At 37.6% G+C, this 72089-nt stretch overlaps 2 protein-coding genes across 4 annotated transcripts; both read left to right on the top strand.

Moving 5' to 3' along the window:
• The first annotated feature begins 13392 nt into the window (after positions 1-13392).
• Positions 13393-40268, top strand: vdac1 (voltage-dependent anion channel 1). Of its 3 annotated transcripts, none has more exons than XM_059990618.1 (9): positions 13393-13529; positions 21715-21799; positions 23856-23905; positions 33367-33519; positions 33601-33653; positions 34174-34401; positions 36249-36399; positions 36582-36639; positions 37364-40268. In XM_059990618.1, exons 2-9 carry the CDS (start codon positions 21733-21735, stop codon positions 37453-37455), a joined length of 852 nt encoding a protein of 283 aa, XP_059846601.1. In that variant the 5' UTR covers positions 13393-13529; positions 21715-21732; the 3' UTR covers positions 37456-40268. The 3 variants fall into 3 exon arrangements, with proteins under 3 accessions (XP_059846601.1, XP_059846602.1, XP_059846604.1); XM_059990619.1 differs by having other exon boundaries at positions 13401-13533; XM_059990621.1 differs by lacking the exon at positions 13393-13529 and adding an exon at positions 15810-15858.
• A 7500-nt stretch (positions 40269-47768) lies between these two features.
• c15h5orf15 (chromosome 15 C5orf15 homolog) lies at positions 47769-65119 on the top strand. Its single transcript, XM_059990617.1, has 3 exons — positions 47769-47982; positions 58283-59001; positions 63786-65119. The coding sequence occupies exons 1-3, from the start codon at positions 47784-47786 to the stop codon at positions 63918-63920; spliced, it is 1053 nt and encodes a 350-aa protein (XP_059846600.1). The 5' UTR covers positions 47769-47783; the 3' UTR covers positions 63921-65119.
• The last annotated feature ends 6970 nt before the right edge of the window (positions 65120-72089 follow it).

Here is a 72089-nt window from a genome sequence, read left to right as displayed (position 1 = left end):
TCATCATCCAAATATCAACTCTCTAATCATTCTGCATCACTTATTAATTCCTTTTTTATTGATTATGGTTTAATTGAGATCTGGAGGCATATGCACCCTAGTGATAGAGAATACTCTTTGTTCTCACATGTTCATAATAAATATTTGAGAATCGACTATTTCATAGTTGACCCTCGACTTTTATTCAATGTTCAGAAATGTGAGTATGGTGCGATCGCTATTTCTGATCATGCTTCTTTAAACTTAATATTTGAACTGAAAGATGTTGTTTCTACCAGACAATTCTGGCGTTTTCCAGAACATTTATTACAAAGTTCAGAATTTGTTGAGTTTATCTAAGCTCAGATAAAAGAGTTTTTTCTCTTTAATAATATAGGAAACATCTCTAAGTTAGTAATTCGGGATACATTAAAAGCTTATTTACGCGGTCAAATTATTTCATATGTAGGTAAACTGAAGAAACAAACAAGAATGGAATTAGATAAAATCTCTAAACAAATTAAAGAATTAGATAACATTAATGCAATCTCTCCAAATGCTGTTTCATTTAAAAGAAGAGTAGAATTACAATCACAGTATAATTTATTACTAACATATCCTATTGAAGGATATTTGCTTAAATTGAAAAGTCAATTTTATATCTTTGGGGATAAAAATAATAAGCTCTTAGCTTCTCAATTAAGAGCAACTAAAGCTAAAAGACAAATCTTAAAGATTTGTAAAAACAATGGAGATTTAGTAAGTAACCATGAGGACATTAATAATACTTTTCAGGATTTTTATTCTGATTATAGATCTCAATTTCCTGCAGACTCCTCTAAAATGAAGGCTTTTTACATAAGATTACATTTCCACAAATTTCTTTTGAAGGTCAACAGATGCTTGATGCTCCAATTACAGGGCATGAAATTCAGAAAGCTATTTTATCAATGCAATTAGGTAAAGCTCCTGGACTTGATGGTTATTCAGTGGGATTTTAGAAAAAATTTGAAAGATTACTTTCTCCGTATCTTTTGGAAATATTAATGAATGCTTTGACAAGGGTAATTTACCTTCTTCTTTTTATGAAGTATCTATTTCTTAATTATTAAAAAAGATAAAGATTCTGTTGAATGTTCATCATATAGACCTATTTCGCTATTAAATGTGGATGCAAATATAGGCCAATCGCTTGGAAAATATTTTAACTGAAATTATTTCTATGGATCAAACGGGCTTTATTAAAGGCTGTTATTCTTTCTCTAACATTCGGAGATTGATGAACGTTATATATTCATCATTATCTAAGCAACCTCAATGGGTTATCACTCTTGATGCAGAAAAGGCATTTGATAGAGTTGAGTGGCCATATTTGTTTAAAGTATTAGAAAAAAATTGGTTTTGGTTATAACTTTAATAGTTGGATTCAAATGATTTATAAGAATCCTATTGCCACGGTCATTACTAATAACTGCCGGTCTTCTTTTTTCTCACTTTCTCGTGGCACTAGACAGGGATGTCCATTAAGTCCTTTATTATTTAGTCTTGTATTGGAGCCTTTAGCTATAACATTATGTGAAGCTAAAAATATCCACGGTATCTCTATGAATGGAACCACACATAAGATTTCTCTTTATGCAGATGATCTTTTGGTTTTTATTTCAAATCTTGAGGAATCAATTCCTAATCTTTTGGAAACACTTAAAGATTTTGGTAAATTTTTAGGATATAAGCTTAACTTGAATAAAAGTGAACTGTTTCCATTAAATGTTCATGTCAGTACATATAGCAATATTCCTTTTGGAGTTGTTAATACATTTAGATATTTAGGTATTGTAATTACTGAAAAATATAAAGATCTCTATAAAGTGAATATAGTTCCTTTAATGGACTCCATGAAACAATTATTTTCTAGATGAAATCCACTTATTTTTTTCTTTAACAGGTTGCATTCATGCTGTGAAAATGATGATTTTACCTAGATTTTTATATGTTTTCCAAAATATACCTATCTTTTTAACTAAAAATTTTTTCAATCAAATTGACTCTTAATTCTTCTTTTATTATAACAATAAGAGACCTAGAATTAATAAGTATCATTTACAAAAATTTAGAAAAGATGGTAGACTTGCACTTCCTAATTTAAGTGTATTATTGGGCTGTGAATATTAGACAATTAGGTTTTTGGCTATATTGGCTTGATAAGAGCCAAAAACCATTATGAGTTGATTTGGAATTAAAAGCTGTTAAACAATTTCATTTAACATCAATTTTAGGAGCTCCATTACCTTCACAGTTCTCTAAAATTCCATATTTAAATCTCTATCCGGTTATTAAACAATCCCTACGGATTTGGGTTCAGTCCTGTAATTCTTTTACTCTTAAACAATTTAAGTTATCTAGTTTTTTATATCGAAATTTTTTATTTAAACCTTCAACAACTGACCCCATTTTTCTTCTATGGAAATATAAAGGAACTCATTCTTTTACAGATTTATTTTGTGATGACTTTTGAGGAGTTAATAAATTTTCTCTTGCTCATACACACTTTTTGCAATATTTTCAGGTTAGACATTTTTTACAACAATATTTACCTAAGTTTCCATATTTACAAGAATCTGATTTGTTGGATACCGCTTTGAAATTGAATCCCTTAGTGAAAGGTTCCATTAGTAGAATTTACATTTACTTTTATTACAAAAAGAGAACCTATCACTAAAGATTAAACAAGGTTGGAAGAGAGAACTTAATATGACCTTTATTAATGAATATTGACTTTGAGTTTTGAAAAACGTAATTTCTTCTTCTGTATGTGCCAACCATTGTTTAATTCAATTTAAAATTGTACACCGGTATTACTTAACAAAGGAGAGACTATCTAAAATATTTCCTAGTATAGTTAACTATTGTGATAGATGTAAAACTGAAGTAGCTACTTTGTCAGATATGTTCTGGTCATGTTCTTCTTTAAAATCGTTTTGGAAATCTTTATTTTCTACAATTTCTAAAGCTTTTAAAATTATTTTACAACCTAATAGATCGAGTGTTCTATTTGGAATAGTTCTGCATCATATTCAGGGTATCTCATCTTCAGATCAACACTTAATTGCATTTGTTATACTGCTGGCAAGAAGGGCTATTTTATTAAAATGGAAAGATATTTCTTCCCCTAAATTAATTGAATGGTTTTCTCAAGTGATGTTATGTCTTAGTTTGGAAAAAATCAGAAGTAGAACTTTTGATCCTCGATTTGATTTTGAGAGAAGATAGGGTTCTCTTACCAAATATTATCATTTAATTTGAATTAAGTTATGTGGTTTCCTTCCAATTTTATTTTTATATATAAATATGAAATGACAGTTGATGACTCTTTTTTATATTTTTAGATGATGGTCAAACGTATTGCTCTGCGGGGTTGATTCCTAATGGTTTTTTAAATATAGTTAGTGGGGGGTTTTTCTTAGTCAGATGGGGTTCTATTTTTTCCCTTCTTTTTTCTATAAATTTTTTTCCCATTATTATATTTCAAGATCAGTTTTTTCTTTTCTTCAGCTTTATTAATTGTATGCATACTAATCTGTTAAAGTTTTGTATCATTTAATAGCTGTTGATGATTACATATCAATAAAACGATTCTAAAAATGAAAAAGTGAAACAAATTGAATCTTAATAATAGTGAACTGTTCCCCCTAAATAGGCGGGTTTCAATTTACAGAAATTTACCTTTTAGATTAGTTACTGATCATTTTACATACTTAGTGATTAAAATTACAAAAAAAATAAGGATTTATTTAAGGCTAATTTTTTACCCTTAATTGATCAGATTAAATGTTTGTTTACTAAATGGTCACCACTGTCTTTTTCACTGATAGGTCGGATTAACACTATTAAGATAATTATTTTACCTAAATTCTTATATATATTTCAAGCGGTACTAATTTTTATTTCAAAATCCTTTTTTGACAATGTCGATTCAAAAATTTCTTCATATATATGGCAGAATAAAAATCCTAGGTTAGGTAAAAGATATTTACAGAAGTCAAAAAAGGAAAGTGGATTGGCATTGCCAAATTTTAGATTTTATTACTGGGCAATTAATATCCGATATTTGAAATGTTGGTTATGGGATTTGGATTAATCTCTTAGCCCTCATTGGGTAAATTTGGAAACTAAATCTGTACAAAGATTTTCACTGGGTTCTATTTTAGGGACTTCTCTTCCTTTTGCTTTTTCTAAATTGCATAGACTGATTGATAATCCAATAGTTAAGCACACTCTACGTATATGGTTTCAATTTCAGAAATTTTTTGGGTTGAATCAGTTTGTTTTAGCAATTCCTATTGTATCTAATTTCTTTTTCCTCCCCTCTATTATGAACCAAGCTTATTTAGCTTGGAAGACTAAAGGTATGCTACGATTTTCTGATTTATTTTTGGATGATCGTTTCATGTCTTTTGAACAATTATCTAATAAATATAATTTGCCCAGATCCCATTTTTTTTAGATATTTACAGATTAGGAACTTTTTAAACACTGTACTTCCTATTTTTCCAAATCTGGATTCTATGGGTATTTTGGAGAAAATGCTACAATTAAATCCTTTTCAGAAAGGTGTAATATCAAATGTATACAATATAATTATGAAAATATGTTCAGAGGCTTCGTATAAAATTAAGAATGATTGGGAAAGGGAACTGAAGTTTACAATACTATTGAGAAATGGGATAAAATTCTTCAACTAGTTACTTCATCCTCTATATGTTCCAAACATTCGTTGATACAGTTTAAAGTTGTGCACGGTGCTTATATGTCCAAGGATTAATTAACTCATTTTTATTCCCATATTAATCCTATATGTGACAGGTGTCATTTTGAGACAGCCTCTCTAACTCATATGATTTGGTCATGTCTGTCTTTGAAAAAATATTGGGAATATATTTTTGATATTATTTCTACGGTATTGAGTATTGATTTACAACCTCATCCTATCACCACAATTTTTGGTTTACCAATGATAGAGTCAATTCATTTATCTCCTTCTGCTTGTCAGATGATGGCATTTCATACATTAATGGCTAAAAGATCTATTTTGTTGAATTGGAAAAAGATTAATCCCCCTATCACATTTCATTGGTTTTCTCACATTAAAATTAAATTTAAACATTAAATGTTTAAATTTGGAATAAATTAGAAGTGTCATATATGATCCTTCTAGTAAATTTGAAAATACTTGGAGGCCATTTATTCAATATTTTCATATGATGTAATATATCATTATATTGTAAAGTGTTGTGCTAACCACTACTCTACCCTGCTGTCCCATGGCTCCCCAATGAGGAATTGAACCCTCGTCTCCTGTGTGACAGGCGAGGATACTAACCACTATACTAACGTGGAGTCTTCTTTCAAATGTGATTTCAACTAAAATATTGGTCAAAAATTAGAATACTATGTTTAATTCTGATCACTGAACTTTATGAAAGGTAAAGATCCTAGAGAGAGTGCAGGAAAGGATTATGAGAATGATTTCAGCAGTTCAGATACAAGATTATCAAAGAGTAAATGCCGTTAGAGTGAGGAAGGTGAGAGGAGATTTGATACTGTTAAATAACACCATAATTAGTATAGATAGGGTTCATCAAGGAAAGTTATTCCCTCTACAATTATTCAAACATCAGGGCACAGGTTTAAATATCTGAACAAAGAACGATGGAGGTGAATGGAGCAAAATAGTTGATATTCTCTTTAATTTGTTGCCTAAAAGAGTTGTGGATACAATCAATAAATGTTTTGAAGGAGGAATTGGATAGGTATTCAGAGGAAAATGACCTGCAGGGCTTAAATGTGAAAGGAATGAACAGTTTGCATTTCATAGAGTTGACACAGATCTCCTCCAAATGTGTTGCAAAAAGGGAGACTTCAATGCTCTGCAGGCAGGAAGAAAACAGAGTTGGTGTGCCAGCAAATCAGTAAATCTGCACAGGCAGTGAAAATAAACAAAGAAAAGACAGTTGGCACTAGTTTGTATCACATTAAGAGAAACAGATGATAAGAGAACTGCAGAAACACAAGGCCACAAGAAGGATTTTGAAGTTCATTTGCAGTCTGTGAAGTTGATGTTGTCATCAGTCATGTTAGGGATTATAGCCAAGAAAAGCCGATAGCATTTCACCATGCACTTTCAACAAATGTGAATGGAATTTTAAAAAAGACTTGAGATCTTTTCAACATAATTGTAGTTTACAAAAACTATTAGTCACATTGATACACAATCAGCAATTCTTACCAGATCAGTTCCATTGCTGGTCCAATACTTCACTAAATATTAGACTCACTGATGCTCTATCCAGACTGTCAGCTCAGGAAGTGCTGAAAGCATAACCTTTATATTACAACGAGAAGATGGAGGACTATTCAGTCATTGATACAGATATTCCTCAAACAAAGTATCAAGATATTTATCTGAAATAACTTTATGATCATCCCCTCTGAGCTTGGACTAATTTTGAGAAGTACTCAAATGCAAACTTGCAAATATAATTTATTAGAGTTGATTTAATTTATCCATAGACTAAAGATAGCTAAAGCTCTGATGTAGAATTGCTATTGCCATTGTTCTGAGAAGATGGATTTTTGATTATTAAGATCTAGAATATATGGAAGGCTAGTTGCAGAAAAATATATTAGCCAGATATTGCTAAATATTTAGAAGATTTAGGTACAACATGTGGAATCTGTTAAGAATTGCAGAAAGAAACCACCAAAGACACAAATGCAGAAGGTCAGAGGCTAGAATAACCATTTCAGGGAGGCTTTGTTGACTTTTGCCAGCAAAGCAATAGTAAGGTTCTAGCCTTTTTGGTATAAACTTGAAATGGATTGAAGTTAAAACAACACATACAAAATGCTGGTGGAATACAGCAGGCGGGGCAACATCTATAAGGAGAAGCACTGTCTTCGGCCCGAAACGTTGACAGTGCTTCTCCTTTTAGATGCTGCCTGGCCTGCTGTGTTTTACCAGCATTTTGTGTGTGTTGTTTGATTTCCAGCATCTGCAGATTTCCTCATGGATTGAAGTTAGTTATGTGGAATTTTGCGTGAATGCAGAATGTACAACTAAGGGGTTTGGATTGGTCTTTGCAACCCTATGTGCACTTGAGGAGCTGATGTTAAACAATGGGCCACAACTCATATCGTGTTTATTGAATGTTTATGAGATGTAATGGTTCTGAGCTTTTATTAATCCCACAAAATATCTATTTCTAATGCTACAGCTGAAAGACCTATAAATATCTGAAAGAAGCCTTCAAGAGACAGGTTTTTTGAAGTTGGTTCAGTTCCTTTGTTAACTTTTTCTTCAAATATATTACAAAGCTTTATTCTACCATAGGATTCTCATAATGGAACTATTGATAGACTTCAAAACTGCTCGTGTTCAGTGTGACCAAGCATTAGAAAAAGAGTGGAGAGTTGGAAACCAAATCATAATTTGTATTTTATCAATTCACTGGGAAAAACCAAGGAGAATCAATTCAAACAACAAGAGAAAATTAGAATGTTCAGATTGAACAGTAAGTACAGCACATTAAAGAGTAATATTACCACACAAGTCTGCAGTATTTAATTTTATGAGATACAAGAGACTGCACATACTGTAACTGGAAGCAAAAAAGCAAACTGCTGGACTCTGTGGAAGGAGATGAATTGTTGACATTTTAATTTGGGAGCCTGTATTGGTATTTAAGATTATCTTGCGTGAACTGTAAGAAAATCAGAACTGTCAACCCAAGAGATGTAGCAGAATATGTTGAGAGAATATTTGTTGACATAGATGATTAATTAGAGAAATGAATATAGAATCAACTAATGAAGAGAAGACAGTGAGTCGAATAAATACATCACTCATTATTCAGATCAAAAACTAATAAACGCCAAATAAGAAGCTCTAAGTATCTAGCTGTCATATGTGTGTGGAACATATTTTCAAAGAGAAATATCAATGTGGTACTTTCATATGTAAATGTCATGTGAGTAAGTAGAGCCAAGCTTAATAAGTGACATAACCACAAATACTGGTTGTTTATCTGCTATAAAATAGTTGCCCTTGTTCTAACACTCTTGGTATCTACCAGACATTATTAGGCAGTGGCAATGCTATTATAGAGCCAGTGCGTTTATTTACCGCTGCTGCCTGTAAGGAGTTTGTATGTTCTCATTGTGACCATGTGTGTTTCCTCCAGGTACTCATGTTTCCTCCCACAGTCCAACGATGTATGGGTTGGTAGGTTAATTGGTCACATGGATGTAATTGGGCAGCATGGGCTCATTGGTCCAGCATGGCCTATTACTGTGCTTTATCTCTAAGTAAAAAATAAGCAAAACTTACCAGCACTACTAGTATTATTCAGGAATAACTTCCACACTTCATTATCACATTGAATATTACTTTCAGAACCACACTACTCATACATAATTGATAAGCTACTATAATTCAAAGAATGTGTAATTGACTGCACGGATTTGTAGCTTGCAAATTTTATTTGAGTTACACTCCTTCTTGCCCTTATGTGAGACCAAAAGCTGAAAATACAACTGTGGTCCAGCTGAAAGTCCTTTGACCATTTGTACTGTGATAGCTATTACCATGAATATCAGTTAAGCTGTCATTAATAGACCTTTTGCCTTTGCTATATGTTGATGTTTTTCCTGACACTATTGTGTTGTGCTTGAAGCAAATATTTCACTTGTACAATGTTGTTAAAGCCTCATAGAAGTGATGAAAATTATTACCTTGCAAAGTTCTGAAAATACAACCAAGAGCCAAAAAGATTCATGCCATATGTTGTAAGATGAAAGACATTTGCATTTAATTTGGATTCCCTATCATAAAATGCTATATAATTTACAAAGAAGTAACTAACAATGACATAGATTGTCTGGAGAGATTCCAAATTATTCCAACATTCCAAATGATCCTTTTAGACTTTACTAAAATTTAAAGTAAACTACTTTCAGAATTGACATAATTTAAAAGATGATCCTGTCAGCTCAACATTACATCAGAACAGAACTGGGTGCAATCTAGGTGCAGTGTCTATGTACTTCCTAATGGCAAAAGGAACAGACTGAATGGTGCACCTTTTAATGAAATGAAATATTTTGGTGATTTTCCATCATTTATGATAAATCATTGCATTGAATCAAAATTCAGCATCTATCCTAGAATGAAAAAAACTGAATGTATGCTGTTAAAAACATTGCTTCATTTTATAAATGAATTTAAAATGATTTGTCATACTTCTAAAAGCTCCTAAGGGAAAAACAGAATGGTTGACATAAGCCTTTTGTCCTTGTGCAGTGTCTATGAAATTTGCATGTGAAAAATGCTGACTGCACATTGCCAACTGTCAAGGCCATTCACTCAGATCAAAATGCCAATGTTCATACAACTGAAAAACATACATAGAATTAACTGGATCTTTCATGAGATTCACACACATCGTTACAACTTAAACAGGAAGGAAAGGAATCTACAACCATTCACTTTCCTGAGTCCACTCATTTTATTTCTTCCTCTCTCAGCACTGATCTTAATAGAATGTAGATATGTGTAAAAAAATAGATGTGTGCAGCTGACAACAATTAAGTGAATTATTTTTGGATGTTTGGATTTACAAACAACCTGATTAAGTTTTATAGTCCAGGGTCAGACTTGAAGAATGACAATTTCTGCAATATACCATACAGCTCAATTGGACATAAAACCCTTTCTTACATTTGTTCCCACTTCCGGGGCATGAGAGCAGAAAGAGAGAGTTAGTATTTCAGGTCCATGACTGTTCATCAGCTTCACATGGAAGTTCGTTGACCTGAAACATAAGCTGAGATTCTCATTCCACAGGAGCTGCTTGACCTGCTGAGCATTTCGAGCATTTTCTGCTTTTATTTCAGGTAACCAGAATCTGCAGTTCTTTTTTTTTGTTTCTGGGGAAGTAGTCCACATGATAGAGGATTCACTAATATAAATAATGTCATTTGGAATCATTTGATAGAGAGAAAAAAAGTCAGTCACAATTTAATTTCCCTTTCCCTCTTATTAGATTTCCTGTTAAGTTGGAAGGCAACCATCTGGACATACAACTGGAATGTGGATCTACAGTAGGGAGTCTTCTTAACCATTTCAGGTAAATTGTCAAATATCTAGTCATTAAAAACAAGTATTATTTGTCTGATTTCTTGTCTGCTGCCAAAATGTTCAACAATAAGAGAAGAACCAGCAAGACATGTTTCAGAAATAATTGTATATTAGTTTTTCGAAGGAACTTGGAATTACTTAGAATAGATTAAAGGAAGGAAGTGTGTTGAAATGGATTCATATAGAATTATAGAATGTTTCAGCAGAGAATGAAATCATTTTGGTCGTAAAGTCTGTGCCAACTCTATATAAGAGCAATTCAACTAGTCCCATTTTCATGTCTTATTACCCATAGTTCTGTAAATACTTCCTTTCAGATACTTAGCCAATTTCTTTCTGCAATTAAATCTGCCTCCAGTATTATCTTATGTAGCACATTCCAGGACTAATCACTGATTTGGTAAAAAGGTTTTTTTTTTCACATCACTTCTGATTATTTTGCCAATTTTGTGCTCTTTCCATCAGAGCACTTCCCTTGGATGGATTATCAAAGTACGTATACAGAATACAATTCTGAGATCTGTCTTCTCCAGACACCAGAAAATATCTTATCCGTGTTAATAACAACCTTCATTTCAGGAATCGTTTTGCTAAGTCTCTTCTGTATCCTCTCTGAAGCCTTTACATATTTGCCCAGACTGGACAAAATCTTCCAAATGAGGCTAAGCCAGTATTTTCTAATAATTGACAGTCACTTCTTTGCTTCTGTTTTCTCTGCCAGTTTTGACAAAGCCCAGAATATTTATTTACTTATTGAGATACAGATTGGGACAGGCATTTCTGGCCCTTCGAGCCACGCTGCCCAGCAACCCCCAATTTAACCCTAGCTTAATCATAGGACAATTGACAAAGACCAATTGGCCTATCAATTGCTACATCTTTGGACTGTGGGAGGAAACCAGTGCACCCGGAGGAAACCTGTGTACAAACTCCTTACAGGTAGCAGCAGGAATTGAACCTGGGTCACTGGTACCGTAAAGGGTTGTGCTAACCATTATGCTACCGTGAATATTGCATACTTTTTAACTATTTCCTTAATCAGTCTGACAATTTCAACAAATTATGCATATATATGTTTATATAAAACACGTATCTATTCTTGTATCCCTTTTAGAATTGTACCCTCTAGTTTATAGTTTCTTCTCATTCCATCTTCCAAAATGGAATAGTTCACATTTTTAATGTTAATTTTTGCTTGCCATCTATCGGGATCTCCTTGACATCAATCACACATTTATCTCTATCATGCACATTCATTGCGGTTTTGAAAATTAAGTCCAGTATATCCAAGTCTAGGTCTTACACATTATTTATTTATTTAATGATAGAATGTGATATGTATGCAGCAGCTGTGCAGATTATGTATAATCTGATATACAGAAATCTGATTTTACTTAAATTGTTCTCATACCTTTTTAAAGAATTCTCTAATTTAGTAATAATAAAATATTTCAAGCTACTTCTTAATGACTGGATACAGAAGTACATTCCATTAGTATAATTATATGTTTTGTTAGGATGATTTAAATTAAATGAAAAAAATATAGTGACTGTCCGTAGATCAACACAGTATGGGCTATTAAAGAAAATGGATGTTTATGACCTACAGAGAAATTGGCTTACGGACAGTTCTCAAGAATGGAACATTGACGTAACCCGGAAATTGCTTGTATGGTAAATGAAGCAGTGCTTGTATTGAAAGATAGGTAGTTCTTTTGTATTCTTTCCTCCAATCTGAAAAACAACATTTTATGTTACTTTGTTTCTTGTTACTTGGTTATTCTATCCATGCTGTTTTCGACCATTTATTCAATAGCCTTCAATCTTAATGATACACTGATTATGTGTTACATACCAAAAGCCTTTTGAAGGTCCATATATTCCATAATAAACACACTTCTCTCTTTGATCCTTTCTGTCATCTACCAAAAAGCTATCAAGTCAGTTTGTCATGATTCAGCATCAGCAAACCATCCTAGCTTTTGCTAATCGATCTATACTTACCCAAATGACTACAAATTCTGTATAATAGCACACACAAAATGCTGGAGGAACTCAGCAGGCCAGGCAGCATCTATGGAAAAGAGACATAAACAAGTGAAAATCTGCAGATACTCCATTCCACAAGTGGTCTTGAACACCACTCCCCTCCCTTTGCAATTTTTGCTCATTTCTTTCTCAATTCCTGCTAAAACATTGTTTACATTTATATTTACATTATTTATTATTATATTGTAATTTGCCCTCTACTGTGCCTATTGCCTTGTTTATTAATTATTGTACTGTCTTGCACTGTTTTGTGCACTTTATGTAGTCCCATGTAGGTCTGTAGTCTAGTGTAATTTTGTCTTGTTTCATGTAGTACCAGGGTCCTGGAGGAACGTTGTTTCGTTTTTACTGTGTACCGTACCAACAGTTGTGGTTGAAATAACAATAAAAGTGACTTGACTTGACTTGATTGTGTCTCTTTTCCATAAATGCTGTCTGGCCTGCTGAGTTCCTCCAGCATTTTGTTTGTGTTGTTTGGATTTTCAGCATCTGCAGATTTTCTCTTGTTTGTGGGCAAATTCTGAATATCATTGTTGTACATACAACTTTTTCCACCACACTATAAACAGACTGGTATGTAGTTGCTGCACTTGAACACACACTGAACAAAGGCATCATATTTAATGTACGTCATTCTTATCATGCCACTGAATATATGAACGCTTGAAGGTTTTGGCCCCTGATTCTGCAATTCCCTCCCTTATGTTGCTTAGCAACCTAGATGCATCCCCATCTACAGTAGTCCAGGGGACTCGCCCAGTTTAAATGTAACTTGCCTTTGTAGTACAGTAGCTACTTTTTAGCCCACCCAGAATTTCAATTATGTTTTTCCTTGGTGAAAGCTCACGTAAAATACCTCACTTATGTCCTTTGCCTATAGGAATACATTTATTTTTTGGCCTTTATTGGCAATTCTCTCACTGCTGCCTCAGAATTTTATTCTGTTTGCATGTCCACAGAATATTTTGGAGACTCTGTAATGCTTTGTGCCATTCTTTCCTCGTGTTCTCTATTTTCCCCTATAATTTTCTCCTTCATTCCTCTTTAGTGTTTCCTGTAACCGACCTGACTCTCATCGTTAGACGTCTGTGGAAGACTACGTGCTCTGCCTTGGGTACTCGCAGCAGCCACGTCATTCTCACCGCTGACTCAGGTCGCCCCTCGCCTTTCTGCGCCTGCGCAGAGCGCGGCGGCCCACCCCCTCGGCGCATGCGCTTCTGTCGTCCCTGCCGGTGTGCGCTGCCTTGTCTTTCGGTGGGGAGGTTGCCGTCTGCCGGGCTCTGCAGTCGGTCTGTTCACTTGAGTGGTAGGTACGTCCTCTGGTGCAGCGCTGCCTTACCTCTGGAGTGGCCGGCGCTTCAAACAAGCAGAAATGGCTATCTGCTTTCCTGGTGCGCGGGGAAGGCGCTCCGACTCTGAAGTGATTTGGGTTTTTTTTGAAAGGCCAGGACCATGATAAGACGGAGACAACGTGTCTGAAACACTTTACGTGGTTACTAATTCCCATGTTCTCTTGATCGGTACCCAGTCCATTGAAGAGAAGGGGAGCTAAAAGCACTGACTATAAATTTTAGAGTAGAGACCGGCCCAGTGAGGTTGATAGTATGGCGGCTAGTGAATGACCTTTGTGAAGAGAAGTTGGGACCTTGGCAGCTATAGCAGTTTTCGTAATCAAGGGGGTTTGTAACATTGTGTTTATTTATAAATTTATTGAATTTGTGGGAATGAATCCTTACGTTCAAGCTTGACGATTTTAAATGTTTTACTTTATTCTTTGTTCTTTTTCCAACCCCTGTAAAGCTTTGAAGATCACGTGTGAAAGTTACGCTATTCTAGCATGGAATGAATATGTAGCTCCCAGATTTGTAGGATTAGTATGTCACTTACAATACCAGAGGTCGAAATTTGTTCTTTTTTTTAAAAAACAAAACGCTTACTATGTAAATTTAACACTTCATTGTTTTGCACTTCAGTGAAAAATACTGTGCTATTTTATTATAATTGGAGAACTTGCTTGGGTCATAGAGATAATACGGAACAGGTCCGTTTCGTTCACCAGATCCACCCCTTTACTCTAATTTTGAATGAATTCCATTTTTATGCTCATATTCTCATCAATCACAGGCTATTGCACATACATACACAATGACAATTTACTAAATCAATTCCCTCAATCAATCTACTAATATACATGTCTTTAGAATGTGGGAGGAAACTGGGGTGCCTGAGAAATCCCATGCAGTCAGAGAGAATGTGCGGACTCCGGGTAACTGAGTGTCAGGATTGAACCTGGTCTCCAGTGATGTGAGGTAATACTGGGCTGCCCCATAGTAGGTGATTAATGACAATGATTTCTCACTGATATTTCAATTGAAACTTATTCTTGGTATGATAAGATGGCTTTCTGGGTAGTGTTACTGAATAGGACCTTAACTGCGTATGGTGGAGAAAAGAACCTTCCAGATTACTTCAAAGTGAAATTCTGAAGTTGTGAATCTGAGAAGTAAAAAGAGTTCCACATGTACTCACGATGTTTCTGGGTTATTTAACAATAGAGAACATTAGAAAGTGAAGCCTCCATTCTGTTTTATTTGCAATGTTAGAATATTCTTTATTCTAAAATCCTGCATTGATTAAATAAGAAAGATAATGGTTTGCTGGCTTGTTGCCAGTATCAAATCATTATTTAGGGATATATTAAATGTATTAGTTTTGTGTATTTGTATCTTTATGTTCTGCTGTAAAACTGGATTAGTAAGCCATTGCAGAGCTGTTTGAATTTTTTATAGTTTTATTTATATATGGTGTACTTTTGCCATATCAGAACTAGTTTTTATATCCCATTAGAATACTATCACCCTGAATTACCATTATTGTATTATATCTATATTGATAGAGATAGTAGTGTGATCACTTGAATCGAATAAGATGCTTTTCCAAGGGGTTGTCTGTTGGGGTTGCAGGACCCTGTAGAGTCTGATCTGTGATCCATATATTCTTGTGCACTGTGGACAAGAGTAAGTGGTGGCTGTGGTTAGTGGTTGGGTCTTTTGGTTATTCATTCTGTCCTTTCGCAGCTGCTGCATGGTCTCTGTGGCATTGCAGAGGTTGCTCTCATGTGGCACAGATTCCTCCAGGTGCATCTTTTGCATGTAATGTCTTTCCAGTTTTTTGATGTAATGTTGAATTTCTTCAGGCTGATTTTGCTGTTATCTTTGAAGCATTTCCTTTGCCCACCAGGGGCTCGCTGACCTTCCTTCAACTGGGAGCAAAGGATCTGTTTATGGAGACCTGATTTAGGCACCCGAATAACATGACTTATCCATTGTTGTTGCTTTATTATGGTGGAGATGTTGTTCATATTGGCCTCCAGTGAGTTAGTGAGTCTGTTCTTCCAGCTGATCCTCAAAATCTGTCATAAGGTTCTTTGGTATTCCAGGTCTTTCAGGTGTCTACTGTAAGTGGTCCGTGACTCAGCTCTATACAGCGTTGTAGGAAGTATGACTGTTCTATAAACCAAAAGCTTTGTTTGGACCTGTAGGTTGCGGTCTTCGACTCTGTTCTTAATCTTGCATACATAGATGGTGGTTGATTTCTGAGTCGATGTCTGCTTTTGAAGAGAGAATGCTACCAAGGTAGGAAAAGAGGTCTACATTTTTAAGGGCAATATTGTCAACTTTTATGGAGGGCTGGATAAAGACTGGGTAATGACTGATATAGGACTAGTGTCCTTTTTATATTTTATATGCTTTAGCAAAGTCATTCATGATGCACTGGAAGTTTTCAGAGTGTGCTACAATGTACTGAAGCATCCATGTACTGAAGCTCCATGTTAGTGGTGGTACTGACCTTGTTCTTGACCATTTAAGGCTGTAAAGCCTGTTGCCCATTCTGTACACAATTGGGATTCGCTGTGGCATATCTTGGTCAATACAGTGAAGGATGATAGCAATAAAGGTGGCAAATTGGGTGGGTGGATTGAATCCTGTCTTGACAGTGAGGGGTTCAAATTCCGTGCCTCTATTGCTGAGTTTTGTAGCTGACATGCCATCCTGCAGTGGCTGCAGTATTTGTAGGTACTTGTCAGGGCAGCCATATCTTGATAGCATATTCCTGAAAGCTTGATGGTCTAATGTATCAAATGCCTGTGAAATCTAACTACAAAGGTTGCCTTTGTTTACGTCAATTTTCCTGTAATTGGCATGCTGTGAAATCATCTCTGTGATACCAGTAGCTGGGCGAAACCACACTGATTCAGGAAGTACTTCATATAGCAGAAGGACTCGATTGACAAGGGTGAATGCAAGTACTTTGCCTGTTGTTGACAAGAGGGAGGTGATTCTGTAATTGCCACAATCTTGTCTCCCTTCTTAACTATGGTCACTGTTAGAGCATCCTTGAGCTCTGAGGGCAGTTTTTTTCCCAGACCTTCAGGAGCAAGGCATGTAGGTATTGCAGGAGTGCTGATATGACCTCTTTTTGGATCTCTGCTGGGGTAGCTGTGATCAAGAATATTCCAAGCTGTGCTTACCATATTGTAGTGAGTAATTTGGCCAGTTTAAGATGAAACCAATCATGTTTGTAAGGATCTAGAATTCATATATAAAACAACTAGAGAGAACAGCAATTTTTCTTCTGTACTTGACTGAAAATCTAAAATTATATTCTCAATCTGCTATACAGGTTTATTGTGATAACAATTTCTGGTTAAAAAGAGAATGAAAATTTAACAGTACATATGCAATTAAAGTTTTTCGGAGAAACATTGTTGACTTTCCTCTCTGAAACTGCTTTTCTTCTTTCACGTCAATAAAAAGTTGATAGTTTGCTTTCTGGCCTGTATCGAATCAACCTACAAGCTGGTGTGTAGAAGTGTCGTCAAATATATCTACTGTTGAGGAAGAATCAAACCGTGATTTAATGTCTCATCAGCGAGATGGGATCACTATGATTGCATCAGGATGTTTGCTGATACGCAAGTATCTGGAATAAAAGAATGAAATTACTAATCTGAAGGATAATTAAGGGGTTTATGTGGTAGATTAATTTTTTGAATTAATGTAATTGATTACATGTCATGTTGCTATGATGTACAATTCTTTCAATTAAGGAAATTTAAGAGCATGGACAAAATGAGCGAAACCTGTTATTGCATAAATGAGAACTCCATTGAGACGAACATTTGGCAAATATCACAAAAAAGTGATGCTTTAGAGCATTGAATATAATGAAATGATAAAATTGATGGAAAATTTTAAAAAAATCATAAATTCTACTCCATTGTTTTATTGGTGTAAGTTTAACACTAAGGTTGTACCACTTTAGCAAAACATGTCTAGTTGCTGATAGAAAGGAACTGAGAGTAATTAGCAACAAAATACCTGCAACTTGGTTAAGACATCTTCTAGTCTTTTGGATTAATGCAAGAGGAATGCAAAATGAGTTTCTCCGAGGGTATAAAGATTTGAATGAAGGGAAAACTGATTACGCCATTTTCTTTAATACATGTCATGGCTATTTGTAAATTATGCAAGAATAAAAGTAAAACAAATCATCATAAGGAGTAAAATTAGAAACGGGAATAGAAACAAATAATGGCTTTTTACACAGTTGATCAGTGTAAATCCCCTGACAGACAAAACAATTTGTAAATCCAAACATCCAAATTTGCATTTTGTCGAAGTTATTAATCAAACTGAGAAAAAATTTGGGAAACATTCATTCCAATATCTGGGGAGTATCAATCTTATGCTGGACAGTGACATTTATAATTGTCATGGATGAATAAATTAATTGATTTGGTTAGTTTGGGGGTGTGTGTGTGCACATTCACATGAACAAATCTCCTCAATAGAGTGACCTATGGAGTAAGAGTGTCAGATGTCGTAGGCATAATTACAAAAGTTGCATGCAGCGATAGATGATGGATCATGGGAGCAAATAGGTTGTTAATGGAGTATCCATGTAAGAATACACAAATGGAAGATGTGACTGTGATTGGATGAAGGCAAACCAACAGTTAGAATCCTATGTAAGGATGAAATCTTATTTTGAGATGCGTTCGAAAGAGCTTGTAGTGCTTTTGAAACTATTGGGGGAGGTGGTGTGGGAAGGTTGTGTTCACTGAGGATGAGAATGTGAATGAGGTTTAGGGCTGACTAGTGGTTTTGGGCATAGGGAAGATGATTTGGAGAATTTCAGCTGAAAAGTATGAATGATAATTAGGACTAGGGACTATGCAAGTTATGTGGAGAGTAAAGAAAATGCTTTTGAATGTATGTGTGGACTGAAGATGATTAAAACTTTTCAATTAAACTAATTCACTGACCTATAGATTCCTTTAATGCTATGAAGATTGAATTCCTGTATCAGCCTGGTAGTATTGGCCACATCCCAGGCCTGGACTGAAAACTAGTTAAAATTTTGTTATTAAACTAACTTTGGTTCTTAAAATGTAGTTAACATTTTATAAATCTGGCATTAGTTAATAGTTTTAATGGAGCAAACTGCTTCTGGAATTCAAATTAAAAGAAAAGTTATAGTTACAAGTTTGACTTTTCTGTATGGTCATTTGCTGAAGCTCAGTTTTTCTGTTTTGCCTTAAGTTCTTTAAATTGAACATTTCTTTAAATCTAAATCTAAGCCAGCATTCCGACTCTGCTTCATCCCCTTCCCAGATTAATATCTTAGGGGTAGGGTGGTCGTTATTGATCAGGAAGTTATCTGACCAGCTACTTAAAAGTAATATGGAAACCATAATTTCATCTTCAATTTGAACATTATCTCCATTGCTTTGTCTCTGGGTCTGAATCCTGGAATGTCCTCCACACACCTTGGAATACCTTTAACTTGTTAACTGTAATGTTTCAAAAAGCTGAGATACTATCAACTCTAGGGTAACTGGGAAAGAACAGTACATAGCCAGCATTTGTCCCATGAATGACTTAAAAAATATATGTGTGTACACACACTTTTTTATTTGGGATCATGTTTTTATAAAATAAAGGGTTTTTAAAAATGTACTTTCATGGGTTAAATTTCAGTTTTCTCCTTGTATAAAATGGTGTTTCAAATATTGCAGCAAATTTCATGTTCATAGAGATGAGAATTAAAGGCTTAACTAAAACTGACACATTTAATTTGGCCTCCACTTTAAAAAAAAATTAGCCCACAGGGTGGGGCTGTAATTGATTTGTAGAAACAGGCATTATGGTAGTTAGCTATGAGATGGCAAGAATGAGCAACAAGTGCTGGCCAAGTCAGTAACACCAATTTGTTTTTTTTAAATCTCCTTTCTGCTGAGACAAAAATAGAATGTTATGAAATAATGATCTTTTTGTGGGGTTTAACTTAATGAGATTTGCTTTATTTTATGATTTGAAAGAATTTATTACATGTTGATTCAGTTTGGAAATTCTTTTCTCTGTTGTAATCAGTTTAAAGCTATAATGGAATTAATTGTGACTAATTACTTTGCAGCAGCATGCAAAATTATTACTTCTGCATGCTTCCATTTAATAATGGATGCGCTCCTGCAAATACCTTTGGAGAGAGCCTATGGTGGTGGCATCCATCGGTCTCGAGAGACCATGGATCTGCGCCTGGAGTTTCCAGGGCGCAGGCCTGGGCAGGGTTGTATGGGAGACTGGCAGTTGCCCAAGCTGCAGGCCTTCCCCTCTCCACACCACCAATGTTGTCCAAGGGATGGGCACTAGGACCCACTAGGACCGGCACTGGCACTGGTGACGTTGCAGAGCAATGTGTTGTTAAGTGCCTTGCTCAAGGACACAAACGCGCTGCCTCAGCTGAGGCTCGAACCAGTGACCTTCAGGTTACTAGTCTGATGCCTTGCCCACTAGGCTACGCGCCAACACTCAACTTTGCCTATAACTTCAAAAAAATTATGACTTCCCTTGTAAAATTTGTTTTGCAGCTACAGTACAGTGCAAATACATTAAAATACAATATAAATTGTGCAAAAACAAAGGCTAGCAAAGTAATGTTCTTGGATTCGAGGACTGTTCATAAATCAGATGGTGGAGGTGAACAAGCTATCTCTGAATCATTGAGAGTGAGTCTTTGGGCTTCTGTACTTCCACAATGGTAGTAATGAGAAGAGGGCATGTTTCAATTAGTGCTGCAGCCTTGCAGCTTTTGCTGATATCTTCAATGGTGGGAATGGTTGTGCCTATGACAGAGCTGGTTGAGTCTATAATCCTTTGCAGCCTCGTGTGATCTTGTGCCTTTGAGACTTCGTATCAGATTAATTTACAAGTGTCTTTGGTGACTTACCAAATCTGAAAATAGAATCGCTGTGAGCTCTCCATGATTACGTCAATGTACTGGGCCCAGGATAGATCCTCTGAGATGTTGATACCCAGGAATTTGTACCTTCTCACCTTTTCCACTGCTGACCCTCAATGAGGAATATCGTGAGTTCTCCTGACTTCCTAAAGTCAGCAGTCAATTCCTTCAAGATGAAGTTGAGGTTATTGTGAAAGTACTATCAACCAATCTGTATAACTCTACATCATCTTGTTGCCATCTGAGGTTCTACCAACAACATAAACATGAGATTCTACAAATGCCGGAAATCCAGAGAGAAACACAAAATGCTTGAGAAACTTAGATCAGACAGCATCTATAGAAAGGAATAAAGAGTCGAGAACTAATGAAGGACTGACTTAAGTTTGCTGTTGTCGAGGTGTTCCAAAGCAGAGTAAAGAACGGCATCTTAATCTCCCACTCTAACTCAATTTAAGACAATTCACTTTTTTATTCTTTTCTATAGAATGATTGGACTACATTTTAGCTTTTCAGAATTGCAGCATATGCCCTTGAACTGCCTATGTTTTATAATACAAAAGAATAACCCCATGACAGCCCTTTCCTTAGTTATTGATCCTTTAGTTTCCATTTTATTTCTTAAGTCCTTGCAATATAGCCCAACTTGGCCAGTTAAAACTGTTTCATCAAATATTCAGTTGGAATTATTGGCAAGAGTTCTGAGCTTAATGGCACCTGGCAATATTTTTATGGTTTTTCAGTGGACAGATTGCAAAGTCTTTGGTGAAAATGGATAAAATAAATCAGTAATGTGATTTATTATTTACATTAAACATAAACCGTAATCATGGTAATATGGAATGATTGTTACTATTTACAAATGCTATTAAAATTTATAACACATTTGCTGGTCAACCATGGGAACACTCACAGGATACTTTTTCATCTTACAAATAAAAATACTTGTTTAAAACATAGACTGAAGTCTTAGGGTTACCATTTTTTAACAGTTAAAGTTAAGAGTTTTATTTATTCTGGAAATAGGTAGTTGAGGCATTGGTTTAATGATAAAGGAAATTGCTCAATTGAGGTTGATGACTAATTGTAAGTGATGGTTGTTTGTAAGTTAACAGCAATTTGAAATTCTGGTCAGAGAAATGGACATAAGACAGTTGTAACTAAGTTGAGCATTGCTTCTTTTCCAGAGTGTTCCTCCAAATACAATGGCAGTTCCACCAGCTTATGCAGATCTTGGAAAAGCAGCCAGAGATGTTTTCACCAAAGGATATGGTAAGAAATTCAAAATTGCAGTTTTTTGTCAGAGAATAGAAACTGCCAGTGTGGGCATAGTTTACCTGTGGACTATTGTGGATACATGGAAAGACGGAGTCTATTATTAAGGATCAGGTTTTGGGATACTTGGAGGCAAATGATAAAATGGGCCAAAGTCAGCATAGTTTTCTGAATGGGACATCTTGCCTGACAAATTGGGTGGCATGGTAGTGGTTAGCACAACGCTTTACAGTACAGGGACATCCAGGTTCAATTCCCATTGCTGCTTGTAAGGAGTTTGTACGTTCTCCCTGTGACTGCATGGGTTTCCTCCAGGTGCTTTGGTCTCCTCCCACAGTCCAAAGATGTATGGGTTGGTAGGTTAATTGGTCATTGTAAATTGTCCCATGATTGGGCTAGAATTAAATCAGGGGTTGCTGGGTGGTGTGGCTCAAAGGGCCAGAAGTGCCTGTTCTGGACTGTATCTCAATAAATAAATCTGTTGGAATTTTTTGAGGAAATAATAGGCAGGATGGACATAGTAGTTTATTTGGATTTTTAGAAAATCTTTGACAAGGTACAGCACATGAGGCTGCTTATCAAATAGAGCCTGTGGATATCACAGGGAAGATACTAGGATGGATCGTGGATTGGCTGGCTTGCAGGAGCCAAAAATGGGAATAAAGGGCACTTTTCTGGTTGGCTGCCTGTGACTAGTGGTGGCACAAGAGCTGGTGTTGAGACACTTCTTTTCACATTGAATGTCAATGATTTGCACAAAGAACTTGATGGCTTTGTGGCCAAGTTTGTGTGTGTGTGATTTGAGGGTAAGTGGAGGGGCAGGTAGTGTTGAGGATATGGGGTGAATGCAGAAGAAATTAGATTGGGGGAATGGGTAAATAAGTGGTAGATGGAATATGATCTAGGGAGGTGTGTGCTCATACATTTTGGCACAAGGAATAAAGACAGACTTTACAAATGGGCAGAAAACTGAAAAAACAGAGGTGCAGAGGAACTTGGCAGTCCTCGTGCAGGGTTCCCTAAAGGTCAATTTGCAGTTTGAGTCGGTGGTATGGAACACAAATCCATTGTTAGCATTCATTTTGAGAGGACTAGGATACAAAAGCAAGGATGTAATACTGAGGCTTTATAAGGCATTGGTCAGACCGCATGGAGTACTGAGAGCAGTTTAGGGCCCCTTATCTAAGAAAATATCTGCTGGCATTGGCGAGGGTTCAGAAGAGTTCACAAGAATGATCCCACAATTGGAAGAATTAACATAGGAGCATTTGATAGCTTAGGCCTGTACATGCTGGAATTTAGAAAAATTGTGGGGTGGGATCTCATTGCAACCTATTGAATAAAGTGGATGTGGAAGGATGTTTCTTATAATGAGGGAGTGTAGGATCAGAGGGCATAGCCTCAGAATTGAGGGACATCATTTAGAATAGACATGAGGAAAAATTTCTTTAGCCAGAGGGTAGTGAATCTATGGAATTCATTGCCACAGATGAGCTGTTCAGACCAAGTCATTGGGTATATTTAAGATGGATATTGATAGGTTCTTGATTAGTTGGGGTGTCAAAAATTATTGGGAGAGGGCAGGAGAATGGGGTTGAGAGGGATAATAAATTAGTCATGATGGAATGGTGAAGCAGACTTGATGGCTGAATAGCCTAGTTCTGCTCCTGTGTCTTGTTGTCTTATTATAGTGGAAAATAGGTGTTTACTATTTATCATTGTTGAATTTTCAGCAGCATAGATAGACACATTTTTATTAGCTTGGTAGCATTTTTCAGACTTTTTGACAAGGATTGGTCAGAAGGTCACTTAATGTGATAAATAGATTTTTGCTGTGAAGTTAAATTTCTTTAAACATTGTGCTTGGGAAGGGGGAAGGGAGAATCCTGTATATATTTTGTGCCGATGTTGCAAGTTTCAGACTTTAGTTAATGTTCATGTGATTAAATTAATTACATATGCCTTGACAGTCAATAAATGTATTTATGTTGGTGATTAAGTAAAATTTTACATCAGACTGTGCATTTTAAACCTAACTTTGATCTTTTGGTAGGATTCGGTTTAGTAAAGCTGGACTTAAAAACAAAATCAGAAAATGGACTGGTAAGTGCTGTTATAAGAAGGGTCACTGGAGTTGCTTCCTAATGTTATGTTGATATCCTTTAACATTTCAGTTGTATATGTAGATTGTAGTATGAGATCTGTTTGGAACAGTGCATTTTTTCACTTGCATAATGTAGGCACTTAGGCATGATGTTGGCCACAGAAGAGAGTAAAAAATATTTTCCACTGTTTCTGAGTCATCCACCTTTAATTTTGTTTGGGAAATAGAAGGATTATTGGAGATAGAGACAGATGTTGCCTCTCTTTCTATATGACAGCAATTTCCCTTTACTGCAATGCCGGATATTGAAATATACATCTACATTCGTGCTAAATTTAGTTTATAATCTGGAATTCTAAAAAAAATATACTGGTTTTATTAATGTTGACTATGACTGCTATTAAACTTGTATCTAATTCAATCTACCATTCTTCGTTACACTAGACTTAATGTGCAGACTCACAGCGATACTTGCTTCAGTTAGCAGGAAAAGTTTAAAAGTGAATGGACCACTGGTTTCGGATATGGCAAAGTTGCTGTCTGCGCATTTGACCTGATAAAGTACTGCTTGTAAGCATCTGTGGATTAGTTTCTAAATTGGGAGATTTCCCACATGAACTGATAAAGAACAGCCTGTATTCATTGTATTCACATGGTACTTTATTGACAACATTGCCAGACCCTATTACAATATCTGTGTACATCTTTAACCCAGTGTTAGGACATAGTTGTGAGAGGTGACATTTTAATTGAGGCAGGAAAGCATCCTAGATAGTCTCACTGAAAGATCTTGGCATCTGGATAGAAGTAGACACGGAAAACTCTTCTGTCCTCTCTCAGATGATAGATCAGTACTCTGAATGTAACACACAATGTACTCAAGTAAGGGACCTCTACTGTTCATCCTCATTTGTTCACCACCACCGAATGGATTGGCCAAATCCTGGGTCTGCTCTAGGTAATGATTGAACAGTCTAAATCTACCTTGTCCTTGCCACCACATCTATTACAGATACATCTCTCTGTGATAGTGGCAAAAATGACAAGATGAGTTTAAACTAGTGTGGCTGAGGATGGGAGCTTTTGCAGCGGGCAACAGGTAGTAGGGTTGTACATAAAAAAAAAAGATATGTCAGATACGATTGAAAGGAAGAACAGCAAAGGACAGGCAAATAAACGTGGTGGGTCTGATGGGCCAAAATGTATTACAACGCTAGGAATGGGTAAGGCAGATGAGCTTGGAACCTGGATCAGTATGTAGATTTGGGATATTGTTGCTGAACTAGAGAAATGGATATGGGAGGAACAAAACTTAACTGCTTAACGTTTCTAAATTTGTGTTTTAGATGTGATAGTGAGGGAGGTAAGATGAGGAGGGGTTGTGCTACTGATAAGGGAGAACGTCACAACAGTGCTCAGACGGCATCCTTGAGGGCTCATCTACAGAGACTGGGTGGAGATCATAAATAGGGTAATGACAATTACGGGATTATACTATAGGCCTTGGAATGGCCACTGAGAGGTGGGGATGCACATATGCAGGCATTTATGCAAAGGTATGGAAACAACATTGTCATAATGGTGGACTTTAACTTCCCCCTTATTGATTGAAACTTCCTTAATAGAAGATGCTTAGTTAGGGCAGGTTTTCTTCAGTGAATTCATGAAGGATTCTTGAAACAGATGAAGTGTTTAACTAGAGTAGAGAACATATTGGACCTACTTCTGGGAAATGAGACAGACCTGATGGAGAGTGTACATTTTGGGAGTAGTGACCTCAGCTCATTGTTTTAAGGTGGTTGTATGTAAGAGAATAAGAACGTACTAAATGGGGGAGGGGGCAATTACCACAGAAGCAGCTGTTGTCAGACAACTCCCAAGTCGGATGTGGGAGTTTAAATAGTAGCTGATCAGAGTTCAGGATCAGCATATTTTGGTAAGGACTAAGTTCTAGAATGATACGGTAAGGAAAACTTGGATGAGGTTCTAAATTTAGTCAGGAAGGAAGAAGAAGCATGCACTACTGTGTAAAAGTTTTAAGCACTCTAAATTTTTAATGAGTTAGGTGTTTATTTTTTGTCTTCTGCCTTAGCATGTCAGTAGAAAAGAGCAAATTTTAGATTTCCAAACAATTAAATGCTACAGAGAATTCTTTGCTTTGTTAAAGAAACAAAGTAATAGTCTTTAAATAAAAACCTGATTACTTTGTAGGTATATAGCCCAGTGCATCTTTATACAAAGATACCAAACAGGTGCTAATGAGCAATAACATAATGAGTTGAATGAACTAAACTGATTAACTGAAACAGAAATGGGTGTAGAAGGAATCAAACTGGGTAAAGGACAACCAAACTAAAAGGCAAGGATGTGGCAGATATGACAGTTTAACCTTCATGTAATCAAATCTTACACTAGGGAAAGAGTGAGCATAGCAACAAGACACAAGCTGGTCATCCTGCATCAGCAAGGTTTCTCCCAGGCAGAAATTTTGCAGCAGGAGGAGTTTCATTATGCGCTGTCCAAGCTCCTCTGAAGAAGCACAAAGAAATGGACAAAGTTGAGGACCAGAAATGCAGTGGTTGGCCACGGAAACTGAGTGCAGCAGTTTCTTCTGCAACTTCTAAATTGGAAGAAGTCCAGCACTGTTGTCAGCTCTGAACTCTCAAAAGCTACTAGAACCCAAATATACCCCTCTATAATCTGGAGAAGAAGTCTTGTCAGAAGTGGTCTTCATGGAAGAGTTGCTGTCAAAAAGCTATTCCTCCAAAGTGGAAACAAAGCCAGGAGATTAACCAATGCACAATAAACACAAGGACTGGGGTGCTGAACAATGGCAGCAAGTGCTCTAGACAGCCGAGTCAAATTTTTAAATTCTTGGCTCAAAGAAGATGCATTTTGTCCGTAGAAGAGTGTACTACTTAGATGAGTGTCTGCAGCCAACAGTGAGGTTCCCTGCAGGTTTGGGGCTGCATTTCTGCAAATGGGGTTGGTAATCTGGTCAGAGTTAACGGAGTCCTTAATGTTGTGAAGTACAAACAGGTTCTTATCCATCATGTAATACTGTCAGGGAGGCATCTTTATTCTGCAGCAGGGCAATGACCCTAAACACATGGCCAAAGTCATAAAGAACTTTCTTTAGTGAAAAGCAGAACAATAAAGTTCTGCAACAGATGGAATGGCCTTATCGAGCCCTGATCTAGACATCATTGAAACTGTCTAGGGTCATCATTGAAACTGGAGAGACAGGAGCTGCGACAGTGAAGGTCTGCAGAAGAACTGACAAGTTCTCCAAGATGCTTGGAACAACCTACCAGCCGATTTTCTTATAAAACTGCTTGATAGTGTACCTAAGAGAATTGATAACAGTTTTTAAGGCAAAGGGTAATAACACCAAATATGCATTGTTTTTTTTACTGTTTACTGCTCTTTATAGAATCTTTTCATTATTTTTGAAACATCCATCCCTTGCAGAACTTTTTTTATGTGCTTAAGACTTTTACTAAGTACTGTATATAAGCTTTATGAAGGTAAAGTCAGGCTGAGCCCTTGTGGAATGATAGCAGGAAAGTTGTCAAGCAGGCAATTAGGAAGGCCAGAAGAAGTCATGGAATGTCTTTGGTGAACAGGACCAAGGATAATCCCAGGGCATTTTATGCTTAAGGAAAAAGAGGCTAACTAAGGAAAGAGTAGGTCCACTGAAGGGTAAAGGAGAGAGTTTGTGATTGCAATCAGAGCGAGTGGCTGAAGTGCTAAGTGAGTACTTTGCATTGGTATTTACTAAGAAAGGTTTGGAGGATAGTGAAGGCAGAGTGGAGTATGCTGATGTGCTAGGACAGGCATGGGCAAACTATGGCCCGCGGGCCATATGCAGCCCGTTAAGCTTTTTAATCCGGCCCGCAGAACTTGATGAAGTTATATTAATAAACCTTGTTAACGTTTTTTCCCCGCAATTCTGGCGTTTTCCCAATAGATGACGCACTCATTGACCTTTGTTGAGATGCAGCGTATTACTCCACATTTGCACTTTACTCTTTGTTCGGCTCGACCTATTTGTGTGAACAGGTTTTCAGCGTCATGAACATCAACAAAGCCAGCCACAGATCCAAGTTAACTGACCAACACCTCAGATCCATCCTGAGAATCGCCACAACAAAACTGAATCCAGACTTTGATGCGCTGGCTAAAAAGGGAGAACAACAACACTGTTCCCACTGAAATTAAAAATAAGTTTCTTCGTTGTGTTATGTAAAAAATGCATTTGAAAATATTTTTTTCAATAAGCCTTACATGTTACATGTCATTTCTGTTAAGTGATGGACATGAGTAGTGCGCAGGTGCACGTACGTTCTCAAAATAAAAAATGCGCTCCAGATCAAATAACGCTCCGCATACTGGCGCGCTGTCAGTGTTCTGTCTTTGTGCTGGTCGTTGTTGAGTTTTGGCACAGGGGACAATTGAATAAGAAGGAGCAGGACAAGTAGACCTGCATCTCCTATCGTTTTTGAAATAAAGACAGTCAGGAGGAGAGTGATGATGATAATATCTTGAAGGATAACAGAATTTTCAGTGCTTTAAAATAATAACTGTTACTATTAAAAAAAGCTGTATTTTATTCATTTAATTTTCAGTGTTTTAAAAGTCATTTCAATAAATAGCTAAATACCATGGGACTTCAAAGACAGATACTTTGTTGTAATGCATTTGTTCATTTTCAATTGAAATTAAAGCACTTGTTTTCTACATATCCCATGATATTTTATTTTCTCTTATGAGGTGCATTACTAAAACACTCCGTCCATCTGCTCCTGGTCCGGCCCCCCTGTCAAATTTTAGAACCCTTTGTGGCCCACAAGTCAAAAAGTTTGCCCACCCCTGATAGGACATTTTGATGTTGAGGAGTTAGCACTGGGGCTCCTGAAAAACATTAAGGTTAATGTCCCCAGGGCCTGAAGGCAAATATCCCAGAATACTGAAAGAAGCAAATGAGATTGCTGCAGCTTTTTCGAGTATCTTTTGTGGCTTTACTAGTGTAACAGATAGGCCCTGGAGTACTAATCTTGTGCCTTTGTTCAAAAAGGGAAATAGGAAAATCCAGGTAATTATAGGCTAGTTAGCCTCACATCAGTGTTAGAGCTGGTATTGGAGAGGAAACTGAGGGATAGGATGTATGGTTTGATTAGAAGATAGAACAGGGATGGAAGGCTGTATCATGGCTGTATATCTGTGACCAGTGGTGTTCTGCAAGGATTGGTGCTAGGACCTCTGTCATTTGTGATATATATCAGTAATCGATATCAATAATGAAAATGTAGATATGTGGTTTATCAACTTTACAAATGTCACTTGGATTGGAGAGGTTATAAACAGTTGCAGGATTATAGAAAGGATACAGCAGGATATAGATTAGTTGTAGATATGGACAGAGAAGTGGCAGATGGAGTTTAATCAGGAAAGTGTGTGGTATTGCACTTTGAGAGGTTAAATACAAGGAAAAAGTATATAGTTATTGGTAGGTCCCCTAATAACATTGAGGTACAATGGGATCTAGGGGTCCAGGTTCATAGTTCACTGAAAGTGGTAGTGCAAGTAGGTAAGGTACTAAAGAAGGCTTCAGGAATGTTTGCTTTAATTGGTGGAGTGTTGAATAGAAGAGAGGGAAGCTATGCTGCAGCTGTATAAAACTTTTGTTAGACCACACTTAGAGTAATGTGTACAGTTCAGGTCATCCCATTATAGGAAGGATGTCGAGATTGTGGGACAGGTGCAGACGTGGTTTACTGGGATGCTGCCTGGTTAAAGGGTATGAACTATAAGGAAAGATTGGGCAAATATAAATCAATCTGCTGAATGGAGACCTGAGAGATTTCTAAAATTGAGGGGTATTGATAGGATGGACAGTCAGAATCTGTTCTCCAGAGCAAAAATATCAAATGCCAGATGATCTACTTTTCCAGTTAGAGGGGGAGAAATTTGATGGTGATGTGAGAGGAAAGTTATTTTAAAAAATACAGAGTGGTAGGTGCCTGGAATTAGTTATCTGGGATACTTGTGGAATCAGGCAGCTTGGAATTTAAGAGGATTTTAGTTAGACATATGAATATGAAGGGATCTGGATGACAAACGAGAGGACAACATTTAGTAAAAATTTACATCAAGCTGGGCACAAGATTGTGAGCTGAATTGTCTGTCTGGTGTAGTACTGTACTCTTCCATGGCCACTGAACTCAAGACCATTTCTATAGCATTAGACCATGGGAGAAACTGTCCTTGACACCAAGGCAGGATTTGACTGAGTATGACCATCGTTAATTCTGGTAAAGCAGTGTTAAATGGGACAACAAGGGGTAAATATCTTGTAAATTAGGGTTGTATATTGCAGAAAGCAAGATATTTGTGGTCGTGGAAGGTCAATCATCCAGACCCCAGAATTACTAAGATTGCTTAGAGTAATGTTTTCAGCTTGTTCATAGTGAGCTGCCTACAAGGATTTTTTACCATTATTTACACAATGTTCAATTTCATATGCCACAACTCTGAATAAAACATTTCATGCCTGCATTCAGCAACTCCTGGACAACATTTATGCTTATGCAAATAATATTCATGTCACAAATGTCCCAAGCAATGACCAGCTTCAGTATGAAAGAAGTCAGCCACTAATTTATGATATTCAGTGACATTACTTTTGCTGTGTTTCCTCATTATCAACATATTGAGAGATTACCATTGACCAGAAGCTCAACTAGTCCAGCAAAAAAAATACTATGGCTTCAGAGACTGGAGTCCTGCTTTGATTAATTTTCGTCTTGGTGCCCCAAAGACTTTCCACCATCTATGGGAGCATGGTGGAGTGCTTTCTACTTGCCTGGAGAAGTACCACTATAAGTTCAATCATTCATGTCAAAGCATTATGCTTAATTGGCATTCCATTAATGACATTAGCTCTATAGTCAGTCCATTGCTGCATTGTACAATTTATAAAATTGTATGTCGCTAGCCAACTCTTAATAGCTTCTGCCAAACTCATAACCTTTATAACCAAGAACATAAGAGCAGTGGTTAAAAAGGTATTTTCAACATCATCATCTCATTACCAATTATGCTGGCCGAGCCAGAAATATACACATCCAGAAAAAAGAATAAATAGAAAGAAAACAAAATCAGAATCAGGTTTGTATATGACTTATATGATGTGAGATGTTATTTTGCCACAGCAGTGTAGTGCAAAGAGAAAAATTGCTGTAAATTACAAAATAATACTAAAACAAAAGGAATAATGAGGTAGTGTTAATGGACCATTCTGAAATCTGCTGCACTGGAGGGAAGAAACTGTTCTTAAATTGTTGAGTGTGCGCCTTCAGGCTCCTGCTCCTCTTTTCCAAATGGTAATAATGAGAAGTGGGCATATCCTGGATACTGAGGGTCTTTGGTGATGGGTGCTGCTTTGTTGATGCATCATCTCTTGAAGATGTCCTCGATCGTGATGTGTTCTGTGCCTGTGATGGAACTGGCTGAGTCCACAACTCTCTGCAACCTTTTGCCTCCAGTTCTTCGAAGCCTTCACACTAGGCTCCGATGCAACCAGTCAGTATACTCTCCACCATACACTAAAGAAGTTTGCAAATCTCTTTGACATATCAAATCTCCTCAAATTCCTGTGGAAGTAGACCCACACAGATGTCGATGTCCAGGAACTTCAAGCTGCTCTGTATCAAAATTACACCACTGATAGTTTAGATAGTGTTAGTGAGAGATGTGACCCAAAATAGGTAGGATTTGATGTACAAATCAGCTATCATCTGACTAATTAGAAGCCTACAATTGTGGCTTACTTTTCCTAATTTCATATTTATGGAGTACTTGTGACAATTTTCTATTTTAAGGATCAGATATTTTGCAATTGTAAGTGTGTGTATTTCTGTTAAATGCTGCTTATTTTATTTTCTATTTATTTGTATTTGCGTTGTTTGTTATCATCTATATTGGTTGAACGTCCAAGTTGGTGCAGTCTTTCATTGATTCTGTTAGTTTTTTAAAAATAGATTTATTAAGTATGTTCCAAAAGTATGTTAGGGTTGTATATGGTGACCTGCATGTACTTTGATAATAAATTTACTTCGAACTTTGCCCTTGTGAAACTTCCTCCTTGTTCTTTATGAAATTTGAACAAAATTGCATGGAACACAATAGATAGGAGAAATAGGCCATTCAGCTGCTCAATTATGTTTGGTTTCAATTAATGTTTGGCTAAATGTCCCTTTAACCATTGGCTGTCCAGTCTCTTGCCATTTAAAATTAAGTTTCTACTGAAGTGAACAATCTTATACTTTAGAATGTTGCTTTCCATTTGCCTTGTGTTTTCTATTCATTTATCTATCTTCTTGTGACTTCTATGTACTGTATTTCCAGCAAATGCACAATCAGACTTGTGTATCATCAACTTTGCAAATGTTGCACTAGACCTCCTTTGCAAAATCATTGAATGGTTGGGCTCTGAGCACTGACTCTGTGGTGCTGCGCTAAAGACAAATGCCAACGTGAGAAGACATATTTATTTCCTTTCCCTTCTATCAGTTAATCAACTCTCAATCATTCTACTGTATAAACCTCCATATATTCTAATTTTGTCTGAAGCTTCCTGAGTGGACTTTATTGAAATTCTTGTAAAAATATTGCAGGTTCTTGTCTCTCCACACATACTCTTATCATCAAATAATTATAATGGAATAATCAAAGGCTTTCCCTTTGTGAATTCATGCTAACTCTGCTGAATCATTTTCTGATTTTATTTTAGAATGGTCGCAATCAGATGAATAAAATTACGAGTTTATCATCATTATTACCGTTATGTGCTGTGTTGTATAACGTGGGTGATTATGATCTTCCATCTGTCTCTGTTGCCTTTAGGGAAGGTCCCCTTCTGACTGTTGTTCTTACTCTTTTCTCTTTCCATGACCATGATTGCTCTTGGCAAATTTTTCTTCACAAGTGGTTTGCCATGCTGAGACTTGATAGGTGCTAGCTACCCATATGTTGTGTGTGTACTTGAGAAGTGCTAACAAGATGTTTGAGCCTCCTTTTGGGTGTACTCAATGAATCACATGAACCACAGTTTGGTGTTAATTCTTCATGCTATGCTGAGGTTTTAAGATAAAGATGTAAAGTTTGCTTTGTAAGTTCTGTAAATAATGCCTTGAGCTGCAGATTGGGCACTGCAATTGCCTTTGGCTATCAAAGTTGGGTAAGGTAAAATGAACTTTGTGTTGCTGTCTAAAAAGACTGGCTGCTTTTATGGGATGAACTTCAGACAATACTTCACTGTAACGACAAGACTACAGTCAGTCATTGCCTAAGCTCACACATCATTAAGATTTAATCAAAAATGCTAGTAGTTTTGATACATTAAGAATTTAATGAATGCAGTTTTCTTGCAAGCTAAATAACTTGTTTCTGATTGTAGGAATTCACAAGTGCAGGCTCTGCCAACATGGATACTTCCAAAGTTGCTGGCAGTCTGGAAACAAAATACAAATGGGTGGATTATGGACTGACATTCACAGAAAAATGGAACACAGATAATGTTTTGGGAACTGAAATTAGTGTTGAAGATCAGGTAAATTAGTTCACAGAACAAGTATTATGTTTATTATATCTTTTACATGTAAAAATACAAACCACTTTTTTTTCTGTTTAGCTTCTGAAAGGACTCAAGATTGGAGTTGACTCTTCATTTGCACCCAATACAGGGTGAGTTTCAAAATATAAGTTGATATAAAGATCGAACATATTATTATTTTCAATCTAATTTCTATGAATCTGGAAACATTTGAAATTTTAAGTTTTCATTTCCAAACCTACAGTACCTTGAGTATATACAGTACTGTACAAAAATCTCGGGCGTATTTAAGGTACCTTAGAATTTTGTCCAGTCCTATAGGTAGTTTCCAACTTCTCAGTTTGTATGATTGATACAGTCTAACTTACAAATCAAAGATAGATGAGTAACCTGTGATAATTTTTCTACCTTTACAAAACAGAATGGCTGGAATCTTGTAAATGAGTCACACATTGTTTCATTTTGTAATGCAGAATCGTGAGTTTGAAGATGCTGATATGAGTATTTTATGTATTGAAAAGTGTTGTCTCATTGGTAACACAATCTGAACAGAAAACACCTTTATTTTGATTGTCATAATGATTAAAGAAGCTATGTTTTAAAATACAATGATGTTAGTTCCAGTTTTTTTTTGCTGTATTCTTAAAATAGGAAGAAAAGTGCGAAAATTAAAACCGGTTACAAGAGGGAACACATCAATTTGGGAATTGATGTTGACTTCGATGTTGCTGGCCCAGCTATACGTGGAGCCTTTGTCTTTGGTTTTGATGGATGGTTAGCAGGATATCAAATGAGCTTTGAAACTGCAAAATCCAGAGTCTCCCAGAGTAACTTTGCTGTGGGTTACAGGACAGATGACTTCCAGCTCCATACTAATGTGTAGGTGCACATCTTCTATTTTGTTGTTGAGATGTTTTGTCTAAATTTTGGTATGTATATTGTCTTTGAAGAAAATACATTTTGGATAATGACTTGCCAGGCATAATACAATTCTACTGACGCATGTAGTTTCTGATGTTTGAATTCGTAGGTATTGTTGGATAATTGATGTGAATAGTTGTTACCCTTAGTCATACATCATAGAAACATGCCCTTCAGCCATGATGAGAAACCATCAATTGCACCTATCTAAGCTAATCTCATTTACCCATATTAGATGCATATTCTTCAATGCCTTGGCAATTTCATGTCTGGACACTTAATATTCTCCTCTCTCCCCCCCCCAGAACGCACATTTCAATCATCCTGTGTGGAACAAATTCCACATTATTTCCCCTATAAATCAGCTATCTCTCACCTTAAACTCGTGCCCTTTAATTTTGGACTCACTCCTCAACCCTCAGAAAAAGACTGTCTCTCCTATCTATGTCCCTCTTAATTTTACAAACCTGAAGGTCACTCCTCATGTTTCTATATTCTAGTAAGAATAAACCTATTTATTTTTATTAAGTAAATGCTCTTATTTCAAGCTACGTCCTAGTGAATCTCTTCTTCACCAATTCTATTGCTACCAAGTCTTTTCGTAGTGTGGCAACCAAAAATGTACACAGTCAGTACTTTGAGATAATGATTACATTGTTACATGATTAGGATTGACTTTGTTCCTTTTTCTGTGTAGCTGTGTTTTCAGCTGAAGTCTTTCGATTAGTCAACCTCTTTAATTAAAGGTCCAAAATGTTTAATAAATGTTGAATAATCTGATGTAATTTATAATGGATGAGAGAGGTGCTGAAGTATGGCTTGAGCCATAATTGAATGGAAGATGTGTTACATTGCTCAGGGGAGGGTCCAAATCAAGAAAATGTATTTTGAACAAACTGATGAAAGTAAGATATAAAACAGTACAATATAGGAACATGATGGCAAATTGAATTAAGTCACATGATCTGTAACCGTACTTACCTGTATACTCGTGCATTTTAAAATATCATTTTAAGATCAGGCTGCTTACACCATCATCTCCCGGCAGTGCATTCCTGGCACCTACCACATCAATTTCCTATCTCACCTTTTGGCTGTGTCCTCTAGTATTTGACACTTCTGCTCTGGGGAAAAGGAATCCCTCTCATCTCTGCCTCTCATAATTCATTTATCTGTCATTACAGTGCAGAGTAGGCCCTTTGAGCTGTGCCTCCCCAAGAACCCCAGAAACCCTGATTAACCCTAAACACGGGACAATTTACAATGATGAATTAACCTACCTGGTTCATCTTTTGACTGTAGGAGGAAACCCACGCATTCTACTGGGAAGATGTACAGAGACATTACAGAACGGTGGTAAAATTGAACTCTGAACTTCTGAATACCCTGAGCTGTAATTGCGTCAGGCTAACTGCTACACTACCAGTTTAGACTTGCGCCAGTTTATTATTTTATAAACCCATATTGGTCTCCGCTTAGCCTCTAATGCTTCAAAGAAATCGACACAAGAATATTAAGTACCCTGTGTTTCTGGCAACCAAACATAGCGGTTTGCAATGAAATTGGGTATCTGCATGATAGTTTGTCAAGCCCACACTGACTTCACATATAAGTATTGTCAAATTAAGTTGCTGCTGACAAGATGATTGGTAGTAAAATGACATTAATGGTGGTTAGATCATTTTAATTTTATAATATACAATTTTGTGTTGTCTAATTTGGTTTAAAAAAAAGTCTTTTTAGGTTATAATGTTGCAATATCATGTGAACTATCCTTCACCAAAATTGTTTGTTCTGTACAACAGGAATGATGGTACTGAATTTGGTGGCTCCATTTATCAGAAAATCAGTGAAAATCTTGAAACTAGTGTCAATCTCGCTTGGACAGCTGGGAATAGCAATACCCGATTTGGAATTGCAGCAAAGTACAAGATTGATGCTGATGCAACGTGCTCGGTTAGTATATAATTACTTAGTTTTTTTTTATTGTCTAATTATATAATGCAGGTAAATGGAAGCATGAATATACATGTTCCATAGTGTGTATCACACTGATTAAAAATAAAAACTGCATTAACAGTTGTAATTTCTGAGAGAATTGCTTTATAAGGAATTTATTCTTTCATTTTTTTCATCAGGTTAAAGTGAACAATTCAAGTCTCATTGGACTTGGATATTCTCAATTACTAAAACCAGGTGAGCTACATTTAGTCTTACATTAATAGTGTCTTGTGCAAATAAAAAGGTATCTGAGTATTGTAACAAAATATTGATGAACTAGAAGCATAGTTTACTTTTGGCTGAGATTTCCGTTGTGAATTTATTTTGCTTCCCTCTCCTGAAGGGGATACCACAGAATGGGTATTCAACAAGTTTTAATATACCTCGATTGACATGCTTAATATGTCCTTAAGTATTTGTCCTTGTCAGGTTTACCCAAACTTATGTTAAGTTACCATTCATCAATGTATATTGATGGTCGGTGATACCGATGCAGTTTTGTTACTGTGCTATCCAGCTGATATAATGAAACAACCAGAATGAATCTGATGCTTCCCTGGGGCATTACCTGTGGCCATTTAAAACCTTTTTCATTGTTCACCTAATCTCCCCCAAAATTTTAAAATTTTTGATTGATCAAATGAATGCTGCGAATAATTTTATTCCATACATCATATCCCCTTTATGCAGTCTACTTTAAAATGGTAGGATTAACAATTTATACTCTCTATACTGTACATGAACTGAAGACCTGAGATTACTGGTGCTAAAAGGGTGCGGACTAGCATCAACCCCATTCTAAATTGAACGTATACTTTTATGAAGGTATTTGTATAGATGACCCAATAATAATCACAGCTTTTAATGTGAGGTATATGGACTCACCATTATGTTACTGATCATTTTTTTTCTCTCTTAGGTATTAAACTAAGCTTGTCAGCGCTGCTGGATGGCAAGAATATTAATGGTGGTGGTCATAAGCTTGGCCTTGGATTTGAATTTGAAGCATAAACCGAGAAATAGAAAGAACCTACAATCAGTAAATTTCCAAATATTTTCCACAGTAGCAATCCGAAGATCCTGTTTATATTTTTGTTGAGCCATTTGCCCAAACGTTGTTGTAAAATCAAATTATCTTCTTTGGAGATTGTCCTCTGAAGAATAGAATGCTTTTTCAAAATGTCATTATGACTATTTATTGTATCCCTTAGATATATGCAGTTCACAATTACATGTCTATTTTCCCTTCTTGGTAAAGACTGGTTGTACGTAGTGTAAAACAAAACACTGTATTATTGTTGGTTGAAATTGTGGTCCTTATCCTTGCACCTTCTGAAAAAGTTGATGCAACACAGCCATATGGAGAGATTTGTATGTTTTCAGCAGATATTTGTGATGTTTGGGCTTAACAAAGTTAAAAATACACACAAAAGAAATTTAGTGTCCAGTCTTTTTGAAAACTTACCTGTTGTGTTGTTTGTTTAAAGTGTTGTCTTCCATGTTCTGGAGATAGCTAGGGAAATTAGTATCTAAATCCCAAATTGGACTATATTTAGTATTAGAAACCCAAATTGAAACATATTTAATATTGTGTGTGGCGGTATTGAAAGCTATAGCAACACTAAAGAAGTTGTCATTTAGTACCTTAGAAAATGGTGAAGGGCCCATATACAGATGTAAGCCAAACTAAATTACCATATACATGCCTTGAGAATCTGGAATCATTTATAATTATAGCCCAAAATTATTGAAGCCTGCAGAAGTGCTGCAAAATGGTTTCTGCTCAGCCTATCATAAATACTCATGGCCGGAATTAAGTAAGTAACCCCTGTTTGAGTGTATTTTGGGCATTCGCTTGGAGGAATGTGGGATAGGAAAATAACATTGGGAAGGAACTCATTAATAGGTTTGTATAATTGATAGATGCCTTTATTTCTGTGCCAGTCCATTTATTTTCCAGGGTCAGTACTGTTATCTTTAGTCTTCCATAGTGGGAAGCACTTGCATCCAATTTAAAGGTATCTCTGTTGGAGTTTTAGACTAGCTGAGACTAAGCAAATTTCTAAAGTGAGGCATCTTGGGCTTGTTGCTTTTGAAGTAAGGTGCTACGTTTGGGTGGGTATTCGGTGCTTTTGTACATTTGTCATGACAAATTCTGTGTGAAGAATCAGCTGTATTGAATTTGAATAACCAAAGTGTTGAAGTATTGAAATTTTGACACCTGCTATCTCTTTAGGGTATTTTTTTTAAACAGAAGTTAGCATTAACAGTTGTTCTCTTTATCTGAAGTTGGCTGTTCCTTTTATTTGAGTTGAAATATTTGCAGTGTTTGTAATGTGTGAAAGTAATTCAGCAAATATGAGAATGTGGTAAGGAATAATGAATTCAAAAATAAAAACAAAATGCTGGAAATTTTCAAGTCAGACAGCATCTGTGTAGAGAATCACATAACTTTTCAGGTTAATGACTGAATTAATTCACAAGCATTTTAATTGAACCAGGTTGTTTAAACTAGGTACGTCCAACCAAATTAATATTTTTGTCCATCACAAGATATAATTATGCTCATCATTCTGATATAATTTTGCCACCACCCTCTGATGCCCAGTTCTTGCCAAAATGAACAGCTTTTAATTTGCCTCTAGGTTTCTTCTGTAGCAGCTCTATGCTTAACTATGCAATAACTTCCATTTTATTACACTTGAATGGCGGAAAGAGTTGCATGTATCCAAGTAGCTTAAACTATTTAAAAATAAAAACAAAGACTTTCTGCACAAGTTTAAACAGTTTTCTTTGGAATGGACAACCAGCATTCCAGGATTGCTTGTTTACAAGTTAGCTTTTTCAAAGTATTGTTTGTAAAAATGACACATGAAACTTCTTGTAAAATCTAAAATTGTATACAGCTTTATTTGTAAACAATACGAATTACTACGTTGTTTCCATTGTAATGTAAAAATTTGGAGATCTTGAGAAGCATTGGTTTTTTGTAAAATCTTATCATTTACCATTGGTAAAATTGTAATTTTTCTGGCTCTGAATCTCAGTGGTGTTTAACCTATAGGTAAAGCAAAATTCATCTTAGTTCAAAGTGCTAAAGTATAAATGATGTGCCATTTAATGTTTTTCCAGTAAATGATGACAGTTCCAGTTGAATATCAAATAATTGTTAATAATTTGTTTAATTGTAGCTCCTGTATTGTCTGAATTAATGGAATATCTCAGTTTCAGGTCCTACTATATAAGGTCACTTGTATCCTGTCAATTGTGAATTTGCTAAGAATTTTAAATAATACTGTATATAAATATAACATTATGCAGTTGTAGGAGATCTAATATATGGTCAAAAATTCTGCAAAATACCCTGCAGGTACCATCAGTAACAAGGAGATTTTAACTCACATTTAACACTCACATTTATACTCAGCTTTAACACTACATAACCCGTTAATATGCTGTCTGATCTGTTAAGTTTTTCAATGTTCTGTTTTTATTCTGAACTTTGTAATGTTATCCTAAAGTTGTTAAAAATAATGTGGGTATAAATGTGGAATTTATTTCAAAAAGGGAATTGATGTCATTTTTGAAAACGTGACCAGATTTTAAGAGATTTTAAACAACAACTTTATTCCTTTCAGAACTCAGGAACTTCTCCGGAAAGTTAATTATAGAACTTTTCTTGATCCTGAAATTCAAAAGTATAAATTCTTTAACTTGTATAAAAATAATACTGTCTCTTTTGCTATACACAAGCACTGTGATTTGTGGCATGATGTATACGGTCCTTCCCCATGGAAAAAAATACATTCACTTCATTGATCATAGTTTTGAGTATAAGTTTTTTTGCAATTGTAACTATCCATGACATCAGGAACTTTCTTGTCAAACCTATTGGGTCAGAAATTTATCCTTCACTTAATATACTATTATTGGTTGGGGATTATATTTCAAAAATGTGATTCCATTGAGGTCAACAGAACCAAATTTTGAATTTAGAATACTATTTGCAGCTGATTGCATACTTAGTACAAAAGGATGAATTTCTGCTCTTTTTGATTTTATTTTCTTCAGAAAATGCTTTATCTTATTTCACCACCTTCAGATTTTTAAAAATACCTAATATTATAAACAATGTAACCTTAGCCTCCGTTCAATGGCATTTGATCTTGCTTTCATAGGCTCCATGCAACTTGTGCTTTGGCACAGTTTTTCTGTGTTTCTCTACACAAACGTGGTTAACCATTATTCAATGAATTGCATCTGTGTCACATTTTCAAGCCCGATTCGATCAAAATATAGATGCAGCTTTTGATATAAAATTTCCCAGTACTGACTTGCTTTATTTCACTTCAAATTTTTGAAAGGATTAAGTAGTGAAGTATTACAGTACCATGCTATTCATGCTTGTGCTTTCTGTACGAGATCTGTGGTTCTACTTTACAATATCTGGAATAATGGCTCCACAGTCAGTATTAGTTGTTTCCACTCGTTCCTGCTATTTTAGTTATCAACTGATTTTAAAGCAACATTAGTCATATTCTGCAAAATGTAGCTGAGTTATCGGCTTTTAATACACCATGTGTTTCATTCTCAATGTCATCCTGGCTCAGGTCTAATGCAAAAAAAGGAACTAAAAGTTGCTAAGGGAGTACATCTTTGTTACAGTTTTTGATGCACAACACTAACACATTGAAACCCAATAAATTTTCTTTTGTGTGCAAACTGTTTCCTTCCCCAATTATTTTTATTTTCATCCCCAAAACTGTTACAGCCCTTCTTCCATGAAGTCATTGAGTAGCTTATTCACTTACATGAAGAAGCTCCTGCATCCAAGTGTGCTGCTGTCTTACCAGAAGACTAATCTATTCTGAATAGAGGTACTTGATTAGCAAGGCATAGATGGAATTAATACAAGCAAATTGGGTTAATAAACATGTGGTGAGCTGAAGAATCAGTTTCTGACCTGTACAACTTCGTATTGCAATGACACCATGAGATCTTTGATATGATTCAGCAACAAGACTTATTCCATACTGCTTCAGTAACACTGATCCCAAATAGTCCTGCTGCTGCAGCCAATATACATTCAGTCACTTAATGGTATTTGTACACAGACCACTCAAGCTGGTAAACCATTTTAAATGAATCCTTTTGTTATTTCATGGAAGATTTATTTAACTGCTTTACAAATCCTTCTGCAACCTTGTTCTTCATGAATCTGTAACCATCTAGATATCTGCGGTCTTTTGGTGCAATCCTTAATTTAGTTTTTTTCCCCACTTGGTGAATTGTGCAGTTGTAGATTATTTCTAAGACTGGATACCTAGCAGGAAGCAGTATTTTCTGTTTGGCAAGATGTAATGAGTGGTGTGCCACAGGATCTCGTGGAGAATTCAACATAAATATTATAAATTACTTGGATGATGTCATCAAAAGTTTTGATTGAGTTCACAAAAATACTACATTAAATTGTGATGATGACATAAGGAGGCTACAAGGGATATAGATAGGTTGGCTGAGTGGGCAAAGTTGGGCAACGATGTTAGGTGGAAAAAAGGTGGCATTGTCCATTTTCGTAGGGAGAGTAACAAAAGAACATTATAAAATAGATTGCAGAAGGATCTGTCTGAATAACTTGCAACAGAATAGTGAATAGATTCAGCAAATGAAGAAAGCTAACATGACTGCACTTCCTTCTACCCCATTTCCTATTCTCGCAGATTCTGTCTTCACTACAATTCTGTAAATGCACTTTTCAAGCTGGTATTTTCAAAATTTCATTCTTTTCATCCATTGTTTTTTTTTTATTTGTACAAATGAATAACTAGTCGATCTGTTCATCCAGCATAACCATTTTTTTTACCATTAGGAAAATACTGTTTTCTTTCGTGGATCCAAAGTGAATGTACTCATACCTTCTCATACTAAAATCAATCTGTCACAATTTTGCCCCGCCTTTAATCTGCCTCTTCTGTGGTCCCATTTGCCAACTCACTGCATTTTTTTTAAAACAAATTTAGCAAAGAATTCAATGTATATTGAATCTAAATACAGAACCTACAGGGATTTCCTCCTCCAAGAATTTATTGCTGTTATTGCACGTCTTGATACTTAAATGTAAGTTACCTGTTCATATGCCTTTTTTTCACAACATGGTGCTAGGCAGCCTTAAACTGTGAGCCTGGTTCCCAGAAATTGGCAAGGCAGAATTCAGCAGGCAATCTGTTGTGATCTTAGTGGCTCTGAGATCTTGGGGCCAGCCACCCTTACCCCTGCTTATCAGCTATTTCACAAATATTTAAAACAAAGCTTGTGAGCTGCCAAAAATAATTAACATTCTCGAAAAGACTAACATTTTTAAATGAACACACAAAAACACATACATTTAAACTAACTAAACAAAAAAAACAGCTTAACTTTCCTTCTGGTTGCTCATTTCTCCCATTCCTTTAAGTTATGCCAATGTGCTTGCACTCGTTTTAACAGCATATGCTCAGTGGAATTTTGATGCCCTTAGTAGCTCTGATGCTGCACAAGCAATGGGCCATATGATGCCATCATTGGCTTAGAACGGACTATGCCAGTGATGGAAATAAGTGAAAATCTTACATCAGTGCAAAACTTATGGTTGGAAGTTATGGTATTAAATCATTACCACCTATCTGTGTAGAACACTAAAAATTAACAAAAATAATAAATTTGAGGAATAAATTTCCATTAGTGAAACTGAGTTGCTGAAGATGGAAAATCTTATCTTATTTCTGTATATAATGAAAATTAAAATGGATCTATGTTATTGTCAAAATGACAATAAAAGTGACTTGATAAATAAGTAGCCTTGTACATGTAGGTGTAATCGTTCAATTACTTTCTGCTTATCGTTGCATAATATTCTGGAGCATCCTTGCAATTGGAGTGTGGGTGGGGGGGGGGGGGAGTTGTATTAGTCCAGTGAATTCAAGCTAACTCCTTGCAAAGCATTCCAGGTAGACCCTTTCTCATACTGCTTTCTTGCAACTCTACTGATTTTTTCCCCCTCTCATGTCTACTCAATTTCATTTCAAAGACTTCAATTGCCTCTGGTTCAACCAAACAGGAAGTTCAGGATCACCTCAAATCCTGCATTTAAAAACACTTTTTCCAGATCTCATCTGCATCTTTGGTCAATTTAATCTGTTGTAACAAATGATCAGCTGGAAATATTCAGTGGGTCAAGCAGCATCGGTGAGAGAAGATAATTAAAATTGTCAGTTTGGTTGGGCAGGTTAAGAGATGGTTTTGAATCTATAGAATTCTCTGCCCAATGGATGCAACCTCAGTAAATATATTTAAGACAAGGCTGGATAGAGTCTGGCATAGTAAGTAAATTAAGGGTTATGGGGATAAAGGCAGTGGGTGGAGATGAGTCCATGGCCAGATCAGCCATGATTTTATTGAATGGCAGAACAGGCTTGACAGACCAGATGGCCTACTCCTGCTCCCACTTCCTACGTTCTTGTAGAAGGTAATGATACAGTTGTCATGGGGAATTTCAACATGCAGGTAGACTGGGAGAATCAGAATGGTACTGGACCCCAAGAAAGGGAGTTTGTGGAGTGCCTCCGAGATGGATTCTTAGAACAGCTTGTACTGGAGCCTACCAGGAATTCTAGATTTAGTGTTGTGCAATGAACCGGATTTGATCAGGGACCTCGAGGTAAAGAAACCATTAGGAGGTAGTGACCATAATACGATATGTTTTAACCTACAATTTGAGAAGGAGAAGGGAAAATCGGATGTGTCAGTATTACAGTTGAACAAAGGGAACTATGGAGCTATGAATGAGGAGCTGGCCAAAGTTCAATGGAACAATACCCCAGCAGGGAAGACAGTGGAACAACAATGGCAGATATTTCTGGGAATAATGCATAAGGTGCAGGATCGGTTCATTCCAAAGAGGAAGAACGATCCTAAGGGGAGTAAGGGACGGCCGTGGCTGACGAGGGAAGTAAAGGGCAGTATAAAAATAAAAGAGAAGAAGTATAACATAGCAAAAATGAGTGGGAAACCAGAGGACTGGGAAGCTTTTAAAGAGCAACAGAAGATAACAAAAAAGGCAATACGCCAAGAAAAAATGAGGTACGAAGGTAAGCTAACCAAGAATATAAAGGAGGATAGTAAAAACTTCTTTAGGTATGTGAATAGCAAAAAGATAGTTGAGACCAAAATTGGACCATTGAAGACAGAAATGGGTGAATTACTATGGGGAACAAGGAAATGGCAGATGAGTTGAACAGGTACTTTGGATCTGCTTCACTAGGGAAGACAACAAACAATCTCCCAGATGTAATAGTGGCCAAAGGAACTAGGGTAAAGGATGAACTGAAGGAAATTTATATTAGGCAAAAAACGGTGTTGAATAGACTGTTGAGTCTGAAGGCTGATAAGTCCCTGGGACCTGATGGTCTGCATCCCAGGGTACTTAAAGAGGTGGCTCTAGAAATCGTGGACGCATTGGAAAATGATTACCAATGTTCTATAGATTCAGGAACAGTTCCTGCTGATTGGAGGGTAGCTAATGTTGTCCCACTTTTCAAGAAAGGAGGGAGAAAGAAAAAGGGGAATTATAGACCATTTAGCCTGACATCAGTGGTGGGAAAGATGCTGGAGTCAATTATAAAAGAGGAAATTATGACACATTTGGATAGCAGTAGAAGGATCAGTCCGAGTCAGCATGGATTTATGAAGGGAAAATCATGCTTGACTAATCTTCTGGAGTTTTTTGAGGATGTAACTATGAAAATGGACAAGGGAGAGCCAGTGGATGTAGTGTACCTGGACTTCCAGCAAGCTTTTGATAAAGTCCCACATAGGAGATTAGTGGGCAAAATTAGGGCACATGGTATTGGGGGCAAAGTACTGACATGGATTGAAAATTGGCTGGCTGACAGGAAACAAAGAGTAGTGATTAACGGGCCCTTTTCGGAATGGCAGGCTGTGACCATTGGGGTACCGCAAGGTTTGGTGCTGGGACCACAGCTGTTTACAATATACATTAATGATTTAGATGAAGGGATTAAAAGTAACATTAGCAAATTTGCTAATGACACAAAGCTGGGTGGCAGTGTGAAATGTCAGGAGGATGTTATGAGAATGCAGGGTGACTTGGACAGGTTGGGTGAGTGGGCGAGTGTATGGCAGATGTAGTTTAATGTGGATAAATGTGAGGTTATCCACTTTGGTGGCAAGAACAGGAAGGCAGATTACTATCTAAATGGAGTCAAGTTAGGAAAAGGGGAAGTACAATGAGATCTAGTTGTTCTTGTACATCAGTCAATGAAAGCAAGCATGCAGGTACAGCAGGCAATGAAAAAAGCTAATGGCATGCTGGCCTTTATAACAAGAGGAATTGAGTATAGGAGTAAAGAGGTCCTTCTGCAGCTGTACAGGGCCCTGGTGAGACCCCACCCGGAGTATTGTGTGCAGTTTTGGTCTCCAAATTTGAGGAAGGACATTCTTGCTATTGCGGGAGTGCAGCGTAGGTTCACAAGGTTAATTCCTAGAATGGCAGGACTGTCATATGTTGAAAGATTGGAGTGACTGGGCTTGTATACACTGGAATTTAGAAGGATGAGAGGGGATCTGATTGAAACATATAAGATTATTAAGGGATTGGACACACTGGAGGCAGGAAACATGTTCCCGCTGATGGGTGAGTCCAGAATTAGAGGCCACAGTTTAAGAATAAGGGGTAGGCCATTTAGAACAGAGATGCAGAAAAACTTTTTCACCCAGAGAGTGGTGGATATGTGGAATGCTCTGCCCCAGAAGGCAGTGGAGGCCAAGTCTCTGGATGCATTCAAGAGAGAGTTAGATAGAGCTCTTATAGATACTGGGGTGAAGAGATATGGGGAGAGGGCAGGAACGGGGTACTGATTGTGTATGATCAGCCATGATCACAGTGAATGGCAGTGCTGGCTAGAAGGGCCGAATGGCCTACTCCTGCAACTACTGTCTATTGTCTATAAGTGGGGAATGCAGGTTTGAGGCACTATCAGATTAAAGGCTATGTCTCTATAGTTCAGAGTTGTGGTTCATTAACTTGTTGCTAAATGGAAATACCTTTTGATTTACCCAATCTGATCATGTAACCCTTATCAAATCTTTTCTCTATCAATTCTTAGCTTTAAGGGCAACAACTTCAGTTTAAGGAAATCCTTCACCCCCAGCTTCAAGGTGATTTAGGCATATTATAGGCAAAAGTAAATACAAGTCAGATACAGTATTTACATGGTGATAGACTGGGAAATGGTGTACAAAGGGATCTAGGTGTCTCCTGGCATGCCTGTCACTGAAAGCGAGATTCCAAATTGGCTTTCATTGCCAGCTGTTTTGAGTACAGAGGTTGGATATGTTCCTGCAACTATACAGTACCTTGGTCTCACCTGATGCAGCATCAATAACTCTAGGAGACTGGAAGTGAACGATAGGGTTTTATTAACAGCGAAAAGGGAGCACGACCGTGTCGAAGACTGAGTGCCCCAATCGCCTTTATACCGGGGTCTGTGGGAGGAGTCACAGGAGCAGTCAACAGAGGGGCGCGTCCAGACAGATATACATAGTTTACCACATCACCACAACTGTTTTGGCCTCCTTACTTGGACAAGTGTTTACCAAACTGATATGAGGAGAAATTGGATCCGTTTGGTTTGTATAGGCTAGAATTCGGAAGAATGAGAGAAATGGGTGTGATTCTGACACTCCCCCAAAGCTTATCCGCAGGGAGAATGCGCAACCTCTGGAAAGAGAAGGCACAGTCAATAGAAATGAGATGAGAAATTGCTTCATTCAAGGAGTAGGAAAATTGTGAGTTATCTCTACTGTAGAAAGTTGTGGGGGTCAAGTCACGGAATATAATCAATGAGATTGATTTCTAGATGTAAAATGTACCATGGGAGGGTAGGGTAAATGGTATTGATACATGATCAGCCATGGTCGTAGTGAATGGCGGAGCAGTCTTTATAATCCAAGCCTATTTTCACTTTTGTACGTTTTTAAAAAAAGTATATATTTAAACACACTTTCCACCAGGGCAAGACAAAGCAACTTAATTATGTTTGAAATCCTGCTATAAAAACAAATACACCGAATCACTGTCCCATGGCTACACAAAGTGGAAGAGGAATATTGGGGTTGCTGTTGTGAAATGAGTTCCCTTGATTAGGAGCAAAATTTACAACAAACGGCAGCGATACCGCATATCCCAAGCCTCTCCATCAAGCAGCCCCTGCCGAAGCCGGTACGGAATCGGGCTGGGACTAACCCCCGGTCGTCTGAAACTCGCCGCCGCACCCCCGGTGATGCGAAGGGCGACGCGTCCGCCTCTGAGCCGCAGGGCCGGGCGCCGGCCGGGAGGAGCCGTGACGTCAGCGGCGGGGCTGAGCGCTTTGTGGAAGATGGAAGCACGGGCAGGGTTCGGGACCTCGACGCTCGCGCGTTCCCTCGCCCTCGCCCTCGCGCTCGCGCTCCTCGCCGCCGTCGGTTGTCAGAAGGACCGGGGTGAGCGAGATGGCGGCGGCCGAGTTTAACCGGGTCGGGGTGGGAGAGCGGCGTTGTGGTGAGGGTGGTCACGGGGAGGCCGGGCAGAGCGCGGCGATGAAGGGCGGGGGGGAGCGAGGAAAGGTCCAGGTGGGTCAGGTTTTGTCTGTGTCGTCAGATTGGGACTGCTGACGATAGACACTTTGGTTGTCCTTGGATTGGCACATTTTAACTAAAACGTGTAAAATGGCAAGGTTTTCTTTCTTCCTAAGCTTAGTTATTATTAGATGGGGTGATGTAACAAAAAAGTTTTAAACTTTCAAAACATATGCGTGGTTACTTAAAGTTGTCATGATCCTGGCTGGAATAGTATTCGTAAATTGTTTATAAATTACAACATCGCCTTTACTCCAGATACCGTATTGTTTAATCTGGGTTCCCGCACTGTTGAAAATAACTCGTTTCTTGATGGATTATAATGTGTTGGGATTTCAGCCAGTGGATATGGGGTATGTGCCTAACTTACATACGTAATGCAGCACTTCAGAGATGTGAGGATAAATTAGGTTAGATTTTTAAGGTTACAGTGCTGGCTAATAGACCAAAAATTGTTAACAGTTTAGTGTGTCCACCAAATTATTTCCCAACAAAATGAAGATCAATCCATTCCTTTGGTTACCAGCCCTGACATCAGATTGCTTTTTTTCTACCTAAACAAGTTAAATTGACATGAATGGTCTGTCCAGGTAGGTCATACACAATCATTTTGGAAGGAAAAAGTGGATTGAAAACTGGTGAACCATGTCATACTGAAGAAGTTAAGTTTTGTAGGATATGGACTAATATGTGATAGAATACAAATGGTTTGTGATTAAGAGCATTTGTTGAACTTTTTAAAGACATTTAAAAAAAAATAGTGCAGAAACTTTTCAGCCAGCCATGTCTGTTCTGATCATGATTCCAACATAACTAGTACCATTTACCTGCATGAGGTCCATATTCCTCTTTTTCTCACCTGTTCATTTTAAATATTGCTGTTGTATCCTCTTCTACCACTTTCATTGGTACTGCTCTTCAAGCACCTACCATTGTTTAAAAAAAATGCCTTGTAAATCTTTTAAGCTTTCCCCCTCTTCTCAAAGCCATAGTCTCTAATATTTGTTATTTTTCACAGGGTGGATCTGACTACCTTATCTCTGTCTCTCATAATTTTATATACTTCTATCAGATTGCCTCACAGTCTTCAACACTCCTGAGGAAGATTATCAAAGCTTGTCCAAACTTTCCTAATAACAATATTCAGGTGAACCTCTTCTGCACATGCTGCAAAGCCTCCATCTTTCCTACTGTGTGGCAATTAGGGCTGCACAGTAGTGCACAGCTGAGGAGTGACCAGAGATTTATTTATAATTACAACATGACTTCATAGCTCAGTGCTATGACCTATGAAGCAAAGTATACAATATGCCCTCCTCACCACCCTATTTACTTGTGTGACAACTTTGAGTCCAATGGACTTGGATCCCAAAGTCCTTCTATACATCAGTACTGCTAAGGGTCCTGTATATTTTACCCTGACATTCTACCTCCCAAAGTGTAACACCTCACACTTGCTCAAGATTAAACTCCATCTGTCATTTCTGTGTACAACCTTGATGAGCCGAATGCCCTAATTCTTCTATGATGTGTGGTCTTTGACAGCCCTTTACACTGTCCACTACTCAACCAACCTTTGTGAACAGTTTGCTGTTCACAACTTCACCAAAATTGTGGTGTCCGTGTTTTGACTTCTGGACAACCCTACCATGTGGGATCTTGTTAAATGTTTTATTAAGGTACATATGGACAACCTTCATTGCTATACCTTCATTAATCATCTTCAACACTTCCTCAAGAAACTCAATTGAATTTATAAGATGTGACATCCATAAGACCATAAGATACAGGAGCCAAATTTGGCCATTTGGCCCATTGAGTCTGCTCTGCCATTTCATCATGGCTGATCCAATTTTCTTCTCAGCCCCAATGTCCTGCTTTCACACCATATCCCTTCATGCCCTGACCAATCAAGAATCTTATCAACTTCTTCCTTAAATATACATAAAGACTTGACCTCCACAGCTGCCTGTGGCAATGAGTTCCATAGATTCACCACTCTGGCTAAAGAAATTCCACCTCATCTCCATTCTAAAAGGACACCTCTCTGTTCTGAGGCTGTGTCCTCTGGTTTTGGACTCTTGCACCATAGGAAACATCCTTTCCATATCCAGTTTATCAAGGCCTTTCACCATTTAATAGGTTTAAATTAGGTCACCCCTCATTCTTCTGAATTCTAGTGAATACAGGCCCAGAGCCATCAAATGCTCTTCATGTGACGACCCTTTGAGTCCTGGAATCATTTTCGTGAACCTTCTTTGAACACTGTCCATTTTAAGCTCATCCTTTCTAAGATATGGGGCACAGAACTGCTCACAGTACTCCAAGTGAGGTGTCACCTGTGCTTTATAAAGTCTCTGAATAATATATACTTGCTTTTGTATTCTAGTCCTCTTGAAATGAATGCTAATGTTGCATTTGTCTTCCTCACCACAGGCACAATCTGCAAATTAACCTTTAGGGAATCTTGTACAAGGACTCTCAAGTCCCTTTGCACATCAGTTTTTTGTATTTTTTTCTCCATTTAGAAAACAGTCAAACCTTTCATTTCTTCTGCCAAAGTGCTTGACCAGACACTTCCCAACATTGTATTACATCTGCCATTTCTTTGCTCATTCTTCTCATTTGTCTGTCCTTCTGTAGTCTCTACTTCCTCAAAACTACCTGCTCTTTCACTTTTCTTCATATCATCTGCAAACTTTGCAACAAAGCCAACAATTCCATCATCCAAGTCAATGACCTATAACATAATAAGTTTCAGTCCCATCACAGACTCCTGTTGAAGACTACGAGTAACTGGCAGCCATCCAGAAAAGGTTCCCTTTATTCTCACTCTTTGCCTCCTGCCAATCAGCCACTTGCTAGAATCTTTGCTAGAATCTTTCCTCTAATATCATAGGCACATAGCTTGTTAGGGTGGCAATTGCCACTATGTGGCAATTTGTCAAAGATCTTGGGAAAATCCAAGTACACGAAATTAACTGATTCTCCTTTGTCTATCCTGCTTGTTATTTCTTCAAAGAATTCCAACAGATTTGAGGAAACTATGCTGTCTATAGCTTATTTTACCATGTGCTTCCAAATACCCTGAGACCTCACTCTCAATAATTAACTCCCAACTTCTTCTCAACTACTGAGGTCAGACTAAGTGGCCTATAGTTTTCTTCTGCTTCTCTCCCTTGAAGAATGGAGTGACATTTGCAATTTTCCATTTTTCTGGAACCATAGAATTTAGTGATTCTTGAGAGATCATTACTAACGCCTCCATGATCTCTTCAGCCACCTTTTTACCATCTGGTCTGAGTGACTTGCACAATGCTGACTGTCTCTAATAAATCCATGCTTTTCCAAAAGTGAGTAAATCTTATCCGTAAGAATCTGTTCCACTAATTTCCTTATCACTGATGTAATGCTCACTGCTGAAAAGTTTCCTGGATTGTGTCTTAAAGGGACAGTACTGGCTTTTTCTGGACTTCTGGATCTTCACTATGGCTAACAAGGTTGAGAAGATTTCTGTAAAAGTTCCCAGTAATCACCTTCCATATATTCTTCAGTATTCTGGGAGATTTCATCATGTCCTGGAGAATTCTCCACCTTAACATTCTGAGGCATACCTAATACCATCTATTTCTTAATATCCACGTGTCTGAGAATGTCAGATCCTCTCTGATCTCACCGTCATCCATGTCCCCCTCCTAGTGTACAGATAGATCCCAGTACATGCTATTTCTGGTGTGCTGTTGAATTGTCTTATTTCTACCTAACTACAAGCTGCAGGCAAACTAAAATCAATTATAGTTGCCTGGGAATATAGACTGGGATGATTAGTTATTATCATCCTACTCAATTAATTTTCTTTCAACCATTGAAATTAAGATGTGTTGCAAATATTTTGAGTAATTGAGGCACAAGTTCTCAACTCTTCTTTGTGAATGCTCTTGCATTACTGGTCAGTCAGTGTTCCATTTATTTTCGTAATTGTTCACTGAAACTGCATGTTCACTTTTTTTGATTTAGCTACATTGGCACCAGGTCATTTTGAACGTTTAATCACTCATGCTTTAAAGCATTCTCCACTTTTCTATTTTTTTCCTAGGAAAGTAGATGACTTTACAATCTATCCTATTCTGTATCTGCCTTGACCACACACATAGCCTTTCTATAACCCTTTGAAGCTACTGTATCCTCACTAGATTTTGTGCCCGGTGCAATCTAGATTGGGTGAATGCTTCAGAAAGCACCTGGAAAATGTTTTATGCCAGGGTAAGTGGGTAAAGGTTCCTGTACCTAAGTCCACATGTTGCATCTATGATTGACTTTGCATGTGCCAAATGGCCCCTATGTTCATGCAGAAGAGCCTGAACTGTTGCCACTGGATCAAGACCTAGCTCTGTAATGCCCATGTTGTAGATGCTATGCAGTAATTATCCCCACGTTCAAAGGAAACATTTGTAGGCTTTGCCCACTCTATATTAGGTCTAGGACCAGGATGTTCAGACTCTTCATGGTGAATTCCAACAGTGCCATTGATGAACTTCCCATTCTCACTCTGACTTGTCAGTCCACACCATTCTCAATTGACATGATGAGGCCACACTTGTGTTGAAGGAGCAACACCTCTTATTCCTGATTTCTAGTTATTACTCCTCCCTCCCCTTCTCTCCTTTCCCATTCCCTATTTTGCCTCCCATCTTACCACTTCTCACCTGCACATCACCTTCCACTACTGCCCTCTCCTCCTTCCCTTTCTCCCATGGTCCATTCTATCTGATTCCTTCTTCAGCCTCTTACCTTTTCCACCTATCTCTTCTCAGTTTCTCACAATCCCTCCTCCCCCACCCACTGACCTGGCTTCACCTATCACATTCCAGCTTGTACTCCTCCATCCACACTCTTACTTGGGTTTCTTCTCCCTTCCTTTCCAGTCCTAATGATGGGTCATGACTCGACATTGACTGTTTATTCCTCTCCATAAATGCTGCCTGACCTGCTGAGTTCCTCCATCTTTTTGGGTGTGGTGTTTTGGATTTCTAGCATCTGCAGAATCTCTTGTGGTTATGAATGTCTCTCTGCTTGGAAACTCAGACACTTTGGCATCAAGAGTGAGACAGAACAGGTTGGACAGGTAGACAATTTAACAAACAGGGCATTGGGTAAACCTCCTGGAAGGGATAATCAGGAAAGGAATGTTGTCTTCATTGAGTGAATTTTGCCATCAACCCCAAATTGATTTGCCATGTCAGGAACTCCATTCTGCAGGATTGGTGCATATTGTGTCCTATGTATTCAGCAGAATGAGCATATGACCTGACAACCAACCCACCTGCTTGCCCTGATGGTACTTCCTAGCCTGTCTGTGGAACATCATAACTACATGAGATTCTGCAGACACTGCAAATCCAGAGCATCACACACGAAATGCTGGTGGAACTCAGCAAGTTAGGCTGCGTCTATAACGTGGAATACATTGTTGATGTTTTGTGCTGAGACCCATTATCTGTGGAAGAATATTGTGTTCCCACAATCATCTCATTAATCCCCTTAGAAACCCCAAAGCCAAAGAGTTGTTGAAATTCATGCCTGATCCCAGGGAACAGCCCAAGAATAGATTCCAGTATTTTCCTTGCAACTGATACTTTCTTTTGTTAAAAGAGAAAATCTGCAGGTGTTGGACATTCAAGCAACACACACAAAATGCTGGAGGAACTCAGCAGGCCAGGTACCATCTGTGGAAAAGGGTACAGTTGGCATTTTGGGCTGTGATCCTTCAGCTAACTTTGATTGTGGCTTTTATAAATATTTTAAGTTACCATATCTGCATTGATATTATAAATACAATTATTTTTAGTTTAAATAGCTGGAGAAATAGGAAATTTAATAGAAACTTCTCAATTCAAAAGTGTAATGTAGAAATTACATTTACAAGAAATCCTTGGGCACACAATATTAATGCATTGAAAGTGAAGATAGGTGAATTGACGATGGGGAAGAAAAGATGATGTTGATTGTTAGTTGGGGTGGGAGTAAGTTCAGATACCAAAGACAGCTCAAGTTGTCAAGTGTCCTGACGAAGGATCTCGGCCCGAAACATCGACAGTGCTTCTTCCAGTAGTTGCTGCCTGGATCTATAGGAATGTTCCACCAGCATTTCGTGTGTGTTGCTTGAATTTCCAGCATCTGCAGATGTCATCGTGTTCAAGTTGTTTTAAGAAGTGATCCACAATTTAATTATTTTACATATATGGTGGATTCCAGTTAATTGGGCCATCGGTTAATTAGGGCAGCTGCTTATTTGGGGCATCTTTTAAAGAAGGAAAACTAATCAAGACATTAGCTAGGATTCTTTTGTTTATTTGGACCTCAATGCTGCTAAATTGGGCTGGAGACTGTTGATGATCAGGTTCTAACTAGAATCAGAAGTGCACTGTTGTGTGGCTGTTATGTGAGTGATGATAAACTTGATATTGATATGGATCTCTTGTGGTCTGAGAGTGGGAGGGGGACAGAGAGAGGGGAAGGAGCGGGAAGCACCAGAGAGACACTTTGCCAAACGATAAGCCAATTGTTTGGAATCAAATGACCTTTCATGATGTCTCAGGGCTGAGTGTGTCACCCACAACCCTGGCACTCCTACTCTGCCACCTGTGCTATATTCCTCGTGCGGTGCTCCACCCTCGCCATTCCCAACAACCTTTGCTCCTGGCAGATTTACAAATTCACTGTTCTTTCTGCGTTGACAAATGTCTTAGGCATCCTAGCTATGTATATGTGCCTAAGACTTTTGCATGATACTGTATATGTACGTTTTAGAATTCTCATGATGATACAGGTATATTAAAACATAGAGCTTTCTTTAAATTTGCTATTGTTATAAGCTTTTTTTAATGTAATCTGCATTGCCTTGATTCTGATGTAGTGGGGCAGAATTTGTGGTATGGCGAGTTTTTAAATGTTCTAATTTTTAAATGGGGCATGTTTTCTCTCACTGGTCTTTTGAAATACAGAAAACTAATTGAAGTATGGAATTGGTGGAAAGGTGGTTACAGGTTTGGGTACATTTGACAGGTTTTGAAAGCTGGTTTGAAGCAATGTTAGTTTACAAGATGGGTGTCACTGGTGTGTTTTTGAGAGTGGATGGTGCCAGTAGTAGTTCACATTTATAACACATCTACGTATAAAAAGTTTTACCATGAAAACATTTTGAGTATTGAATGAGTTAGCAACAAAAACTGGCACTGAGCCACTTGACTTTATGATTGGTTCATTGACCAATGGTAATCTAGTGTTTTAGAAGAAAATACGTGGAGATTTAGGGAGAGAGTCCCAGAGCTCAGCAGCTAAAGACACATTTGTCAATGGGAAAATTATATTTGTAGGAAGGAATAAAAACAAAGTTGAGGAATTTGATGTTGAGGTGTGGAGCAAGAAGAAGCTAATACTTAAGAAATTAAAGGTAAGCAAATTGGGATATGGGAACAAGTTTTGAGTGGATTTTGTAGAGACATGCGACATTTGGTCATGTATGGGTCCTGCATTGCTATAGCTAGTACAAGTTAACTTTTTATTTTTTCACACAGTTAGTACTTAGCTGTTTGAAGTGATTAGTCATCAATAGTTAAACAGATTATAGATTAATATTACACATTTCAGCATTGGCAAGGAATATGTTTATCAAGATAGGGTTTTACAAATGAAATTTAGCCTTTAGCCAATTTGGAACCCTCCCTGATCTGGAGGTGTGGTTATGCTCCAGCCAGCGTTAATGTTTCCCTTGAAGGCCTCAGGTTTGAATATCATACTGTGTCTGGCACAAGCCACAATTTCACATAACCGGAGACGTGTTTGTAAAAGCCATGAAGGAAGTTGTTGTGGGCTGTTTCCAAGGTCTCTCAGACCTGGAGGCAATGCATGAATGAATGTATTCAGTTCTTGGTATTAAATGTATGAATAGCTGAATAGCTGTTTAGTTCCAGACTTTTTTTTTTAACTGCATCAGAGAATAATCCTGTATGATACTGAAGGCACCAGGAAGCCTTCCTTTCTTATGTCTGAACACTGGATCTGCTGTGGTAATTTACGTTGGTAATGTAAGGAAAAAATTCTTTACCTTCATATACAACTCTCAATAGAGCATTATTGATGATGTGTTATTCTAGTAGTGCACATTACTTTATTAAAATAAAGTTGCATTACTTTCAAAATAAGGCGAATGTCTGCATCAATAAAATGGATTCAGCTGGTGATGATTGTTAATGTGGCTTTTTTTTCTGGAGTGAAAAGTGAATCTGCATTTGATATGATCCAGGTAGAATCCTGTTAATCTACAGTATTTCTAAGTTGAAAGCTATTTAAAAAGAAGTAATTGATATGGTGCCAAGAATATATACATTTCAGTTGATAATTTGGTCTGTTTGAAAACTGTGAATATATTTTCTAAGCTTGAACTGCAGGGGTGAAAGAATAGTCTGAGTTAGTTTTAGAGTAACTAATTCCTTTGATCCTTTTGAAAACTTGCATTTTATACCTTAAAGGTGACTGTTTTAAAGTTAAGCAAATAATGAGTAGGTTATGACCATATAAAAATTATCCCACTAATTTGGCTAATATATAGTCCCAATCTTCCGGAATTGTTCTGAAACCTTCAGAAATTAAACCCTTGGATATTTGTTGCAGGTAACCATTAAAATTATCATTGAACCATTGAAGCAATTCCTTTAGATATTTTTAAAATATGTTATTAATTATAAAAACAGGGAAAAAAGTTGTTTGATGAAGCTTTGGGAATGTTTAATCAAAGCTATTAGCCTGTAGTTATAGCTACATATTTCATTACGTGCTCCTGTTGACATTTCTATGTTGGAGTAAGAATTCAAAAATGGGAAATATTGATTCTGTAGATAGCATGCTAAAGAATTATATTATTTTAATGATTTTTAGTAGAATAAATACTTCATAATTGCAAAGCAAAATACGAAAGATGATGGCAAGAGATTTAAATTTTCAGCAAATTAGGCAGCACTTGTGACAAATAATCAGTCGTCATTTTAATGTCAATGGCCTTTCATCATAATTGTGTTTAATTATAGGTGCAGGTCCTCCCCAATTTGCATATAGCCCAAATATAGAAAAGAGCATTAGAGAGATGATTGGGGTGGATTTATGTGCTACTATGGGGTTAAGAGTGACTGGCCTTAATGCTAGCTAGGAATTTGCTGCATCAAACCCAAGAAGAATACGTTCTAATTAACGTGTTGATGTCTATTTTGTGAATCCAATCCAATGATGCATAGCCAGGGCCAGCAGCTCATTTTTAAAGTCATCAATAACATTTAAAATGTCATTAACAGTAAAACCTTTTAAAATTTGTTAATGACATCATTATTGATAATGATGCCACAAAGAGGTTCAAAATGCTTCTCAAGACCTTGTCCCAGTGAGATAACTCACCCCTGCAGGCATCTTCTGCAGTGTGGCATCTTGGTTCACAGTGGCATTTTCAACCTTCAAACAGTTCTTGGGAATGGAATCTTGGCATAACCTCAGGATGTTCTGTGCAGGCTTTCAAGATGGAGAGGAAGAAGGGAAGTCTGTGGTGGGGCAGGCAAAATGGCAATAACAGGTTATGGTGCCGAGTTGAGCCAAGAGAATGGTTATTTGGAGTCATCAAAGAAATATGAAGATAATGCTGGAAATGATCTATGTCTGGAAGGATGTGATTGATATACATGTTTAAAAGGTTATTTTAATGATGTACATTGGGAACTGAGGTTGGAGCTCAGAGGAGAAGTATGACTTTTTTTTACATTTAATCTCCCTGGCTTCCACATCCCATACTGCTTTACAACCTTTCCATCTTTCTGTTCATCACAATATATATTCCCAAATCAAACGGAAGACTACAAACTTCAAACATACTGTCCTCTCTCCACAGATGCAAACTTGAAACTTAGAGGAATGGTCACTATATTCTTCCATTAATTGCAAACTGAAATTTAAGTAAATTAATTTCACTGTATACTTAAATGTTATGTGCACTATTTGGTATTGCTACTATTGCCTGTCTCTTTTCACATTTTTGGTTGGTTTAGAGGTTGGTAACTGAAATGTTGGAGGGTTCATTACTATGGAGATTTAATCTAATCAACTTACCCACTTCTGTTTGCAGCTGCTGATGACATTACAGAAAAGCTAAAGGCAACTACTGGAAATCATTCAGCAAATACTCCAGTCAGTGTAACATCCCAGGCAACTTACTCAGAAAGTAAGAAATTAATAGATGAAATAATAATACCAAACAATCTTACAACAGCGAAGAACACCACCTCCAGCAGCAGCAGCAGCACCACTACTACCACCACCACCACCACTACCACCACATCTTCAACAACATCAAATCCAACTACAACAACGGTTAGAAGTGTAACCATGCATCCTATGGGAACAATACAGAGAGAAACTGGCCAAAATTCTGAGCAGATGACCCCAAAATTGATCACATCAACAGTAAACGTTAATATCACTGAACCAGAAACAGAGATAATGGTCATTGGCACAGATATTGATGAAGATGAAACAATTACTTCAAATATAGTTCCAGAAAAGATGGATGAGATGACAGATAATGAACTGTTGTTTGTTGAACAGAATGATTCACCAACCTATTATGATCAAGGTGAAGATAGAGGGGCAGAAGACTATCTTGATGAAAACCAAATGGATGAGAATGACCTGGAAAGTGATGACTTGGAGGAACGTCCTGAACTTCCTGATAAACCAATATATATCACCACACCTGAAGAAGATGATGGTCACTTCTTTTTTTACTTGGTTGCTGCTGCTTTTCTGATTGCTGTTATTTACATTACATATCACAACAAAAGAAAGGTGAGTTGATGAAACTGGCAACTTAATTGACAAGGTGCCACACATGAGGCTGCTTAGCAAGATAAGAGCCCATGGAATTACAGGGAAGTTACTAGCGTGGGTGGAACATTGGCTGGTCGGCAGAAAACAGAATGGAAATAAATGGATCCTATTCTGGCTGGCTGCTGGTTACCAGTGGAGTTTCACAGGGTTCAGTGTTGGGACTGCTGCTTTTTATGATGTATGTCAATGAATTGGACTATGGTATTAATGGATTTGTGGCTAAATTTGCCAATGATACATAGCTGGAGGAGCATTTAGTGTTGAGGAAACAGAGAGCCTGCAGAAAGACTTTGGATGGTTTATGGGAATGGGCAAATAAGTGGCAAATGAAATACAATGTTGGAAAGTGTATGATCATGCACTTTGGTGGAAGAAATAAATGGGCAGACTGTTAATTAGATGAGAAGAGAATTCAAAATGCAGAAATGCAAAGGGACTTGCCAGTCTTTGTGCAAGATACCCTAAAAGGTCAACCTCCAGGTTGAGAATGCAATGTTAGCATTCATTTCTAGAGGTATAGAATATAAGAGCAGGGATGTGATGTTGAGGCTCTATAAGACACTCGTGAGACCATACTTGGAGTGTTGTGTGCAGTTTTGGGCTCCTTATTTTAGAAAGAATATGCTGACATTGGAGAGGATTCAGAGAAGATTCACAAGAATGATTCCAGGAATGAAAGGATTACCCTATGAGGAACGTCTGGCAGCTCTTGGGCTGTATTCCCTGGAGTTCAGGAGAATGAGGAAGGATCTCATAGAAACATTCCAAATGTTAAAAGGGCTGAACAGATTAGACATGGCAAAGTTATTTCCCATGGTAGGGGATTCTAGGACAAGAGGGCACGACTTCAGGATTGAAGGTCGTCAATTTAGAACTGAGATGTGGAGAAATTAATTCAGTCAGGAGGTAGTAAATCTGTGGAGTTTGTTGCCATGAGTGACTGTGGGGGCAAGTCATTGGACATTGGAAACGGTTCAGAGAAGATTCACCAGAATGATTCCAGGAATGAAAGGGTTACCGTTTGAGGAATGTCTAGTAGCTCTTGGGCTGTATTCCTTGGAGTTACGGAGAATGAGGGGGGATCTCCTAGAAACATTCCAAATGTTAAAAGGCCTGAACAGATTAGATATGGCAAAGTTATTTCCCACAGTAAGGGAGTCTAGGACAAAAGGGCACGACTTTAGGATTGAAGTATGCCCATTTAGAACAGAGATGTGGACAAATTACTTTTGTCAGAGGGTGGTAAATCTGTGGAATTTGTTGCCAACAGTAGATGTGGAGGCCAAATCATTGGGTGTATTTAAGGCAGAGATAGATTCTTGATTAGCAAGGACATCAAAGGGTATGGGGTGAAGGCAGGGGAGTGGGAATGACTGGAAGAATTGGATCAGCCTATGATTGAATGGTGGAGATGACTTGATGGGCAGAATGGCTTACTTCTGATCCTATATCTTATGGTCTTAATTTAATTGTAAAGGTTCATTTAAAAGTAAGCTTTTCCACCAAGGCTGTTGATTTATTGGTTTTATTTTCTAATAGTTTTGCACTAAGTGTGATGCACCATCATTGTGCTTCAGTCCAAATGTTCAGAATCAGGTTTAATGTCACAGGCCTATGTCGTGAAATCTGTTAACTTAGCAGCAGAAGTACAATGCAATACATGATTAATATAGAAAGAAAATCAGTTGCAGTAAGTGTGTTTGTGTGTGTGTGTGTGTGTGTGTTAAATAATTAAAAATGCAAAAACAGAAATAATAAAGTGAGATAATGTTCATGGGTTCAGTTTCCATTTAGAAATCAGATGGCAGAGTGGAAAAAGCTGTTCCTGAATTGCTGAGTATGTGCTTTCAGGCTTCTGTGCCTCTTCCCTGATGGTAACAACGAGAAGAGGGCATGTCCTGGGTGATGAGGGTCTTTAATATTGGATGCCGCTTTTCTGAGGCCCCACTCCTCGAATCTGTCTTGGATACTATTTAGCTAGTACCCATGATGGAGCTGACAAATTATACAACTTTCTGGAGCTTCTTTCAATCCTGTGCAGTAGCCTCGTTTCCCCCCCACCCCCCCCACATACCAGACAGTGATGCAGCATGTCAGAATATTCTCCACAGTACATCTGTAGAAGTTTTTGAGTATTTTAGTTGACAAACCAAATTTCCTCAAACTCCTAATGAAATATAGCTGCTGTCTTGCCGCCTTTATCGCTGTATCAGTATATTGGGACCAGGTTAGATCCTCAAGGATATTAATATCCAGGAACTTGAAATTGCTCACACTCTCCACTTCTGTTCCCTCTATGAAGATTGGTTTGTGTTCCCTCATCTTGCCCTTTCTGAAGCTTGCAGTCATCTCTTTGGTTTAGCTGATGTTGAGTGCAAAGTTGTTGTGACACCACTCAATTAGCTAGTATATCTTGCTCCAATATACCCTCTTATCTCCAACTGAGATTCAGCCAATGATCTATGCAAGCCACACAGTCACGGGTATAGAGCAGTGGGCTAAGCACGAATCACTGAGGTGTGTTAGTATTGGTAGTTAGTGAGGAGATGTTATTACCAATCTGCACAGATTGTGGTCTTCCAGTTAGGAAGTCAAGGATCCAATTACAGAGAGAGATACAGAGGCTGAGATTCTGTAACTTTTCGATCAGGGCTGTAGGAATGATGGTGTTAAACACTGAGCTATTGTCAATGAACAGCATCTTGACATGGGTGTTTGTATTGCCCAGATGATCTAAAGCCACTTGAAGAGCCATTGAGTTTGTGCCTGCTCCAGACCTATTGTGGCGATAGGCAAATTGCAGTGAGTCCAGGTCCTTGCTGAGCTAGCCATGACCATTCTCTCAAAGCATTTCATCACCGTAGGGAGTGCTACTAGATGATGGTTGTTAAGGCAGATCATACTACTCTTCTTGGGTACTGGTATAATTATTGCCCATTTGAAGCAGGTGTTGCAGCAATACTCAAATTAGTTTGCAAATTTCTCTTTTTCTGGTGCATCATACCAGGCAAACAAGCCTTCTGAATATGCTAGACAACTAGTGCTGAATCAGGTTGAATTTGCTGCATTGGGATCTTGACTCTGGTTGGACAGGAGCTGAAAAGTGCACTGGCATTTTTTTGCCAATGCAACTGGTGCACCCTCAATATTCCCCCCCCCCCCCCCAACCAACCCAGTCTCAACCAAGTTGCAATCTCTGCCACTGAGGAAGACCAGGGCATTAAGCACACTGAAACACTGCTAGCTGCAGGCTGCCCTTGAAGTTGCTCTCCATCTTGGGAATGCATCACTGGACTTTAATTGTCACTAGGTCTGAATCGTAGATATTCCTATTAAATAGCTCTTTGGGAGTACCTTTTGTAGAAGAATGCTAATAGTATGAGAAAGCATCTCACAGTCACCGCTTTGAAGGCTATTGGGCATGGGCAATAAATGCTAGATTGCAGGAAAAACTCAGATTCCGAATATAAAAGAGAAAATGTTGTACCTGATCCCTTGTTCCTATGCTGCTCCATTTTACCATGATATAATTCATATTTCATTGAGATCTGTGTGTTTTTCCAGTGTGTTACTACGCCATAAATGTAAACAAAGTCATGACATTGTCGTGAATGTGAGTTTCAGGCTAATATCCAGCTGAAACTACTAGAAGTATAATTGATTTATTTGTATTTTTCTGGGAGGTGATGTGTGCTCAAGCGAAGAAATTAATTGCATATGGAGCACTTTATGATGGTCGGGTACAAAGCTTCTGCAGTTTGTACTGTTCTATAATTCAAAAAGATCCTGTTGAATCTTTTGTATTGGGCAGTCATAATTATCTGCTCTATCTTGCTCTACTGTTAGTAGTAATATAGCAGTATGTATTATTGTTTAACTAATTATATTTGATTCTTTAACTGCTCATGCAAATTTGAAAATATTTTATGACTTGTAAAAAGTTAGTTTACCATTAGGTAGGTTATGTATTGGAGTTCTTATGGGTTCATTTGTTGTTCGATTAAACTTTAGACAACTTTTGGTGAATGTCATGTTTGCAAAGGTTTAGAACTATCATATTCAGAAGATTACTTGATTTTGTTCTGTGAGTTTGTTAGATGTGATTTCTAAAGTCTGTTTCTTTCTAACCCTTGCCCAGTCTGCTCAGGTCTTTACTCTTAAACCAGACGATTTTGTCCAAGAGTGGTCTTACAGATATAGGTTAGCCTTTTGTATTATTGTCTTGGCTCAAGTGGCCAATGAGAAGGGCCACTTTACCCTATGTCTATGTGATAAAATAGCTAGACATTATTATATAGCAAAATATAATCTTGTAATTTAGCAAACTGTATATGCACAGATATTGTTCCTTTCTACGTTTTGTAGCGTATTGGGCAGCAACCTGGCTATTTTTTTAGCATTTTGTCTGAAGTTTGAGGCTGAGCTGCTAGCTCGACACTCAATCCAGCACAGAAGGAAAATGCGCAGAGCCGACAGGATTCAAACCCTCAAAGTCTGGTGTGGATGCCACTGCAGTACCAGCTGGCTATGCACAGATATGGATATCATATAAAACTAAGAATTGGTTTATTTTTTGTTCTGGTGGATTGGCCGGGTGCAGTTGATTATTTTTTTCCCTGTTAGTTTAAAAATATAGATAATATGTTTTGAATAGACTAACCGGTTGAAAATCAGTTATAAATCAATACTTATGAAAGTGAATCTGGTTTGGAACCTTTAATTATTATTCCTTTTCCTTTTAGATTTATATTCTCTTAGTTCAAAGCAGACGTTGGAAGGATAGCCTGTGCTCAAGGACAGTTGAATATCAGCGGTTGGACCAAAACATACATGATGCGATGCCATCACTTAAAATCACAAAGGATTATATTTTCTAAATGTATTATTTCATTTGTTGCATTTGTTTCAATTTTTTGTTTGACTTTTGTTGTTGAAGCAATGAAAATTCTTAAACTGCTACCTGTGTTAATTGTAAATTTTGTTTAATAATAGCCCAAAATAATATTACTAATATTCAAGCATATACCTTGTGGTGGTAATCTGATTCACTGCATCTGTTTTATTGGATTATCAATTGCAATGGCTGTTGTTTGGAAGAACAGTTTACTTATCCTTGCTGTCAAGATAATCTATTCTAAACAATAACCTCAAAATTAGCAGTTGACTACTAATTTTTCTCAAATGACATTGTTTGAACTGAATGATAGTTAAAAGATCAGTTGATAAAATTTTATAAATGCCTCATTTTAACATTGAATTGAGTTTCCTAGAAAAAAAAATCAATGGACAGAAAATGCATACTTATTTTTACCAGTGGGCTACTTGTTTCTATCAATGACCTATCTTTTTTAAAACTTCAACAAAATTGATACATCATCATGAAAAGTTGTGATGACTTATTTTTGGATGTCATATGTTAATTGTCTTAATACCTCATGCTATTAAAGTATTGCTAAGTAATAATTTAGCCATAACCAGATTAAAATATATAAACTGCCTGTAACCTTAGCAAAATGCATCAGCTTCAATATTTTTTTCCTTCCTTCCTTACTTACCTTAATCATTCCAATGCACATATCCATGGTACCATTTTGCTTTCTTTAGTGTATTAGCACACTATTTTGCAATTTCAATATACTATCTTAAATTGTGTACTTTACCAGTTATCACTTATTTGTATAAATATAAGCTTCAGTGTAAGAACTGATATAAATAACTTGTCAAAATCTTTGAATCTGTTTGATTCAAAAATATTTCACTTAAGGTAGTTTCTGGAGTAGATTATTATTGCCTGAGTAACAATGCAAGATTTTGAAAAAAAATTGTTTAGTTATCTAACTTGTATTTAAGAAACAGGCAAACTCTTAAGTGATTTAGGCTGAAATTGGTTGACTTAGAATGATTTGATTGGTGGGTTTGCATGGCAGATGAAACTTCCTTAAGATATTAGTCTTCTGTCAATGCTGTTTACATACACGTTTGATCGTTTGTCAAAAGCATTGCAAAGGGAGCATAATTCAAAATATGGTAACTTTTTGTTTCTACCTATATGTTTTAATAAAGTTTTTTGAATTAATTCATTGGTTTAAGTTACTTCAAAGAAATGATTTAATATCCTCTGAGAAAGCAGATCTTGGATCAGGAGGCAAATAGTGAATGAAGTTAGACTGCACTGAAATATTGTGAGCAGTTCTGGGCCCCTTATCTAAGAAAAGAGTCTAAAGGGTACAAATACATAGATCCTTGAAAGTGATGCTTTCAAGGGCTGTGAAAAAGGCACATGGCATGGTTGTCTCCATGAGTAGTACAGTACATGGGTTTGAATGAACTTGTACAAAACTTTGGTCAGATGATAAGAGCCTGTAACCTTTGACTCCCTTACCAATCAAGAACCTATCAATCTCAGCTTTAAATATACCATTTTCTCCTTTGACTTTTTTCTTCATTCCTCAGCTGTAAAGGGCACAGTTAGTACAGCGAGAATAGATCCAATGGCAGTGTTATGTTCTGTGTGTGAGTTGTGAGAATCCTGGGAGACCTCCAGCCTCTTGGTTGACCACACCTGCAGCTTGATGACCTTCAGCTCATATGAGAGGTAGAGGAAGGTAATCACCCCTTGGATGCAGGAGGCAGGCTACTGGGTGACTGTCTGGAGAAGAAAGGGAAACAGGCAGCCAGTGCAGAGAATTCCTGTGTTCATTACCCTCAATAATAGGTATACCACTTTGGATGCCATTTGGGGGAGGGAGGGGGAGGAGATGACCAACTGGAGGAGCTGTTCTGACTGGGTCTCTTGATGCTGTGGCTCAGAAGAGAACAAAGGTGATGAAGAGATTCTATAGTCAGTGGAACAGAGATGAGATTCTGTGGGTGTGATAAAGACACCTAGATTGTACATTGCCTCCAGGTGCCAGGGTCAAGGATGTCTTGGATTACCCCCCCTCCCCAAAATGGCATCCAAAGTGGTCCACAGCATTCTAAAGAAGAAGGGTGAGCTGCCAGAAGTCTTCATACATATTGGCACCAATGACACAGGTAGGAAAGGTGAGGAGGCCCTGAAGAGAGAATTTGAGGAGCTAGGTAGAAAGGACAGGCAGATAGGCAGAAGGGGTAGCGTGGCTCTGTTGGTAAAAAATGAAATCATTTGTGCAATGTGTTGTGCAATGAACCAGAATTGATTGGACAGCTTGAGCTAAGGCAATCCTTGGGAGCCAGTGATCTTAATATGATAGACTTTACCCTGCAATTTGAGAAGGAGAAGCTAAAGTCAGATGTATCAGTATTACAGTGAAGTAAAGGGAATTATAGAGGCATGAGAGAGGAGGTGGTCAAAATTGATTGGAAAGGAACATTAGCAGGGATGAAGGCAGAGCAGCCTTGGTTGAAATTTCTGGGAGCAATTTGTAAAGCACAGGATATGTACATAGCAAAAAAAAATACTCTAAAGGTAAGATGATATAACCGTGGCTGACGAGAAGTCGAAACCAAAGAGCAGAGCACCAATTAGTGGAAGTTAGAGGATTGGGAAGCTTTTAAAAACCTACAGAAGGCAACTAAAAAAGCAACTAAGATGGAATACAAAAGTAAACTATCTATTAAAGAGGATACCTTTAGATACATAGCGTTAAAGAGAGGCGAAAGTAAATGTAAGACCACTGGAAAATGATTCTAGAGAGGTAGTAATGGACAAGTACAAACGTTTGTAAATGGCAAACGAATTGAGTAAGCGATTGCATCCGTCTTCACTGTGGACGATGAGCAGTATGCCAGAAGTTGAGAGCGTCGGGTGGCTGAAGTGTGTGAAGTTGCCACTGCTAGGGAGAAGGTTCTTGGGAAACAGAAAGATCTGAGGGCAGTACGTCACCTGGACCAGATTTCTGAAAGAGGTGGCTGAAGAGATTGTGGAGGCATTAGTAATGATCTTTGGGGAATAAATTGGTTCAGGCATGGTTCTGGAGGACTGAAAATTTGTAAATGTCACTCCACTCTTTGAGAAGGGAGGGAGGCAGAAGAAAGGAAATTACAGGCCAATTAGTCTGACCTCAGTGGTTGGGAAAACGTTGGAGTTGATATTTAAGGATGTGGTTTTTGGGTACTTCGAGCCACATGATAAAATAGACCATAGTCATCATGGTTTCCTTTTGGAATTCTTTGAGAAGCATGGAACAGTGAGCAGCATAGAGAAAGGAGAATCAATGGATGTTGTGTATTTGGATTTTAAGAACGCTTTTGACAAGGTTCCACACATGAGGTTGCTTAACAAATTAGGAGCTTATGGTATCACAGGAAAGATTAGCATAGATAGATCATTGGCTGATTGTTAGGATGCAGAGTGTGTATACAGGGAGCCTTTTCTGGTTGGGTGCCAGTGACTAGTGGTATTCTGTAGGGATCTGTGATGACACTGCTTCTTTTTATGTTATATGTTAATGATTTGGGATGAAGGAATTCTTGGCTTTGTGGCCAGGTTTGCAGACAATAGGCCTCCTTACCTCTACCATCCATATACCTATCCAAACTTCTCTTAAATATTGAAATCAAGCTGGCATGCATCACTTGCATCGGTAGCTTGTTCCACACTCTTATGACCTTTTGAGTGCAGAAGTTTCCCCTCATGTTCCACTTAAGCTTTTCAGCCTTCACCTTGAACCCATGACCAATAGTTGTAGTCCCACTCAACCTCAACCTGCTTGCAGTTACCCTATCAATACCCCTCATAATTTTTGTATACCTCTAACAAATCTCTCCTCAATCTTCTATGTTCCAAGGAATAAAGTCCTAACCTATTTAATCTTTCCTTATAACTCAGGTCCTCCAGTCCCAGTGAAATCCTTGTAAATTTTCTCTGTACTTTCAACCTTATTTACATCTTTTCTGTAGACAGATGACCAAAACTAAACACAATACTCCAAGTTAGGCCTCACCAATGTCTTACGCAACTTCAACATAACATCCCATCTCCTGTACCCAGTACTTTGATTTATGAAGTCCAGTGTGCCAAAAGTTTTCTTTGTGCCCTATTTACCTGTGATGCCACTTTCAATGAGCTATGGACCTGTATCCCCAGATCCCTTTGTTCTACAGTGCTCCTCAGTGCCCTACTATTTACTGTGCAAGACGTATCCTGGTTTGCCCTACTGAAATGCAATACCTTGCACTTGCCTGCATTAAATTCCATCTGCCATTTTTCAGCCTATTTTGACTACATCCTAATCTTGATGTCATCAGCAAATTTGCTGATCAAGTTAATCACATTATCATTCAGACCATTGATAGAGATGACAAACACATTGGACTCAGCACCGATCCCAGTGGCACTCCATGAGTCACAGGCCTCCAGACAGAAAGACAATAATCTACTACTACTCTCTGGCTTCTCCCACAAGGCCAATGTCTAATCCAGTTTACTATCTCATCTTTAATGCCTAGCAACTAAACCTTCTTGACCAACTTCCCAAATAGGTCCTTGTCAAATGCCTTGCAAAAGTCTATGTAGACAAAATCCACTGCCTAGCCTTCATCGACTTTTTGTTTCAAATTTCCAGCATCTGCTATGTTCTGCTTCTGATTCCAGCCTGTATGCTTTCTCTAACTACCCTCATTCATCTATTCACTAGGTAGCCCTGAAAGAATCAGGGACATTTGTCTCCACCTTATTACAGGCTTTCCTGTCATTCATGCCACCCCTGCTTAGTTGGGCAATGGAAAACTCTTCTCACTTTCCAATTGTCGTTGATCTGAAATGTTCACAGTTTTTCCCTCTTTTTCCGGATGCTACTGGACATACTGTGCATTTCCAGCTCTTTCTATTGAATGGAAAAACTGCATGTCACTTGAGTTTATTAACCAGCAGATAGAATTAATCAATGTTGAGTTTATTGCCATCCATAGAGATGCAATGAGAAGCCTACTTTAAGCAGCATTACAGACATAGCATATAAGCAGTATTCATGAGAAAAATCAAACATAAATATATGCACAATTTTTATGGGAAGGAACACAATTAGATTAAAACAAGCTTAGTCTTTTGATTAAAGTGGTCTAAGCTACTGACAGGATGAAGGAAGCACTGAACACTGCCAGAGATGGAGAACTTTCATTGCTGCCCTAAATGCCTGCAGTGAAATGGCAGTAGAAGTGAAGATTAAAGTAGTCATAATATCGCAAAACTAATGATTATGAGTGTGCCAGTAATTTCAAGAACTGAATAGTCCAAGTGAAGGAGCTGTTCTTGAACTTGGTGCAGTGGAACTTCCGGCTTCTGTACCTCCTACCTGATGGTAGCTGTGATAAGGTGTTTGGCCTGGATGGAGCAGATCTTTTTTGGGGAAGTTTGTGTCCATGATGTATTGGATTGAGTCCATTGCTCTGCAGCTTCTTACTTTCCTGCACATTCAAGTCATGAACCTTTGAAATATTTTACTAAAAATCCTGAAATGACAGGCTGAGTTCTATTGTTCAGAAAGCTTCTGTCTCTCTTTCTAGGCTACTTCTACACTACTTCATTTTTCTTGCACAGCTCCATGGCTTCATAAATAGTTGAGGTTTTAAACTTTATTTCCCTTAAAGCTTAAGGGAGACATTCTATGCAGGTGATGGTTCACCTTGCAAATCCATAGTATAAAGAAAAGTCTGATGTAAGGTGTACACAATACAATCTTTTAGGTATATGAATGAAAATAATGTTTGGAAAAAAGGAAAGGTAAAAGAGAATGGATGTAGAATTGGGAGCCAATTTTTCCAAGAATTTCTTCTAAGTGAAAATTGGTTCAACTATTTTTGTTCACAACATCATTTTTGTAAACCATGTTTTGTGCCGTTTTTGACTACAAAGCATTCATGGAAAAGAGTAAACAATCGACTTTTCGAGCCGCGATCCTTCATCATATGGGTTTTCTTTTTTTGGCACCTATTTAAAAACAATCAAGCATTTAATGCCCTCAAAATATTTCAAAAATTGCTGTGTTTTTCTGCTCTTAGAATAGCATTTTTCCTCTTTTTTTCATCCCATTTATGATATTTTAAAATATTCCTTATGTTAGATTTTGACCAATTGCTACATTAGAAAATACTGAGTTCCATTTATTGTGATTTTTATTTTTCTATTTCATCTGAGGGGTACCAATAATCATGCAAGCTGTTGGGAGTGACTTAAGCTGGGATGGCAAGGGATGGATACCAGTATGATACAGCTTGAGGATAAGCCAGCTTTACAAGTACTGTAGATGATGAGTGTAACATGAATGTAGGGAAGGACAAACCAATGATTGGGTAGCAATACAGACAATACAAAGAGTTAAATTGTACCACAGAGGCAAAATTCAAAAGGGCGAAGAATGCAGGACTGAAGGTGCTACATTTAAATGCATGTAGTATTCGGAATAAGGTGGATGAACTCGTGGTGCAATTAGATATTGGTGAGAATGATGATACGGGTATCACTAAGTCATGGCTGAAAGAAGTTCATTGGGAGCTTAACATCAAAGGATATACTCTGTATTGAAAGGACAGGCAGGAAGGCATAGGCAGTGGTGTGGCTCTGTTGGTAAGGGATGGAATTACATCTTTAGAAAGAGGTGACATAGAGTCAGAGACTGTTGTATCTTTGTGGGTGGAGTTAAGAAACTACAAGGGTAAAAAGAAATCTAAGGGATCATATTTATGGCTCCATATAGTAGTCAAGATATGGGGTTGAGTGCAAAGGGAGCTGGAAAGGGCATGTAATAAGGATAATGTCACAGTTGTAATGGGGGACTCAATATGCAAGGGGATTGGGAAAATCAGGTTGGTGTTGTATCACAGGAGAGTGATTTTGTTGAATGCCTATGAGATGGCTTTTTAGAGCAGCTTGTGCTTGAGTCTACTTGGGGAAAATATATCTTAGATTGGGTGTTATGTAATAATCCAGATTTTATTAGGGAGCTTAAAGGAACCCTTAGGAGGTACTGATCATAAAATGACTGAATTCATACTGCAATTTGAGAGGGAAAAGCATGTCACATGTATCAGTATCACAATGGAATAAAGGGAATTACAGAGGCATGAGAGGATTGACCAGGTAAATTGGAGCAGGATACTTGTGGGGATGACAGTAGAGCAGAGGTGGCTGAAGTTTCTGGGAATAGTTCACAAGGCACAAGGTAGATATATCCCATAGAAGAAGAATTTCTCAAATGGTAGGGGTAGGCGACTGTGGCTGACAAGGGAAGTTAAGGACTGCATAAAAGCCAAAAGAAGGGCATATAATGTAGCAAAAGTGAGTGGGAATTTGGATGATTGGGAAGTTTTAAAAATCCAACAAAAGGCAGCTAAGAAAGCCATAAGAAAGGAAAAGGTGAAATATGAGGGCAAACTAGCCAATAATTTAAAGCAGGAAGTCTGATCATCTGGCTGTACTTCTACTCCCAGAGTATAGGCACAGACTGAAGACTGCAGCACCAGCAGTGAGGACCAAGAAGATATAGACAAAGGAAGTACAAGAGCGCCTACAGGACTGCTTTGAATCGGTGGACTGGAATGTATTCAGTGATTCATCTTTGAATCCGGATGAGCATGCTGCAGTTGTAAGCAACTTCATTAAAACCTGTGTGGATAAGTGTGTGCCTACAAAGACTTACTGTACATTCTCAAACCAAAAGCCATGGATGAACCAGGAGGTACGTCGTCTGCTGAAGGCTAGATCTGTGGCGTTCAAGTCTGGCAACCCAGGCCTGTACCAGAAGACCAGGTATGATTTGCGGAGGGCTATTTCAAGGGTGAAGGGACAACTACAAATGAGTTTGGAGGCGTCATCAGATGTTCAACAACTCTGTCAGGGTCTGCAAGACATTACTTCCTACAAAGCGAAACCCAATAGCATGAATGGCAGCAATGCTTCACTACCAGATGAACTCAACACATTCTATGCCCACTTTGAAATGGAGAATATACATACAGCTGTGAAGATCCCTGCTGCACCTGATGACCCTGTGATCTCTGTCTCAAGGCCAATGTTAGGCTGTCTTTAAAGACCTCTCACTGCTACCGGCAGATGTTTCCACTTACTT

Source organism: Hypanus sabinus, chromosome 15, assembly GCF_030144855.1.
Source record: "Hypanus sabinus isolate sHypSab1 chromosome 15, sHypSab1.hap1, whole genome shotgun sequence".
NCBI lineage: Eukaryota > Metazoa > Chordata > Chondrichthyes > Myliobatiformes > Dasyatidae > Hypanus > Hypanus sabinus.
This window is presented reverse-complemented; position numbering and strand designations above follow the sequence as displayed.

Excerpts from the sequence above, each read along its gene's own strand:
- c15h5orf15 (XM_059990617.1), top strand. The coding sequence starts at position 47,784 with ATGCGAAGGGCGACGCGTCCGCCTCTGAGCCGCAGGGCCGGGCGCCGG. Across the intron at positions 47,983-58,282 it reads CGGTTGTCAGAAGGACCGGG|CTGCTGATGACATTACAGAA; the intron begins GTGAGCGAGATG and ends TTCTGTTTGCAG. Across the intron at positions 59,002-63,785 it reads CATATCACAACAAAAGAAAG|ATTTATATTCTCTTAGTTCA; the intron begins GTGAGTTGATGA and ends TTTTCCTTTTAG.
- vdac1 (XM_059990618.1), top strand. The coding sequence starts at position 21,733 with ATGGCAGTTCCACCAGCTTATGCAGATCTTGGAAAAGCAGCCAGAGAT. Across the intron at positions 23,906-33,366 it reads CAAAATCAGAAAATGGACTG|GAATTCACAAGTGCAGGCTC; the intron begins GTAAGTGCTGTT and ends TTCTGATTGTAG. Across the intron at positions 36,400-36,581 it reads ATGCTGATGCAACGTGCTCG|GTTAAAGTGAACAATTCAAG; the intron begins GTTAGTATATAA and ends TTTTTTCATCAG.